Source organism: Schistocerca serialis, chromosome 5 (genome assembly GCF_023864345.2).
Source record: "Schistocerca serialis cubense isolate TAMUIC-IGC-003099 chromosome 5, iqSchSeri2.2, whole genome shotgun sequence".
In the NCBI taxonomy this organism is placed as follows: domain Eukaryota; kingdom Metazoa; phylum Arthropoda; class Insecta; order Orthoptera; family Acrididae; genus Schistocerca; species Schistocerca serialis.
Window position 1 is genome coordinate 331,212,699 of NC_064642.1, and position 72,089 is coordinate 331,284,787.

At 43.0% G+C, this 72,089-nt stretch overlaps 1 protein-coding gene across 1 annotated transcript; it reads right to left on the reverse strand.

Moving 5' to 3' along the window:
• Positions 1-23,216: 23,216 nt before the first annotated feature.
• LOC126481926 (tropomodulin-like) lies at positions 23,217-54,666 on the reverse strand. The gene is made up of 2 exons (XM_050105886.1): positions 54,550-54,666; positions 23,217-23,750 (listed from the first exon to the last, which is right to left on the reverse strand). The coding sequence occupies exons 1-2, from the start codon at positions 54,664-54,666 to the stop codon at positions 23,217-23,219; spliced, it is 651 nt and encodes a 216-aa protein (XP_049961843.1).
• Positions 54,667-72,089: the final 17,423 nt, after the last annotated feature.

Consider the following 72,089-nt stretch of genomic DNA (forward strand, 5'->3'; position numbering starts at 1 on the left):
GTTAGCGGCAAGCTGCATTCACATAGACTTTCATCATTTACAAAAGCAGAGTAGAATTCATTATAAGATCCTGCCCATTTCGTACGGCCAGTGACACGGCATGCCATAGTAATGTGTCTTGGGCGTTGGATCGGTCGCCCTGCAGTCATTTATTTGCCACCGAGGTCACCCGGACTTACTCCATTGCGTCACTGTTCATGGGCTTAGCTTGGGAGCGAAGTCGACAAATGCAGATCGGACATAAAGGAGGAACTTCTCAAGTAAAGAACCGTACGAATGAGCTCAGATCAGCAAGACAGTAGTTATCTAGAAGAATTACAGTTGACGATCGGCTTTTTAACGTCTTTTGTGAGGAAATGAACACAATTAAACAAATAATTCGATCACAACGTTTCATCTACTATCACCTTCGTATGTCCTGTTCTCCATAGTTTTCATTAGTGTTCTCAGAAACTGTTACGAACAGGACATAGGTTCATATGACATTGTTGTTGAGAACCGCTAATATCAACCCTCAATGAATGAACATTTCCATGTAACTCACGTTCTATGTGACACTGTTAACCAATGCAACCAAATTTAGTGTGTGGCGCTAGCAGTGCACTTATAAGGGTGCAAATTAGATTTGCCCTAAACACACGCTGTAACCGTCTAGTTACCTTTAAGACTGAAATGAATTCGAAATTGCGAATAAGGACTTCCATCGGCTGTAGAATGGAACGGCTACAATGAAAATTTGTGTCGGGCCGAGACTTGAACCCGAATTTCCCGCTCTTTGCGAGCGGTTGCCTTACCATTTGGTTATGCATGCACGACTCACTGGCAGATCCAAAATTTCATACGTCTCCAACCTAGCGTCTATGATCTGTACCCGTAAATCCATTATGTATATTCCCGTACGGGTCAGACGTACAGATCTATCGACAGTGGGCAAGCGACTTTAAAGTACGTCGTCAGACGATTCGACTCATTTCGCGGCACAAATCTTCATTGTCGTCATTCCATACTACAGCCGATGGTAGTTCTGGTTCGCAATTGCGACCTCATTTGATGTGTTTCGCCACAGTGCCTGCTCCTTCGGACATGAATGCATGTCCAAAGGAACTTTGAATCGTAATCAGACTAACACAGGCACTTCAGTATCGTAAAAACTACGTTATCAGCAGCTCAGTGCGAACGAGGTCGTGTAATAGGGCTACGTGAAACTGGATATTCCTTCAGCGATGACGATATTGCAGAAAGACTTGGCAGGAATGTAGCCACTGCACATGATTGCTGGCAGCGGTGGTCTCAAGAAAATACGGTCGCAACGAGACCGTACTCCAGACAGCCACTTGGAACTACCGAGAGGGAAGAGCATCGCGTTCGGCATATGGCTGTGGAGCATCGTACTGCATCTGCCACAGCAGTTTGAGTATAAGTGGGCACTACAGCGGCGCAATGGACTGTTACAAATCGGTTACTTCAAGGACAGCTCCGATCCAAACGCCCTGCAGTGTGCATCCCACTGTTCCCAAATTACAGCCATTTGCAACTACAGTGGTGTCAAGCGAAAGCTCATCGGAGGGCAGGGTGCAGGTATGTTGTGTTTTCTGATGAAAGCTGGTTGTGCCTCAGTGCCAGTGATGGCCATGTCTGTTGGTCAGGAGAAGGCCAGTTGAGGACCAACTTGTCCGCGTGCTAGACACTCTGGACCAACACCTGGAGCTATGGGCTGGGATGCGTTTTCGTATGACAGCGGGAGCCCTCTCGTGGTTATCACACGCACCCTGAAATCAAAATTTTGCGTAAGTCTGGTGATTCAACCTGTTGTGCTGCATTTATGGAAATCATTCCAGGGGCTGTTTTCCAGCAGGTTAACGCTCCCCCTCATATCGGTGTTGTAATCCAACGTCCTCTACAGAGTGCAGACATATTTTCCTTGGCTTGCTCGATCACCATCTACACCTACATCTACATGGATACTCTGCAAATCACATTTAAGTGCCTGGCAGTGGGTTCATCGAACCACCTTCACAATCCTCTATTATTCCAATCCCGTACAGAGCGCGGAAACAGTGAACACCTATATCTTTCCGTACGAGCTCTGATTTCCCTTATTTTATCTTGGTTATCGTTCCTTCCTTTGTAGGTCGGTGTCAACAAAATATTTTCGCATTCGGAGGAAAAAGTTGGTGATTGGAATTTCGTGAGAAGATTAAGTTGCAACGAAAAACGCCTTTCCTTTAATGATTTCCAGCCCACATTCTCTATCATTTCTGTGACAATCTCTCCCATATTTCGCGATAATACAAAACGTGCTGCCTTTCTTTGAACTTTTTCGATGTACCCCGTCAGTCCTACCAGGTAAGGATCCCACACCGCGCAGCAGTATTCTAAAAGAGGACGGACAAGTGTACTGTAGGCAGTCTCCTTAGTAGGTCTGCTATATTTTCTAAGTGTCCTGCCAATAAAACGCAGCATTTGGTTAGCCTTCCCCGCAACATTTTGTCGTTCGTAATTGTAATACCTAGGTATTTAGTTGAATTTACGGCTTTTAGATTAGACTGTTTTATCGTGTAACTGAAGTTCCTTTTAGTACTCATGTGGATGACCTCACACTTTTCGTTATTTAGGGTCAACTGCCACTTTCGCACCATTCAGATATTTTTCTAAATCGTTTTGCAGTTTGTTTTGATCTTCTGATGACTTTATTATTCAATAGACGACAGCGTCATCTGCAAACAACCGAAGACGACTGCTCAGATTGTCTCCCAAATTGTTTATGTAGATAAGAAACAGCAAAGGGCCTATAACACTACCATCGGGAACGCCTGAAATCATTTCTGTTTTACTCGAAGACTTTCCGTCAATTACTACGAACTGTGACCTCTCTGACAGGAAATCGCAAGTCCAGTCACATAACTGAGACGATATTCCATAAGCACGCAATTTTACTACGAGCCGCTTGTGTGGTACAGTGTCAAAAGCCTTCCGGAAATCCAGGAATACGGAATCGATTTGAAATCCCTTGTCAATAGCTCTCTGCACTTCATGTGAATAAAGAGCTAGTTGTGTTTCACAGGAACGATGTTTTCTAAACCCATGTTGATTGTGTGTCAATAGACCGTTTTCTTCTAGGTAATTCACAATGTTCGAACACAATATGTGTTCTAAAATCCTGCTGCATATCGACGTTAACGATATGGGCCTGTACTTTAATGGATTACTCCTACTACCTTTCTTGAATATTGGTGTGACCTGTGCAACTTCCCAGTCTTTGGGTACGGATCTTTATTCGAGCGAACGGTTGTGTGTGATTGTTAAGTATGGAGCTAATGCATCAGCATAATTCGAAAGGAACCTAATTGGTATACAGTCTGAACCAGAAGACTTGCTTTATTTGAGTTGCTTCACTACTCCGAGGATATTTACTTCTACGTTACTCATGTTGGCAGCTATTCTCGATTCGAATTCTGGAATATTTACTTCGTCTTCTTTTGTGAAGGCATTTCGGAAGGCTGTGTTTAGTAAATCTGCTCTGGCAGCACTGTCTTTGATAGTATCTCCATTGTTATCGCGCAGAGAAGGCATTGATTGTTTCTTGTAACTAACATACTTCACATACGACCAGAATCTCTTTGCATTTTCTGCCAGGTTTTGAGACAAAGTTTCGTTGTGGAAACTGTTATAGGCGTCTCGCATTGAACTCCGCGCTAAGTTCCGAGCTTCTGTAAAGGATCGCCAATCTTGGGGATTTTGCGTCTGTTTAAATTTGGCATGTTTGTTTCGTTGTTTCTGCAACAGTGTTCTAATCCTTTTTGTGTACCAAGGAGGATCAGCTCCGTCTTTTGTTAGTTTATTTGGTATAAACCTGGTCTACACTTACATTATTAATTTGGAATGAGTGGAGGTTGTCTCTCAGGAAGGCGTCAAGTGAATTTTTATCTGCTCTTTTCAATAGGTATATTTTTTGCATATTTTTCGAGGATTTGGGGATTACGATATTAAGTCTCGCTACGACAACCCTGTGTTCACTAATCCCTATATCAGTTTTGATGCTGTCTCCAGCCGAGCACATGTAAGACATCATCGGATGACAACTCGAACGTCATGCACAAGCATTATCCGTCCCTGTATTGACCGACCAAGAGCAACAGATATGGAACCCCATCCTACAAACAGACATCCGGCCCTGTACAGCCCAAAGAGTGCAAAATGGTTCAAATGGCTCTGAGCACTATGGGACTCAACTGCTGAGGTCATTAGTCCCCTAGAACTTAGAACTAGTTAAACCTAACTAACCTAAGGACATCTCACATATCCATGCCCGAGGCAGGATTCGAACCTGCGACCGTAGCGGTCTTGCGGTTCCAGACTGCAGCGGCTTTAACCGCACGGCCACTTCGGCCGGCCCAAAGAGTGCACGTTTGCATGTGAACATTCAACATTCTGGTGGTTACACCGGTCATTAATGTACCAGCATTGCACATTTGCAGTGGCTTATCTCGCGCTTACTTTAAGTTGTGATCTTGCAATGTTAATCACTGATTTGCATTGCCTAGACAAATGTATTCCCGAAATTTAATTAATCTTCTTGTTTAGTGCTGCGATTTTGTTTTCCGTCAGTGCATATTAGGAACCTGTAAGAAGCTTCTAACAGAACATATTAAAGGCTTTATTATAACGAAGTATGCGATACCCTCCTAATTCATCCAGTTTAACTAGCAATTATGATAATAGAAAAGTAATTGTGTATATTAGCAATTATTGCATAACATGTCTACATAAACAGTCAACCCATTAAAATATAATTAATAACTGACCCACAGAAAAGTTAACATCGCTTGAACACTGGTACATCAGATGTCATTATGTAAAAACACTATATTCAGCTGATATAATTAATATGAAATACGAATAATATTGGTCAACTTACGTATTTTGGATCTCCTTAAATAAAAATTACCCAGTGAAACCTATTTATTCACTAGGACTGTTTCCACTCACTATTCACGTAAACACATCTATTTTAAACGAGAATTTAATAATTCACGTTATTTACTTATGTATGCAAATGAGAGAAGTCAACGGCCTTTTTGCAACAAAGAATTGTTCTGATAAGTTGAGAAATCCGTCTGTCATTTTAATGACCCGTTAAATTATGTCACTCGATGTAAATAAATAACTTTTTTACACAAATTACGATAACAGATGGATGCCTGACTTATAAACCACGTCTCTTCTTAGTAGTTCTTTGACAAGGTTATAAATACAAGCAGCAAGAAGCCTCGTCAGCTCAGTCTTTATAGAACTTTTGTAAAGTGTGTATGTTATTGTCTTATGTGGAAAAACAATGCAAAGATGTTGTAAAAGAAGTGTTACTCTGTACTGTGGCAACGTCTTTGGGTGGTCAGCAGAGTTAAGATGGCTACCATGCCAATAAATAGTTGAAGTTCATTTATGCTGTCGTTCATTGTTTATCAACAAGCACATCAACAACACGGGACCTCATCTTTTTACCCCTAGACGAATACATATAGAGCCAACATTAACATCAAGATACAGCAGTGAACCAGCCAGCAGCCGTAGCAACTACTACAAAACAGTTTAATGGCGCCAACCCAATTCTCTACATCAAGTGCTAGCAAGCTTCGTATATTGGAGTGATATAGTGCGAATATAGGAATATCAACAACTGGGCGACCTTTATAACCTCCAGACCACAAGAAACAGGACATTCAATCGCAGCATACTGTTTCAGCTTGTTAAGCAATTTTTGTCTCACAGTGAACTCAGAACCAGTGTATTCATGCGGGGCGGGGTGACCAAGCGTGCCTTCCGCTGCCCGTCAGTAGTGTGCAAGTCCTGAGAAGACTTCCAGGGGGTAGGGGAGGGGGGGGGGGGCAGACCTGTACGGGAACGACGCCGTGGACCAGAGGCGGGCAGGGCCGGCCAGCAGCCCCTATTACGGCCGGCGATCAGCGTGCTTGTCGCCGCTCCGTCTTACTTAGGGCGCCGTTATTCGCGCCGGCCCCGCGTTAACGCGCGTCCAAATTACACTCGTCGGCCGCCGCCGGACCCCGTGTTTAGGGGCCCTCCAGGCGCCGTTAGTCCTGTCAGAACCAATAAACTATTATCGGGTGGAGGGGACCGGACGGCGAGGGGAGAAGAAAAGGAAAAAAAAAGAAAAGTTAAATGATAATAATAAAGGAGTAGAAATGCCGATCGCTGTAAAAATAAATCTCGGGCCCGGCGTAAAATTGATAATTGTTAAATGAGGCTGCGGGCCTATTTCGTAATAAACAAACTGGTCGTTGGGAGCGAGAGAGCAAAGTTTCTTAACCTCGGCTAAGTGACGGTTGGAGGAGACCTTGGGAGAACGTGTCCAATCTGTGGCGGCGGAGGAGGCCGGCAGCGGTAATGGGCGCACGTACAGCGGCACGACACGGCGCGTCCTCTTCCGTAATCGCCGTTTAGCGCGGGCGCGCCCTTGCCCAGCGACGGCCGCTACACGCAGAGCCGTCGCCGGTGTGCCCGGCCACCGTCCGTGAGGACGCTTGTTCCGGGAGCGCCTTCTTACTCTCTCAGCTGTGCGGAATGAATCTGCGGTTTCCATATTTTAAGAGATGGTGGTAAGGGTCGATAGAAACCAGGCCGCAGTTGTAAGTGTCGAGGGAAATGAAAGGGAAGAAGTGGTTGCTGTGGCGTTCGCTGTGTTATTCAGTGGTTTGGTATTTAACTAATTGGTAAATGAAAATGATAATCTTATTTTATTACATTGAGTAATCACTAAATAATTTTTCTCCCGGCTAAAGATTTGGTCAATTTGCTAAAGAACTCCAAGTTAACGTTGTGTTAAAGTGTTGTCTGTAAGTTGTCTAAGTATCACTAAATCACGGTTCATACAACAGATTCTATACAACTATTGATTATTATGGAAACACTTGTCTTCAGAAAAATGTTCATTAAAACCACCGAATATCAGCCGCGCACAACACTGACGTATGTTGTTCAAACAAATTTCGGGCTTGCAGCCGGTCGTCGTTCAATACTTCGCACTATATTTCAACTGGGCACCTGCCAGTCATCTTCAGGTGAGCCGTCGCAGACCCGAAAACGTCCTCTGTTCCTAGATAGCTTACCTCAAGAACTCGACTATCTAAAGACAGTATTCAGTGACAATGGGTATTCCATCCGGCAGATTAACGGGGCACTAACAGCTAAAACTAAGAAGCAGGAAGTGAATAAAGAGGAGAACATGCCGGAACAATCTTTAGCTTTTCTTCCTTTCGTTGACAGCACTTCGTTTAAAATAGCAAGAATCCTCGGAAAATTTCAGGTAAAAGTGGTTTTCTGCCCACTATTGAAGATTGCGGACCTTGTGGGATCAGTTAAGGACAATCTGTTACTACGAAAGGCCGGAATTTACAAGATATGGTGCCAATGTGGTATGGCTTACATAGTTCAAACCACACGCACCGCGAAAGAACGCTGCACTAAACATCAACGTTACACCCGCCTTTTGTAGCCGAGCAAGTCCGCTATTGCTGAACATTGTATTTCTACTGGACATTCAATGCAGTATGAGGAAACAATGATTTTGTCCACAGCAACGTCTTTCTGGGACTCCATTAATAAAGAATCCGTAGAAATACGACTGGCAGAAAATCTGTTAAACCGTAACAGTGGCTACCAGCTGGACAGTGCATGGAAACCCATCATCTCCACGATTTACTCTAATCGAAGACGACAGAGTGCGTCGACGGCCGTGGTAAACAGCAACGCAGAGGGCGACTGATTCCCGCTATTCCACCAACGAGGGCGCTGCCGGCGGGCAGTGTGGTTCATCTATCAAGTTTTCGACGCATGCGCAGAATAGTTACAGTACGCTATATATTGCGGAACGGAGGACGTTTTCGCGATCATCTCCAGACCATCCAGCAGAAAGCCCATTCCCTCCTCCGCCTTCTGAAACTCCTGTCTGGCCGGACATGGGGATTGCGTCCTTCTACCATCCTCCACACCTACAAATCCCTCATCCGTCTTATCCTCTGTTATGCCAGCGTTGCCTGGATCTCCGCCCCCACCCGCTTTTACATGGCCCTCCAATTCCTTGAACGCCATGCGCTCTGCCTTGCCTTCCGTATCCACCTTCCTTCCCCCACACGGCTCCTGTATGAACTGATCCCCTTCCCCCACCTCCTCCTGTTCCTCCAACATCTCCGCATCCTTTACATTGTCCGCAGGCTTGATCCCCCCCACCCTCTGGTTTCCTCTCCACCCCCCGCCCATTGCCGCGCCTCTATCACTGTATCCCTCCCTCTCTCCACCTCCACACCCTCCATCTCCTTCATCAGGGCAATTTCCAATGCCTCCCCCTCCCGGATCACAAACTTCGCCGTGACATCTACCCATCCTTCCAACTATAACCTGGCCTTGTTCCCCCCCCCCCCTCCCCAGGGCCCCCTTTTTTCTCTTCCCTCCTTCTCCCAGAGCGGATTTTCCTCCTTTCCCCCCCCCCCCTCCCCTGAGACCCTGCACCCAATACTTGCCTCTTTCCTTCCCACATCCCTCCCTACCTGGCCCTCCTCAGCGTGCCCCCCACTCTTCTCCCCCATCTCTTCCCCTCCCTCCCTTCTTCCGGTCTCCCTCATCTCCTTGCACCTGGCAGATCCTCTGTTTTGATCATCGTCAGTGTGCCACATCAGTGTTGTGTTTAGTGCTGTTTCTCCTGTGCGTCAAGAGGTGTGATTTTTATTGCGTACTGCCTTGAGGTTCGCCGTCAGTGTTTGTGATGTGCTACGCCATCTGTCGATACCTTTTATGCTCCAGTCATACTGTGCCTTGTGTTCTTTTAATTGTCGCAGTGTGTGGCTTTTTGTGTGTGCTACTTTTAAACAGTTTTTTATCTCCATTTTACAGTCACCCCGTTTTTTTGTCTATGCCTTCCATGATGTTATCCCTTTTTTTATATCTATGTTCACCATATTCTCTCCTTTGTTATTCTTAAATGTCTTGTATTGTTTGATCTATGTCTTTCGGCTGAAGAGCAGCGCACATGCTGCTGCCAGCCCGCTCCGATGGGGAATTGAAATACAATAAAGAAAAAAAAAACATTTTCGCCAGTCTGCGACGGCTCACCTGAAGATGACTGGCAGGTGCCCAGTTGAAATATAGTGCGAAGTATTGAACGACGACCGGCTACAAGCCCGAAATTTGTTGGAACAGTCAATTCGCCGGGAAAATTTTAAAATTCACACTGACGTATGATACCTGAAACAATATTCTTCGCAACTCGTGCGTTATTAATTTCGGCTCCATACATCAGCAAGAAAGTTATATGGATCGTGCTATGAGCACTGTTTTTAAAGAACCGATCATTCGAATCATTTTCATTGAAATGAGTTTGGGACCATCGTTGCACATTTATTTTTACACATTTTTATTACCTTCGGCATTTATGTCTGCAGAGTTGCGTAATTTGAATTTGCCGCTGAGATAATTGTTAAGATAGCGGCAGACAATTGATAGAGACCTTCTATTGTTAGAGCAAATTTAACAGGATAAGTATTTGAAATGCTTATTAAACATTACTTTCATATTGTGCACTATTTAGACTAGTTTTCACGAAGCAAACCTTTGAAACACAGATAAAAACGCGATACAAATCGCTATCATCAATGGCTGCGATCCTTGCAGCGGAAAGAAATAATTAACACAGATAATGCTTATTGAGAGAGGAATTAAAGTTACAAATAATTATTCACTCATATTTATAATAACAATTAACTCTATTCTCAAGTAATAATTAACAAATAATTACAATTTTTTAACAGACCTCGGTTTGATATACGTCTTGCGTCCGCAACCTACAAAAGCCAACCAACAAAACGTAAAAACAAAAAAGACAAACGCAGATCATAAAAGGAATTTACAATTATCATTGTCTTTGTATGATACACATCGATATGTCCAATTACATCATAAAATATTATATAAATAATTAATATTTATCATCGTTTCCACTGCTTTTTCATATGTCGAATAGATAATGTTTATAACTGTTAGAGGCATAATTTCCTCTCGTCGCACTGTAGCTAAAATTTATCTCGTGGATGTTACATTGCGAAGGGAGTGAGGCAGGGACGTAGCCTATTCCCCATGTTATTCCATATGTACATTGAGCAAGCAGTAAGGGAACACAAAGAAAAATTTGGAGTAGAAATTAAAGTTCAGGAAGAAGAAATTAAATCTTCGAGGTTTGCCGATGACATTGTAATTCTGTCAGGTACAACAAATGTCTTGGAAGAGCAGTTGAGCGGAATGGAAAGTGTCTTGAAAGGAGGATATGAGATGAATATCAACAAGAGCAAGACAAGGATAATGGAGTGTAGTCGAATTAAATCATGTGATGCTTAAGGCATTAAATTAGGAAACGAGACACCTAAAGAAGTAGACGAGTTTTGCTATTTCGGTAGCGAAATAACTGTTGATGGCCGAAGTAAGGAGGATATAAAACGTAGTAGAATCGCAATGATAGGATAAGAGTTTCTGAAGCGGGGAAATTTGTTAACATCAAATATAGACACAGTATAGAAAAAATGCAGTGTTGTCGTTATATTTGGTTTTCTTACCAGTTTTTCTTACAATTTTTAATGGATCATTCAACCATTTGTGTTCGAGAAACAGTTCAATTTGCCATTAACAGGGAACTCATTGCACCTCTCGAGCGTCTCTGTGTAGATACAGTAATTTGTAGCTTTAGCATAGATGCACGCAGGACAGAACAGTACTGCAGCGCATTATTCAGGTTTGCGCAGGATAGAGGTAAGGAGAAAATCTTATGATTTTTTTTTATTTAATCAATCGTGGCCAACTTAAGTTGTTCACAGACAGTTTTTGTGATCAATTTTGCAAACCCAATTACTGTGGGTTTCATGTCAAAATTCATTATTCAGGCGGTTCATACTGTTCTAAATTCTTGCAGTCAGATTGATAACATTTGCAGTATGAAATACTTCCCTTTTCATTACGACAATTAATTATTATTATACTGCAGGTTTGCTTTCACAATGCGACAGTTCATTTACTATTACAGTTAAGAGCTTACAATCAGAAACAGAGTACTAAAGTATCTAGGTAACTTTCAGTTTATTATTTTTATTATTTAAAGAACTTTCAAAATAATCAGACGAACGTCGGCCGAAAAACCCGAGGCAGAAGTCAACAGGCAGTCTGTCAACAAGTGGCCACGAAATCCTTAACAATTTTGTAGACAATAAAAACTGTTTGATAGGATGCTGAAGATTGGATAGGTATATCACGTAACTACTGAGGAGTTACGGAATGGAATTGGGAGATAAAATGTTTGTGGCATAACTTGCCCAGAAGGAGGAATAAGTTGACAGGACACATTCTGAGACCTCAAGGGAACGCCAGAGGCAAGTGTGGGGGATGAAAACCGGTCTTTGAACTGAAGATCACAACAACACCAGCAGTATGGACCAAAACAAGAAAAAAAATGCCTAGTAAACATGGGCTCTGAAATGCATACCTTAAGAGCTAGGAGCACTTGTCCACTTCAACAGATGTGTTTCAAGGAGATGTATTTAGCGAATATGAGCATGTGCTCATAGCTCTCAATGTATACACTTTAGACTAGTTGTTTAAATGGCATTTCTTTCTTATTTTGGTCCGTACTATCACCTCTCAAAATATGGAAAGAAATTAGCTCGCAGTAGAAGAGATCCACTGTCAGACTATCACAAAGATTTGGTATCATCTTCGCGGTATCATTCAGTGTACGTTGCCCGGGTCGTTTGCTCAATGTACATACACTGTGGCGACAAAAGACACGATATAGCGATTTGCACATATACAGCTGGCGGTTGTATCGATTACACAACGTATAAAAGGGCAGTGCATTCGAAAAGCCCTTATTTCAACTCAGGTGATTATTGTGAAAAGTTTCCTACATGATTATCGCCACACGACGAGTGTTAACAGACTTTCAAATCGAAATGATAGTTGGAGCTAGAAGTGTAGACATTCCTTTTCGGAAGCCGTTAGGGATTTCAAGATTCCCAGAACTACAGTGCTAAGAGCGTGCCGAGAATACCAAATTTCAGGGATTCTCTCACACCACGGTCAGATCTGTGGCCAACGGCCTTCACTTAACGACCGAGAGCAGCAGCGTTTGCTTAGAGGTGTCAGTGCTTACAGAAAAATCTACATCTGGTAAAATAAACGCAGGAATCAGTGTGGGACACACCACGGTAGGAGAGCGTGGCGAAATGTGGCGGTAATGGGCTATGGCGGCGGACAACCAACGAGAATGCCTTTGCTAACAGCACAACATCGACCCAAAATGTCAACAAGGCACTGTGCAAGCTGGTGGTGGCTCCGCAATAGTGCGGTCTGTGTTTGTATAGAAATGACTAGGTCCTCTGGTTCAACCGAATCTATCATTGACTGGACATGATTACGTCAGGCTACTTGCAGATCATTTTAAAGCCATTCATGAACTTCATGTTCCTAAACAGTGATGGAATTTTTGATGATGAGAATGCGTCATGTCACCGGGTCAAAAATTTTCGCGATTGGTTAGAAGAACATTCCGGATAATTCGGGCGAATGATCTGGCCACCCAAATCACCCTACATGAAGCCCATAGCACAGTTATATGACATAATCAAGAGGTCAGTTCCTGCACGAGATCCTGCACCGCCAATACTTGCGAAATTATGGACGATTGTAGAGGCAGGATGGCTCATTGTTTGGGAAGAGGATTTCGAACGACTTGTGTTCATGCCACAGTACGCCGCACAAAAGGAGGTCCGACCTGTTATTGGGAGGAATCGGATGAAGTTTATCGCTTCAGTGTACATGTTTACTGGACATTTTTTGTCGTTTTTGGTCCACTCTACCACCTCTCAAAATGTGAACAGCAAATAGCTTGCAGTAAAAGATTTCCACTGTCAGAAGTATCAGAAAAATTTTTACTGATAACTTTCTGGACCAGGGACCATTACCTTGTTTCATGATCAACGGAAAATATGTCCGGCCCCAGTAGCTGAGTGGTCAGCGTGACGGAATGTCAATCCTAAGGTCCCGGGTTCGATTCCCGGCTGGGTCGGAGATTTTCTCCGCTCAAGGACTGGGTGTTGTGTTGTCCTAATCATCATCATTTCATCCCCATCGACGCACAGGTCGCCGACGTGGCGTCAAATCGCAAGACCTGCACGAGGCGAACGGTCTACCCGACGGGAGGCCTTAGCCACACGACATTTCATTTCATTTCAACGGAAAATATTATGAACAAACTGATGGAGTGGCAAGGGAAGTTCGTTATCACTGTCGTGGCAAACTTATACACTCCTGGAAATGGATAAAAGAACACATTGACACTGGTGTGTCAGACCCACCATACTTGCTCCGGACACTGCGAGAGGGCTGTACAAGCAATGATCACACGCACGGCACAGCGGACACACCAGGAACCGCGGTGTTGGCCGTCGAATGGCGCTAGCTGCGCAGCATTTGTGCACCGCCGCCGTCAGTGTCAGCCAGTTTGCCGTGGCATACGAAGCTCCATCGCAGTCTTTAACACTGGTAGCATGCCGCGACAGCGTGGACGTGAACCGTATGTGCAGTTGACGGACTTTGAGCGAGGGCGTATAGTGGGCATGCGGGAGGCCGGGTGGACGTACCGCCGAATTGCTCAACACGTGGGGCGTGAGGTCTCCACAGTACATCGATGTTGTCGCCAGTGGTCGGCGGAAGGTGCACGTGCCCGTCGACCTGGGACCGGACCGCAGCGACGCACGGATGCGCGCCAAGACCGTAGGATCCTACGCAGTGCCGTAGGGGACCGCACCGCCACTTCCCAGCAAATTAGGGACACTGTTGCTCCTGGGGTATCGGCGAGGACCATTCGCAACTGTCTCCATGAAGCTGGGCTACGGTCCCGCACACCGTTAGGCCGTCTTCCGCTCACGCCCCAACATCGTGCAGCCCGCCTCCAGTGGTGTCGCGACAGGCGTGAATGGAGGGACGAATGGAGACGTGTCGTCTTCAGCGATGAGAGTCGCTTCTGCCTTGGTGCCAATGATGGTCGTATGCGTGTTTGGCGCCGTGCAGGTGAGCGCCACAATCAGGACTGCATACGACCGAGGCACACAGGGCCAACACCCGGCATCATGGTGTGGGGAGCGATCTCCTACACTGGCCGTACACCACTGGTGATCGTCGAGGGGACACTGAATAGTGCACGGTACATCCAAACCGTCATCGAACCCATCGTTCTACCATTCCTAGACCGGCAAGGGAACTTGCTGTTCCAACAGGACAATGCACGTCCGCATGTATCCCGTGCCACCCAACGTGCTCTAGAAGGTGTAAGTCAAGTACCCTGGCCAGCAAGATCTCCGGATCTGTCCCCCATTGAGCATGTTTGGGACTGGATGAAGCGTCGTCTCACGCGGTCTGCACGTCCAGCACGAACGCTGGTCCAACTGAGGCGCCAGGTGGAAATGGCATGGCAAGCCGTTCCACAGGACAATTTCCAGCATCTCTACGATCGTCTCCATGGGAGAATAGCAGCCTGCATTGCTGCGAAAGGTGGATATACACTGTACTAGTGCCGACATTGTGCATGCTCTGTTGCCTGTGTCTATGTCCCTGTGGTTCTGTCAGTGTGATCATGTGATGTATCTGACCCCAGGAATGTGTCAATAAAGTTTCCCCTTCCTGGGACAATGAATTCACGGTGTTCTTATTTCAATTTCCAGGAGTGTATATTGAACATTCTGGAGCGAATGCGCTATAATCCACCAAGTTAAAACCAAAATGTCTCCTTAGGCACATAGACGACAAGTTTGTGTTCTGGCCATGGAGGGGAAAGCGTCAAGAGATCGTGGAAAATTTAAAATCCATCCATTGTCATAGAAAATTCTCTACGGAGTGTGTACAAGACGGCTGTCTTCTGACGTCTTAGTTAACCCTTTCAGTTCCGACACTATGAAAAACATATAATTCTAAAAAAATCGGAAAAGTAACCTCTGTTATCGTTGTAAGCAACTAACACATGAACAAGTTGGCGAAATGTAAACAAACTCTTATATTAAGGAGGTCATTTCACTTTGGAACCACTTGGACTCATACTTTTCAGCCACTCATCATTTCATGAGACATATTTGAAAGAAATTTCACATTCATCCTAACATAATTCCCTATCTCGAAACATCCATGAACTCATAATGCCTAAAACATAGTGATTAATAACAAGAAAAAAAGGAGCTAAAGTTAATAAATTCGTATCAAAACTCATAGTGACCCAGCACCAGCATTTCGAAACCACTCATATAATCCGTAGTACAAACTCAAATTTTCATTACAGTAACTTTTGATATACTTAATTTCACTGTCAATGATCTCCTCAATATGACTACTATATGTCTTGTCACAATCTCCTACAATCACGCAGCACAATCTGACGCTATAAGTGACTTCCACAATGCACTACATTCGTAGAAATACCCCATTGTACCACTACACATCTCTGCCTCGCAATATTATAGAAGGGTTTCATGGGAAAGGCACCGATACTTCAAACCAAAATTAATTAAACGGTGGTTACGTTTGAGGCAGAAACCATTGATATTCAATGTTTAAGAGACGAACAGAAAGATCCTTGGATGAATGCGTACGAGCATAGAGAAAAGCTACACACACTGACCTCTACCTCCACGCCTTGAGTCATCAGCATCCGTCATACAGAAATTGGTTGTTGAAGACTCTGGTACACAGAGCTCGAACACTTTCAGACAAGGAGAGCCACACGGAAGAACTACAACACCTAAACATTGTGTTACAAACGAGTGTGTACCCACATCATCAAAAATGAACGGGTCTTCCTTTCAAAATCAAGAATGCCTGAAAAGATGTAGAGAGTGAGACCGAGGAAGGAAGCCAAAAATCACATTTATACCTTAGGCTCCCCCCCCCCCCCCCCCCCCCCCATGAACCACGGTGGGGAGGCTTGTATGCCTCAGCGATACAGATAGCCATACCGTAGGTGCAACCAGAAGGGTGTTGTTGGGAGGCCAGAGAAACGTGTTGTTCCTGAAGACGGGAAACAGCCTCTTCAGTAGTTTCTGGGGCAAAAGTCTTGATGACTGACTGATCTGGCCTTGTACCCTTAATCAAATAGCCTCGCTGTGTGGTACTGCGAGCGGCTGAAAACAAGGGGAAACTAAAGCCGTAATTTTTCCCGAAAGCCTGCAGCTTTACTGTGTGGTCAAAGGATGATGGCGTCCTCTTGGGTAAAATATTCCGGAGGTAAAACAGGACCCTATTCGGATCTTCGGGGGGAGACTACTCAGGAGGACGTCGTTAACAGCAGAAACAAAACAGGCGTTCTGCGGATCGGAGAATGGAATGTCAGATCCCTTAATCGGGTGAGTAGGTTAGAAAGCTTGAAAAGGGAAATGGATAGGTTAAAGTTAGATAAAGTGGGAAGTAGTGAAGTTCCGTGGCAGGAGGAACAAGACTTCTGGTCAGATGAATACAGGGTTATAAATACAAAATCAAGTAGGGGTAATAAGGAATACAAAAGGAGGACCGCGGATAAGCTACTACAAACAGCATTACTGTAGCCAAGATAGACACGAAGCGCACGCCTACCATAGTAGTACAAGTGTATATGCCAACTAGCTCCGCAGATGACGAAGAGATTGAAGAAATGTATGATGAGATAAAAGAAATTATTCAGATACTGAAGGGAGACGAAAATTTGATAGTCATGGGGGACTGGAATTCGACAGTAGGAAAAGGAAGAGAATGAAACATGGTAGGTGAAAATGGAATGGGTGTAAGGAATGAAAGAGGAAGTCACCTGGTAGAATTCTGCACAGAGAATAACTGAATCATAGCTAACACTTGGTTTAAGATTCATGAAGGGAGGTTGTATACGTGGAAGAGACCTGGAGACACTTGAAGGTTCCAGATGGAGTGTATAATGGTAAGACAGAGATTTAGGAAACAGATTTTAAATTGTAACACACTTCCAGGGGCAGATGTGGACTCTGACCACAATCTATTGGTTGTGAACTGTAGATTGAAACTGAGGAAACTGCAAAAAGGTGGGAATTTTAGGAAATGGGACCTGGATCAACAGAGTTTCAGAGAGAGCATTAGGGAACGATTGGCAAGAACGGGGGAAGGAAATACAGTGGAGGAAGAACGGGTGGCTGTGAGAGATGACATAGTGAAGGCAGCAAGGGATCCAGTAGGTAAAAGACGAGGGCTGGTAGAAATCCTTGGGTAACAGAAGAGATAGTGATTTTAATTGATGAAAGGAGAATATATAAAATTGCTGTAAATGAAGAAGGCAAAAAGGAATACAAACTTCTTAAAAATGAGATCGAAAGGAAGTGCAAAATGACTAAGCAGGGATGGCTAGAGGACAAATGTAAGGATGTAGAGGCACATATCACTAGGGGTAGATAGATACCGTCTACAGGAAACTTAAAGAGACCTTTGGAGAAAGGAGAGCCACTTGTATGAATATCAGGTGCTCAGATGAAAAACTAGTTCTAAGCAAAGAAGGGAGAGCAGAAAGGTGGAAGGAGTATATAGAGGGTCTATACAAGGGCGATGTACTTGAGGGCATTATTATGGAAATGGAAGAGGACGTAGATGAAGATGAAATGGGAGATACGATACTGCGTGAAGAGTTTGACAGAGCACTGAAAGACCTGAGTCAAAACAAGGCCCCGGGAGTAGACAACATTCCTTTAGAACTGCTGAGAGCCTTGGGAGAGCCAGCCCTGACAAAACTCTACCATTTGGTGAGCAAGATGAATGAAACAAGCGAAATACCCTCATACTTCAAGAAGAATATAATTATTCCAATCCCAAAAAATCAGATGTTGACAGATGTGAAAATTACCGAACTATCAGTTTAATAAGTCACGGTTGCAAAATATTAACACGAATTCTTTACAAACGAATGGAAAAAAACCTGTAGAAACTGATCTCGGGGAAGACCAGTTTGGATTCCATAGAAATGTTGAAACACGTGGGGCAATACTGACCCTACGAAGTATCTCAGAGGATAGATTAAACCTATGTTTCTATCATTTGTAGACCTAGAGAAACCTTTTGACAATGTTGACTGGCATACTCTCTTTCAAATTACGAACGGTCGCGCTGTTCCACACTGTAGCGCCTAGAACCGTTCGGCCACTACGGCCGGCGAACATTAACAAAAGCAAAACGAGGATGATGGTGTGTAGTCAAATTAAATCAGGTGATGCTGAGGGATTTAGTTTAGGAAATGAGACATTCAAAGCAGTAAATGATTTTTGCTATTTGGGGAGCAAAATAACTGATGTAGTAGAGAGGATATAAAATGTATACTGGCAATGACAAGGAAAACGTTCCTGAAGGAGAGAAACTTGTTGACATCGAGTGTAGATTTAAGTGTCAGGAAGTATGGTGTGTAGCCATGTATGGAAGCGAAACATGGACGATAAACAGTTTAGACAAGAACAGAATAGAAGCTTCCGAAATGTGGTGTTACAGAAGAATGCTGAAGATTAGATGGGTAGACCACGTTACTAAGGAGGAGGTACTGAACAGGACTGGAAAGAACAGAAATTTGTGGCACAAATTAATTAGAAGAAGAGATCGGTTGACAGGACATGTTCTGAGGCATCAAGGGATCACCAGTTTAGTACAGGAGGGCAGCGTGGAGGGTAAAAATCGTAGAGGGAGATCAAGAGATGAATACACTAAGCAGATTCAGAAGGATGTAAGGTGCAGTAGTTACTTGGAAATGAAGTAGATTGCACAGGATAGAGCCGCATAGAGAGTTGCGTCAATCCAGTCTCTGGACTGAAGACCACAACAACAACAACTATTTTATGCTGGCCCAATATACAAAAGATCTATCGCCGCATAAGAAAACATGGTATCCAGCCAATTTCGCTCCCCTGAACTAAAATAAAAAGTATCCTAAGTAATGTTAACATCTACATCTACATACATACTCCGCAATCCACCATACTGTGCGTGGCGGAGTGTACTTCGTACCACAAGTAGCATCTTCTCTCCCTGTTCCACTCCCAAACAGAACGAGGGAAAAATTACTGCCTATATGCCTCTGTACGAGCCCTTATCTCTCTTATCTTATCTGTGTGGTCTTTCCACGAAATGTAAGTTGGCGGCAGTAAAATTGTACTGCAGTCAGCCTCAAATGCTGGTTCTCTAAATTTCATCAGTAGCGATTCACGTAAAGAATGCCTCATTTCCTTTAGAGACTCCCACCCGAGTTCCTGAAGCATTTCCGTAACACTCGCGTTACCTACCAGTAACAAATCCAACAGCCCGCCTCTGAATTGCTCCTATGTCCTCCCTCAATCGGACCTGATAGGGATCCCAAACGCTCGAGCAGTACTCACGAATAGGTCGTATTAGTGTTTCATAAGCGGTCTCCTTTACAGATGAACCACATCTTCCCAAAATTCTACCAATGAACCGAAGACTACTATCGGCCTTCCCCACAACTGCCATTACATGCTTGTCCCACTACATATCGCTCTGCAATATTTAATCGACGTGACTGTCAATCGCTACACTACTAATGGAGTATTCAAACATTACAGGATTCTTTTTCCTGTTCTTCTTCTTCTTCTGCTTTTACGGCCTCATTGGACCACTTCAGTCAATCATTTCTGGTCCTCTTCTTTGGTATTTTCCCCTTCCGGGTGGCCCAGTATCTCTTCATTCGTTCCGATGCTTTTCGTCGTTCCTCATCTGTAAATACCCTTTTCATTGTATGTCGTTTGTCAATTTTTGGTTTAAATCTTATTTCTGTGTCCCTCAACGTCTTTAAATTTGGCGTTTTGTTCTGCAAATCATCCAGAGTTATTTCCAGTTCTTCCATATCCTCTCTTATTTCCTTAAGCCATCCTCCTTGTTGTTTCAAATTCCAGAGTTTCTCAATAATTTTCCTTGATAATCTGGTTTCTGGTGTCCTCAGAATGTGACCACAAAAAGAGATCCTTTTCTTTCGTATAGTATCGGTGATGGGCTCCAGTTCTCTGTATACCACTTCATTTGGAACTATCCGCCATTGCCCAGCTTTTTGATATTTCTTATTTATGCATGTTCTAGCAATTCTTCTCTCTACTTTTAAAATTTTGTCAATTCTGTTTTTCTGGGTGACTTTAAAAAGAGTTTCACTTCCGTATGTAACCTCTGGTTGAACCACCGTCTTGTAATGTTTTAATTTTGTTTTAATTGATAGACATTTTTTATTGTACGTAGACCATGTTAGTTTTTGAGCTTTTATCATTTTATTAGTTCTTGCTCGCCATGCAGGTTTCTCGTCCAATTTGTGTGTTATAATTTCACCCAGGTATTTAAATTGTTTCACTATTTTAATTTCCCTATTGTTCACTGTGATGTGATCTATTACAAGTGGATCTGTTACCATTATTTCAGTCTTTTCAAATGATATCTGGAGTCCTAATTTTTGTGCTATATTTTGTAAGCTTGTTATTTGTTTCGTGGCTTCCTGAATATTATTAGCTAGTAATGCTAGGTCATCAGCAAATCCCAAGCAATTTAGGTTTATTTTATCTTTCTTAGTTCCAATTTTAATATTCATAGGATTTTCCTTGTACCATTCTCTCATTACATATTCAAGAGCACAATTGAATAGCAATGGTGATAAACAATCTCCCTGTCTCAACCCTGTTTTAATCGTAAATGGTTCAGATATTTCTCCTCTAAATTTTACTTTGGATTTGGTGTTTGTTAAGGTTAACTGTATCATTTTTATTAATTTAGGATGAAGTCCAAAATTCCTTAATATTTTCATCATTGAAGATCTATGGATGCAATCATACGCCTTTTTGAAATCTACAAAGGTTATGACTAGTTGTTTTTGCCTTCTTTTGTAGACATCCATAACTAATTTCAAGGTGATTATCTGTTCTGGGCAGCTTCTCCAGGATCTAAATCCTCCTTGATATTCTCCCAGTTCCAGTTCTAGTTGATCTTTACAGCGGTTGTATAGTATTCTTGACATGATCTTATACGTGCAGTCCAAAAGGGAAATTCCTCTATAGTTGTCTGGATTTGATTTTTCTCCTTTCTTATGTAATGGATGTATTATAGCAGTAGTCCAATTTTCTGGTAATTTCTCTTCATTCCAGATTTTTACTATGCATTGGTGTAATGCTATCTTTACTGGTTCTGCTGCATATTTCCAAAGTTCAGCAAACGTTTGATCTTCTCCACTTGCTTTGTAGTTTTTGAGTTCTTTCAAAGCTCTGTAGACCTCATTAATTGTAGGTGGATTTATATTTTCTGCTGGTGTTTTAATTGGGGTTTCTGTGTTTATCTGAAGAAGTTCTGGGGGATCTTCACAATTTAGTAACTTGTTAAATGTTTCTGCTAGAATTTCTGTATTTTTACTATTGCTATGGGCTAGGTTATTATCTTTATCTTTTAACATTAATGTTGGAGGATCATATCTTTGTAATTGTCTGCCAAATATTTTGTAATAGTCTCTTGAGTTTGTTTTTTCACTATTTGTTTCTATCATTAGAAGTATATCTTTTTGGTACTGACGTTTAACTCTCCTTATTATTTTTTGTGTTGTCTTCCTTTGTTTTGTGAGTTCCAAATATGATTTTTCTGTTTTTTCATTTTGATGCCTTAACCAGGCTTGGTGTCGACCCAACACTGCTTCATCACATTCATCGTTCCACCACTGGTGTTTTTTCCTTGGATTTATAGGGGCAACTTGTTCAGCTATTTGTTTCAATTTGGGAATTATTTCTTCCAGATCATCTGTTATTTTTATATCCCTGGTTTGTGCTTCATAATCCTCATTTTGTATCAGTTTATGAGGGTCATAGGTTCTCTTCTTCTTTTGGTGGGATTTTTTCTTTGCTAATGGGGTTAATTTAATTTTAATTTTTATCATGTAATGATCTGATCCGGTATCTGTCCCTCTCAGTACTTTCACATTGTAAATTTCCTTGTGGTAATTCTTATCCATGCAGACATGGTCCAGTTGCCATCTGCATTAATTTACATTTTGTAATGTCTCTTGCAGCGGTCTCTCCGCGATATTTTCAGAAATTTAATAAATTGTGTAACTCAGTACATATCTCGAAATATCTCTTCTTATCTTATCGATTTCTAAACTTTAATATACGATGATATGAATGCAAAGTAGTTTCAAGCCCTATTGTTCCTTGGAGTGTCCAATTACTCCATGGAATAGCTTCTCTGTTATCTATGTTTTCTCTTACGAAAAGAATGAAGCAGATCTTGCCGATTAGCCGTGAAAGAACGAAGATGTATATGTATGTATTGTTGAACTAGTCGCCATCTTGATGAGATTCTGTATGAGAAGGAATTTAATACATGAACTAATCTAAAGTAAGTGTGTTCCCGTATTATTTAACTGATTATTATTGACAGTGTCTGCTTACTACGCTGTGTTGCACGGGATCTGATTTACACTGGACGAACCTGCCGTTTTGTATGCTCAAGAAATCCAGTTTATTATTTCCAATAAATAGACTAACACGGTCTTACCAGCAGATCTCCGGTCTTCCCCATGTGATCACCGAAAGTTAATAATTATTATAAATGTTTTCAGGACATCTACTGACAATTTTCGTCGCACCGAGACTTCGAAATTGCTTCACTGAATTATGGAATGAAAGTTAAGCTCAATTTAATCAGGATAGAACAGTATTGAACTGTGTGAATGTGATAAGCCTGCTTTGTGAATGAAAATTCCCTTAAATACGCATGTTTTTTGCTATCCTGATCAGTGAAGCTAAATCAGACTGGTGTGAGAGAGGTTTTTAAATTTCAGATCCCACAAAAAAATATTAAATTTGGCGACCGTGACAGGACATTTACAAACTTGGTGCTCCTCTGCGCTTTTCACTTTTTCCCTCCCATTTCCAGCTACAAAACTTTCGCAGATAGCGAGTAGAGGACAAAAACAGAGTACAGTTTCTATCGTCCACAACAACACTTATGGAGCAGCATATAGTGACACACTACACACGGAACTTCTGTTGGAGGTAGCCAAATCACTCGTGGATGGACTTCTTGTGGTGTGTGACGAATCCAATGGTGTAGTTGCGCGAATCTCTGCCCTTCCGACGGAGGCAACCTATTAGAGACATCATCGCACACTACGAGTTTGTCGCTCCCACGCGAGACAGGCGTATCCTGTCGATGTTCCTCTGGAGGTGACCTGCAACGCGGTGGCGTGCGTCATTGTAGTCCAGGTGGAGGCCGAGCCGCAGAAGTGTCGGGTTCTGGTCCACCAGGCCCGTTACGTCCATCTCTATCTTGTTGCCCAGCACCTGCAACCTCTGATTAGAGCATCTGAACTCTTCAATTGTTTTGGTTGCCAAGAGGGATTTAATAAACTTCACAATAACGGGTGGATTGATGAAGTTTGTTTCCACATTGACGACACGTAAAGTAGCGTTGCGCTCGAGCGCTTCTGCTAACTTGATAGCAGAGTTGTCCGTCATTCCCACATTGCTCAAACTCAGTGTTTCCAAATGGGTGTTCTCAGGCAGGGCATTGAAAAGGTGCTCAAATTTTTCTTCAGAAATATTCTTAATGTTGTTCCAGTTGAGGTCAATAAGAGTGGGGTCATCATCCTTCACTTTCTGAATAGTTGAGTCGGGATCTGTGAGGTTGGGTGGCTCAGCTATCTATATTTAGAGTTAGCTGCCATTCTTTACACCAATCACAAATTCTGTCCTAGTCATCTTGTATCCTCCTACAGTCACTCAGCGACGACACCTTCCCGTACACCACGACATCATCAGCAAACAGCCGCACCTTGCTATCCACCCTATCCAAAAGATCATTTATGTAATAGAAAACAACAGCGGACCTACCACACTTCCCTGAGGCACTCCAGATGATACCCTCACCTCCGATAAACACTCACCATCGAGAACAACGTACTGGGTTCTATTACGTAACGATAATCTAGCCAGGTGTGCGCCGCGTTTCTTGCGAATGTGCCGTGTATTGTGTGGGGAAGATTATCAGAAGGGTTGAGGAGAGATGCAAAATGCGACACACCAGATTGAATAAACCAAACAAATCAGCTGTCGCCTCGAATATAGTCACGAAATGTAATATGATAAGATCAGACGTTGCGCAAACCCCCAGTTTCTGCAACAGCATAATTAATGAGTCTGTCTAAATAAAGAAGTTAGGAAACATAACAAAGAGGGACTGCGGTTTCAATGTAAATAAAAGTTGAGGTCCGGTACTCAATTTGTTAAAGTCTTTGCTGCGCTGACATCAACCGTGTTCACATATACCAGACGGCGACTAGTACGGTTTCCTATGCAGTACTTCTGTCGGTTTCTGTTCTGTTTAAGCTAATCTCCTGGTCGTCTTCTTATTGTCAGTAGGTTTTTTATTGGTCGTAAAGAGTAAATTATTTATTTTATATGTTTCAAGTTGCCGACCTTTAGTTAGGGCAGCTGGGTTGTGAGACTGTTACCTTCAGATATCCTAGTAAAGACCACAAAATGGAAATGGAAGACACACTCGAGCATCAGAACTTAATACCGTCAGGGTCGAGAAGAAACCAAGAGTTTTCCATGGGTGGCTGATATGAAAGACTGTAGAACAGATCTGATACAAGTGTTGTCGTCGGTATGCATTACCATAACCTGATCATCTGCATAAAGTGCTGAGGTGACCATCTTATACTGGTGATTACGGAAGACCACCTGCAATCATCTGCATGGGTGTAACAGCCGAAATCCTGTTCGCGAAACAAGTAACAAATATTGTAGAATATTACACCATTGTTGTGTGTGTTTCATTCACAATACAAAAAATAATAATTTAGCCATATCCACAAAGAAAACTAAAGTTATGGCCTTTTGTGAAAACAAAATCTTAGAGTGTAAATCATAATCGAGTACAGCACACTGGAATAAGTCCATACATCCCATTACCTGAGCCGGCCGGGGTGGCCGGGCGGTTCTAGGTGCTACAGTCTGGAACCGCGCGACCGCTACGGTCGCAGGTTCGAGTCCTGCTTCGGGCATGGCTGTTTGTGATGTCCTTAGGTTAGTTAGGTTTAAGTAGTTCTAGGTTCTAGGGGACTGATGACCTCAGAAGGTAAGTCCCATAGTGCTCAGAGGCATTTGAACCATTTGAACCATTACCTGATGTGTAAACTGCAAGAGTACTTATACGTGGCAGGTACGATTAAGGCAATGCTGCTCAACAGAACCAGGGGAGACACGGTTGCAATACTACGATTCTGTTTTCACTGCTCCGAGCATCCGAAGCATGAACTTAAATGACCAAACTGTTTGTTATGGGGAATAGAGGCGACGGAAATCAGACTTTTAAGACCTCTGGCAGGCTACAAGCTGGTTCGTAAAATGAACAGTGGGACAAGAGAAGAACTCCATGTTCCATAAATTCTAGAAAAGATCCAGTAGGACTGAGAAATGTGCAACAATTGGTAGCTAATAATACTTTTGTTGCTGCAATCAACAGATTATTAGCGACTGACTGCTGTACATTTCTCAGTTGTAGTAAACACTTTCGTTGAGCACACCAGTTCCATATGAAAGCGAACCTGATGAAAGAAAGAGAGGAACGCCACCACCGTCTACTACATATGGACCAAAGCCAGATCGACAAAACTGTTAAAGGTTTCATGGCCACTTGTTGAAAAACTGTCTGGTGGCCTATGTCTCGGGTTCATCGGACGACAGTTGTTTAATTAGTTTTCTGACTTTTCGTCGGTATGACTGGCTAGCATTGCCAAAGCTTCACCCTCCATTGCTGGTGGTGCAATGGGGACAGTCGACAGTCTCTCTATGCAACCTTTACGCTAATTTGGTATGAAACTTGTTTGTGTGACACCCTAAACCAGTAATATGATGCAGTCATTTTATCAGCTAAATAAACATTTCAAAAAACTGAGTGTTTAGTTATATCACATTCTGTGACTACATAAGTATACGAGTAAATTTCATAAATAAAGAACAGACATATTTAAATTGTAAATTAACTAGACTATCATTTTAGATTTCAACGAACTCATCAAAGAAATATTTAATTATGTACACAGCTGAATGACACCCGTTGAAACTTTCTGTCTTACATTTACTTGCCACATCACCACAACAGTTTTCTAATATGCAGCAGATTTTTCATGTCAGTGTTATATGTCAAGGGGGCGGAGTGTTGTACCGCCAGGACAGTGTACCTAGGAAGGCATGATGTGTCCTCGAGGGTATTTCATTCTTCGAGACACGAGGTTTTGTCGTGTGCAGCATTTGTAAATATTTTGACTTCTACACGTTTAAGACTTGTTTAATATATGAAAGGTATTTGGATGACGTTGTTAATTCTTCAGTTACGGGATATATATGTTTTTTTTAAAATATAAAATAGATATGTTTTTGAAAATATTTATGGCATATATGGACTGTTAAGCCATTTTTCGTCTGTATTACACCATTTTATACCTTGGAATGAAACGTTTTTCACCGAGAAACGTGTGAAAACTATTGCCCGTGGCAGGAATATGTGTCACATTATTCTAAATGTCTTGTCCGGAAATTTCACCGAGCAGATAATCAGAGAATCAAGTCGTGAAGCAACGTCTTAGATCACCTAGCAGCCTACATATCTGAACTTAGGGAATCAGTTGACTTAGAGGAAGATAGCAGTGGCCATAAGCCTTTGATAACAATTATCACTACAGGTATTACAATGAATATGAGGAAAGTCGACATAAAAGTTTTCTGGATATGGTACCGCGTGGTATTGTATAAAACAATATGACGCGGTACCATAACCTGATGACATTTATGTCGACCGACTCTGGCAGTGGAAGCCTACGCCATTATAATTTGAAGGAAGGTAGTAAAATATTTTTGCTTAGCGAGAGTGACAGAATACAAACTTCGGGGTATCTGCGTGGTTAATATCAGGTATTGATTGCTGGGGATGAAGACGTGGAGAACAAATGGAAAAACTTCAAAAGCATTGTTCAATATGCCTTACAGGAGTGTGTTCCGAGTAAGACCTTAAGGGATTGGAAAGACCCATCGTCGATTAATATCAGTGTTGGGAAACTGCTACGGAAACAAAGAGAGCTTCCTCACAGATTCAAGAAAAGTCAAAACTCAGCTGACAAACAAAAGCTGAAAGAAGCAAAATGAGCGTAAGAAGAGCAATGAGAGAAGCGTTTAATGTTGTGAAAAGTAAAATTTGTCAGTCGACCTGACTAAAAACCCTAGCAGACCTTCGTGTTACGTAAAATAAGTAATGGTTCATCGTCACCGTCACTCAGTGACCATACTGGTACCGAAACGGAAAATAACAAAGGGATGGACGAAATAGAGAATTCGGTCTTCCGAAATTGTTTTATTGCGGAAGATCGTAATACTATGTCTCTTTTCAATCAACGTACGAACGTTGAAATGGCAGATTCTGAGATAACGGATCGCGAAACAGGAATGCAACTGAAACGTTTAGGATATTATTGTACTCAACAACGTAGACGGTGCAATGTATGATATGTCTGAGGAGCAGCAGCAGAAGAAGAAGAAGAATAAGATCAAGCCAGTGTGCAGACACACTCCCTCATGCAGCTTCCAACACTTTGGAGTGAAAGTCAAGCACATTTTCAAGCAACAGAAATCAAATAAGCGCCCATACAAGCTCTTTGATGCAGCTCCCGACATGCTGGAGTGGAACAGCATGGAGAAGTGTTTCCCGACTTCGAGTGTCCACTGTATCCATCACCAGCACCACTAAGTCGGCGCGCTGTCGCGGGCCGCTTGAATTTGCGTGCGCAACATCCTCACTGGCTAACTGCAATACTATTGGACTCGGAAACGGCGCAACGTATCGAACGTTTCTGTTAACAATTATTTCCCAGCAAAATCTGCCCCTAAGCATAATTTCAAGCTTTTCAAACCGTTTCTTACCATTCTGTATATATTCTGAAAGGTATGGGTCCTACAACACTCCCTTTGGAAACGCCAAGAACCTGTTATAAGTCTTTTACGATTTATGTCTGTTTCTGATTGGACGGGCAGATTCCTGTTATTCTGTGTCAAGTAGGATCATCTGGCTAGAACTGATCGCTACTTACTTTCTGGTGCCTGGAGAAATCGTACTTTTACGAAGGTGAGCAACTTTGCTCTACTTTGAGTGTGGTGTAGAGTGAAGTAGAAAAAAATGGTTCAAATGGCTCTGAGCACTATGGGACTCAACTTCTGAGGTCATTAGTCCCCTAGAACTTAAAACTAGTTAATCCTAACTAACCTAAGGACATCACAAACATCCATGCCCGAAGGGAGGGTTCGAACCTGCGACCGTAGCGGTCTTGCGGTTCCAGACTGCAGCGCCTTTAACCGCACGGCCACTTCGGCCGGCAGTGAAGTAGAAACTTTACTTTATCTTTAACTACGTCGTTATTGGTAATTCATGAATGCAGATTTCCCATGTGTAGCCTAAATGTAGGTTAACCTAAATTATAGTAGACTGAGCCTGCATGCATAATAAGAGATCACAGTAAGTTCAAAAGTAATAAATGGACCTTTTCTTCTAAACTTTGATCAGTCACTGTGGGAGATGACATCCAGTGACGATTCACAGTGGATACTGTGTCTCTTACTTAAGGCTGGCCGGTGTGGCCGAGCGGTTCTAGGCGCTTCAGTCTGGAACCGCGCGACGGCTACGGTCGCAGGTTCTAATCCTGCCTCGGGCATGGATGTGTGTGATGTCCTTAGGTTAGTTAGGTTTAAGTAGTTGTAAGTTCTAAGGGACTGATGACCTCAGAAGTTAAGTCCCATAGTGCTCAGAGCCATTTGAACCATTTTTTGTTACTTAAGATTGTGCGCTATCAGGTTGTGTTTGTAGGACTGAAAGGTCTAACATACAGCGAGTTCCTCCCAAATGGCATCGAACTTTGATAACGACTTTGTTAACTGCGTTTCACTCCTTGGAACATCGGAGACTACCGTAACCATCTTCCGAGAAGCGAGTCGGGCAAGCTGCGGGAACCGCAATCACGTTAACGCAACTCTGCTCGATAAGCAAACAGCAAGCAACACACTCTCCACCTGGCTTTTAAGGCGGTCCGTGTTTGGTCGACGGTGCGCGGTCCGAGTAGGTAGGCGTGGCAGAGGGAAGAAGCGGGGCTGGGCACGGTAGAGCCCGCGCTGGGAATAAAGTGGATCCCGGCAGCAGTAAAACGAGCCCGCTCTGGATTACCGCCGCTCCGCGTAAATTCCGGGCGCTGTGAGTCGCCGAAAGCCGCAGTCAGCAGGCGGCAGCCACTCGGCGGGCCACAGTAAATGCGAGAGCGCGCCGCTCCAGCCAGCTTCAGCCGGCTCCAGCAGCTCAGGCTTCCAGGGCGCCGCCGCGTTTGTCACCGCTTGTTTAGGGGCTCCCTGCGAGTTGGTCCGCTGCGACGCCGCGGTCACTGCCTCCCGCACACCGTCTCCATTCGCCCACGGCGGGGCTGTAGCGACTTGGAGAAAGTGGCGATGGTGACTTAGTCGAGAAACGGAAGGAATGATCCAGCGAGGTGGCCAACGAGTCTTCCATGCGGGAGGAGAGATCTGACTTTCGTCCAGCCAGCCTAACTCACATCTTCTGCCGCGCGGTTTGTCACAGGTTTTCTTACCCAGAGTGGGAGCGTCGTAGAGGTGTTCATCGAACAAAACGTTGAGCGACTGTTGTTAAATCATAAGTTTCCTTTTTTTCGTATAACTTGTTAAATTTTTCTACTCATTACACTACCACATCAAAAGTTTCCACACGCCTAATAGTGGACATTAATATGTGGTGTGTCCACCTTTCGCCTTTACGACAGATTGAACACTACTGGGACACCTTCAGTGAGGTGTATGAGTATATGAAGACAGTAACTGTTCTCGAAAGAACAGATACCACTGGTGACCTTGCAGCTTCTCTGGAATAAATGATAAGTAATTGAAACTCTCAACTGCCGACAGGTGTTGCTGATATACCTCGATGGGGACAGCTGAAATTGTGTGCTTCGGCCAGGACTCGAACTCGGGATCTCCTGCTTACATGGCAGACGCTCTGTCCATCTGAGCCACCGAGGACACAGATGAACAGCGCGACTGCAGAGACTTATCCCTTGCACGCTTCCCGTGAGACCCACATTCTCAACTGTCCACGATCTACATATGTAATGTTCGTAATAGATATTTGCCCATCCACTCATCTACGTATATAGATTGTGGACAGTTGAGAATGTGGGTCTCACGGGAAGCGTGCAAGGGATAAGTCGCTGCAGTCGCGCTATTCATCTGTGTCCTCGGTGGCTCATATGGATAGAGCGTCCGCCATTTAAGCAGGAGATCCCGAGTTCCAGCCCCGGCCGAGGCACACATTTTCATCTGTCCCCATCGAGGTATATCAACAACACCTGTCGGAAGTTGAGGATTTCAATTACTTATCAAGTTGTCTGAATGTCTGTCTGTCTATCTGAGCCACCGAGGACACAGATCAATAGCGCGACTGCAGGGACCTATCCCTAGCATGCTTCCCGTGAGACCCACATTCTCAATTGTCCGCAATCTACATACCTAATGTTCGTAATAGATATTTGTCCATCCACTCATCTATGTATGTGGCTTGTGGACAGTTGAGAATGTTGGTCTCACTGGAAGTGTGCAAGGGATAAGTCGCTGCAGTCGCGCTATTCGTTTGTGTGCTCGGTGGCTCAGATGCATAGAGCGTCTGCCGTATAAGCAGGAAATCCCGAGTTCGAGTCCCGGCCGAGGCACACCTTTTCATCTGTCTCCATCGAGGTATACCAACAACACCTGTCGGCAGTTGAGGGCTTCAATTACTTATTAAGATGTCTGAATGTCTGTCGAAGAATGGCCGATCATTCTTCCTCAAATTGGAGAAACAGGTAAGCACAGGATGTGCATTCGGTCACCCTTACAACTAACGTTACTAAATACAGCAATTAAAGTGCCAGCCGAAAGAAGATATGGGATAAAGAGCAGGAGAAAGAAGAAAACAAACACAGCTTGATTCATCAAATCACTCGTTTGCAGACATCCACTGTCTAGTGGCGTCACTCTTTACACCACCTCAAGAGTCACTTAGCTCTGACTACATAAATATGTGGCATACGAGGAGCTGGACTAGCATACACCACTGTTTGCACCAATACATGGATAACACGCCACACCAGCTCCGCAACGCAAATGCCAACACAAACTCGCAGGTTCTGTTTTGGAATGCCAAGGGGATCGGAAACATAAAAAGCCGAAATGGTTGCGTTCATGGAGCGAAGAGGTATCTGTAGCGCCCTAGTGAACGAAACACTGCTTACGCCTCACAAACAGCTAAACATCCCAGGTTATTGCGTTTATCGTACCGACCGAGCGGATGGCAGGAAGGGGCGGTGGCACAGCCATCATCATACACAAGGACGTAAAACACACGAACATCGAGCTCCCTGCGCTTGAAAGACTGGAGGCCACGGCCGTCAGGGCAAGTTCAACGGAGCCAACAGCGGACTGGTATCGCTGTACAACCCGCATAAAAACATGATAACAAACGGTATCAGCACAGTTCTCAGCATAGCACCGCGGGTAATCGCCGCTGGAGATCTAAACGCAAAACGCCCCGACTAGAAGTCACGAATACGTACCTACAACAGCAAGAAACTATACAGACATGCACTAAGCCGAAACAACTTTATACTTGGGCCGAACGTTCCCACGTACGTGACATAGCTCTCATCAAAGGCATCACATGCACACTCAACCTTATGGTTGAAAACGATCTGGACTCAGACCATGCCTGTAATACTTCACACGGAAGAAACACTGCAGGACACTGAACCACGCAGAATACTGAACTACAAGCGCGAACTGGACGCTGTTCAAGGAAACGCTTGATAGTCGTATTCCGGACACCCACGAAACTAACGACACACAAAAAATTGATGAGGCGGTGGAGGCTCTTACTACTGCTGTCCAAGACTCGATGACCGACGCCATCCCACGTATAACGCCAAAACAGCATTCGACAGCCCTGCCCCAGGAAATCCTGGTCCTTATCTAAATGGGGAACCGCCTCGGGAGATATTGGCAGCGTACCAGGCACCTGTTCTATAAACTGCACACCAGCAGACTCCAGGGTATAATAGGGGACAAAATACAAATATTTCGAAACAAACAATGGGGGTAGAAACTCGCAAGGCTAGATACCACAACTGGCATGTGCAAGCTAGGCAGACACATCACCAGGGAGAAACATTACATTCCCACTCTACAGGGACCAGACGGCCCAACTTACTCCGCAAAGGAGAATTCAGAGCTTATGGCCACAACACTTGCGCCTTTCGTACTGAATCTGGCTCCTTCATATCCAGTATTCACACTTGAAACGGACCAGGACGTTACACGACTTGTAGCCCAGCCCTCGCGCGACGAAATCAGGCCATCAAGCATACCAATGTTTGGAAAGCCTCTGGGCCCGATGGCATTCTAAACCATCTACATCTACATACATACTCCGCAATCCACCATACGGTGCGTGGAGGAGGGTACCTCGTACCACCACTAGCATCTTCTCTCCCTGATACATTCCCAAACAGAACGAGGGAAAAATGACTGCCTATATGCCTCTGTACGAGCCCTAATCTCTCATATCTTATCTTTGTGGTCTTTCCGCGAAATGTAAGTTGGCGGTAGTAAAATTGTACTGCAGTCAGCCTCAAATGCTTGTTCTCTAAATTTCCACAATAGCGATTCACGGAAAGAACGCCTCTTTTCCTCTAGAGACTCACACCCGAGCTCCTGAAGCATTTCGGTAACACTCGCGTGATGATCAAACCTACCAGTAACAAATCTAGCAGCCCGCCTCTGAATTGCTTCTATGTCCTCCCTCAATCCGACCTGATAGGGATCGCAAATGCTCGAGCAGTACTCTAGAATAGGTCGTATTAGTGTTTTATAAGCGGTCTCCTTTACAGATGAACCACATCTTCCCAAAATTCTGCCAATGAACCGAAGACGACTATCCGCCTTCCCCACAACTGCCATTACATGCTTGTCCCACTTCATATCGCTGTGCAATATTTAATCGATGTGACTGTGTCAAGTGCTACACTACTAATGGAGTATTCAAACATTACAGGATTCTTTTTCCTATCCATCTGCATTAATTTACATTTATCCATATTTAGAGTTAGCTGCCATTCTTTACACAAATCACAAATCCTGTCCAATTCATCCTGTATCCTCCAACAGTCACTCAACGACGACACCTTTCCGTACACCACAGCATCATCAGCAAACAGCCGCACATTGCTATCCACCCTATCCAAAAGATCATTTATGTGGATAAAAAACAACAGCGGACCTACCACACTTCCCTGGGACACTCCAGATGATACCCTCACCTCCGATGAACACTCCAGGAGTTCACGGTTAGAGCCGTAGAATACCTTGCACACATAACGAGTGGCATCCTACAACCCCAACACTTCCCTGACTTTTGGAACGCCGCATGTTCAGGAATCAAGGAAAGACCACTCCCTGCCACAGAATTATCGACCCATCAGCTTGCAGTGCTCGCTCATCAAGACTGTTGAGAAGGTAATACTTAAACGTATCACTAGGCACTGCTTCGCCAATGACACCCTAAAACCGGAGCAATTCGGGTTTAGGAACCACCACTCAACAACACAACAACTCCTCCGCGTAGTCGAACATATAACACACGGCTACAGCACGAACAGAGCCACAGGGCCATGTTCCTGGACATTGATAAAGCTTTCAACCGTTTCAGGCACAACGGCAATCCAAGCGATGCTGGTTTCCTCGACGGACTCGTACGTCTCATACACTTATATCTTACGAACAGATGTTTTAACACTGACATGCGGGACAAACAATCGGCGCTACACGGTATCCAAGCTGGAGAACCCCAGAGAAGCTTCCAGGGGCCCATCTTCTTCAACCTGTACATTAATGACTTTCCAGCAACAAAAAACACGGCGTTAGCCATCTACGCGGATGACACAGCCATCAGTGCGCAAGAATGGAAATCGTAGTACATAAATTCACGAATGCAGAAGGCACTCGGAACTACCGAACCTGGCGTAGTACCGTAAACGTTGAAAGTTGCGAAGCAGTTCTGTTCACACGCAGACCGAAGCTACTGCGCAAACATCAGCACTGTCGACGGGTAACACTACAGGCACGCCCAATACGTTTCTGAGAGAAAGTGATATATCTCGCTGTCTAATTGGACCGGAAACGTACATTGGGGGACCACACTTAATACGTTGCCAACAGAGCGCACGCGAGGCACAGACAACTCCACGCAATGCTCAACAGGGAAAGTACACTAAATAGGAGGGTGTCGAGGTCCATATACATGACACTGATTAGACCTCTGATGACGACGCAGCTCCCGTCCGGAGATACGCAGCTCCTACGAGCCTGCACCGCCTGCAGATCATACAGAACAAAGTGGTTAGCACTATTAGCAACGCTCCACGCTACACACACACCATGGATCTTCACAATGAATACCGCCTTGACATCCTCAAAGAAGTATTCAAGAAACCCGCCACACGACTATACAGGAACTCGAGACACTCGAAGAACAATCCCTTCATCCTGGGAAACTATGATCACAACCATAGGTGGAAGCATAAGAGTCCAAAGACTCTACCAGATAGGGCATAACTACCTATGTCAGGCTAACGTACATCCACAAGCGACAACATCGGCAAGGCCCTGCATATCAGCAACGTTGACTGGATATGCTAGCTGCTATTAAAGCCGACCACCTGGCTACAGCATAAAAACCGCCAAGTTTGCACACTGACGCACAAACAAACCGCCAACATCACCCTACAACTGTGAATCTGATATATGACCTATCGGACACAAAACGATGATGAACTATACTGTTACAGGTATGCTGAAGCTGACCGAGAAACCAACACCGGCACCCAGTGGCAGCCGCCGCCTAACACCACCGCACAACTACAAAGGTATCGGCCTGCATGATACCTACCACTAACAAACCCACCCTTGCGTGACCTGTCGCAGGCAGCAGGAAAACCCGACCCAGCTATCGCAGAGGTTTTCTTCCCTTGGCTGTTGCCTTGGTACTTTTTTTCTCCGCCCTTCAAACCGCTACCCATCGTTCAACTTTCGATCCAATCTATTTCCAGATGAGCAGTGCCCACATCGTGCACCAGTCGGTGTGGCCGAGCGGTTCTAGGAGCTTCAGTCTGGAACCGCGCGGGCGCTACAGTCACAGGTTCGAATCCTGTCTCGGGCATGGGTGTGTGTGATGTCCTTAGGTTAGTTAGGTTTAAGTAGTTCTAAGTGCTAGGGGACTGATGACCTCAGATGTTAAGTCCCATAGCGCTCAGAGCCATTTGAACCATTTGACGCAGAACGCCAGGGCCAGTAAGTCAACTCCCAACACGTTGCCACCGCCTGCCACCGACAGGTTCTGTCGTCTTGAGAGGCACAAGAAACCATTTTAAATTCTTTCATAGCCTGTTTTACTTACCTGTAGAACGCTGCTTTGTCTTTCTATGTGGTCCCATCCTTCCTAAACCAGACAGTCGTTAACTACTTGTGGAAGTAAACTACTAGGATGAATCGCAATCAGACCTACCTATAACTTGGTTATACTGAGGAATACTAGGCAACTACTTCAAGGAGCATACAGCTGTACTCTTTCCCATTTCGAGTAAAGGTATCACAGAGTTTCTTCATCGACATTTTTGCCGGATAGGCAGGTGACCTGATGTATTGTAGAAGGCTATTCGTTAGCAAACAGCAAACGTTTGCTTTTCACACGGCCGAACTTATTTTATTCTTGTATGGATTAAAACTATACATTTAGTGCCAATGCTGCGGGTTGGAAAACTGGACCAGGAAAACATCCATGGCAGCAGCATTCATGGTTACATGCACTGGCTTTATTTTAAATCAGAATACACTTAAACAACCTTCCCAGTTCATTACAAAACAGCTTGAAATAGTAAAAAATAAATTATTTTTTCTGTCTCCAAGACAATGAAATTTCGGCTGTAGGTATCGAACTTCAAAATATTTAATAACAAGGTATTTAGGCAGTCCGATCATTTAAATTGCCAGTGATTCTACCCGACAACAGTAAATGAAAAACCTTATTCACAACATTAGATTTAAAACAGTTAAAAAATGTATCCCACACTAATAATGACGATAAAACTGCACTTAAACACCGGGAACAAATAATTAATAGTCTTACTCCTCAAATAGTAACGACAAAAGCGTATGCAAAATCAATTTTTTAACAATTAAAAACTGAAACAGTAAACAAGCTGATCGCTGCATACTAAAACGGGTTAACGTAACTACAATCCCCGACCCCGTCAAAAGGTTAATACATGTAGATGTATTTCTTATCAGTTCACGTTTGCAGCATCTCCCATCACAGTATGTCGTCTATCATAATAATAAATATAACTATGTGCTAGTCTTTTCTGGAAGTACTTGCTTGGAGTGTAGCTTTCCAGGCAATTGAAATGTTCAGACGAGAAGGATATAGACATTTTTGACATCTAGTACGACAGGAGAATGCTGAAGATTAGATGGGTGGATGGAATATCTAGTGAGGAGGTCCTCAATGGAACTGCTGAAATAAGAAATTTATGACCCAACGTGACTAAAAGAAGGGTTCGCTTGACAGAACAAATCCTGAGGCATTAAGGAATCTTCAGTTCGGTAATGACGAGAACTATGGAGAGGAGAGAAACAGGATTGATTAAAATTGTAGAGTAAGGCTAAGGCTTGACTACAGCAGACAGGTTCAATGGGTGTAGACTGCGGTAGTTATACAGAGATGAAGAAGCTTGCACGGGATAGACTAGCGTGGAGAAGTGAGTTAGACCAGTCTTTGGACTGAAGACGACTACACAAAAACAATACAGGTGCTTGATCTCCATTCGTTGACGTAAAAGCACTGTACCAAATGCCCCCCTTGACACTGATTCGATTATTTTGCGTTTACTTGCGCCAAACATCCTGCGTGAAACATTTTTCGCCCGCACTCATTTTATTTTTTTATTATATTTGCTGAAGACTTTGGCTGTTGTACTATTGTCGAGTAACAGCTACCTCTGAAATGTGTTATTGCCTGGTCATGCCGTCAGTACCACATTGATGAATACATTTTACATCAAGGAATTTACTTGTAACATGTCTACATGCCATCTGATTGGTACACAGCGATGTGGAAGGAATGCTATGTGTAGCATTGCAATGAAAAATTAACGTTGATTACAGCAATGAAAGCTGTTACACACATTTCTGCATTCATGTAGATGTACTTGATTTATATTTGAAAGAATACACTTGCTGTATATAGCCATAGAGCATTACATACCGGCATGTCACAAGTAAATTTTGTCATGCGAAAAATCGCAAGTCACGTGATACTGGTAATACGACCATTATAAAGTTTAGTAGAGTTTAAAATGAGAGACTGAAGCAACAACTCGATGATGCGGCAACCGATGATGGTAACAGATATATCACTAACACTACATTTCCATAGTATGCGCATATTACACCCTGGTGTCACAAAGGTCCTTAAAAGTCTTGCAGTTTTGTTTTCTAGCAGTGTATGAAATATCTGACAGGTAATAAAGAAGGTTCTAAATCCAACCTAAAATCATTTCTTCTGGGCAACCCCTTCTATTCCACGGACAAATTTTATTTATAAAATGGTAGTGCAGTCCCCGTGCTACCGCAGGTCAAAGAGCTACGGCCTCCATCGTCGTACAAAATGATGATGCACCACCACATTGGGTGTGCTGAATGACATATTTACTGAGAGGTGAATGGTCAGTGACAGTCTCATCGCATAGTTCTGCGCTTTCCCGAAATCTCACCATTAGACGTCTTTTGTGAGGTTGCGTCAAGGATCACGTGTGCATAACATCAGTCAGCGGCACTGATACCCTTCTTGCACGAATCAGAGAAGCAATTAGAACTATCGATGCGACAATAGTAATCCATACATGAGCAGAACTCGAATATCGCCTTGTTGTTCTACACTGAAGAGTCAAAGATACTGGTACACCTGCCTAATGTCGTGTAGGGCCTCGCAAGCACGCAGAAGTGCCGCAGTACGACGTGGCATGGACTCGACTAATGTCTGAAGTAGCGCTGGAGGGAACTGATACCATGAATCCTGCAGAGCTGTCCATAAATCCGTAAGAATACGAGGAGATGGAGATCTCTTCAGAACAGCACGTTGCGAGGCACCCAGATATGTTCAATAATGTTCACGTCTGGGGAGCATCGTGGCCAGCGGAAGTCTTTAAACGCAGAAGAGTGTTCCTGGAGCCACTTGTAAGTAGGCTGTTTAGGGTTTTTTATTGGTAACGCCACGTAGAGCTCTGTATGAAAATCACTGGCTGTGCCATGTGCAGTCTGTGACTAGTTTGCATTGTTGTCCGCCATTGTAGTGTTGGGCAGCGGCAGCTGGATGTGAACAGTGCGTAGCGTTGCGCAGTTGGAGGTGAGCCGCCAGCAGTGGTGGATGTGGGGAGAGAGATGGCGGAGTTTTCAAATTTGTAAGACTGGATGGCATGAACTGCTATGTATATTATGATTTTTCAACACTATTAAGGTAAATACATTGTTTGTTCTCTATTAAAATCTTTCATTTCCTAACTATGCCTATCAGTAGTTAGTGCCTCCCGTAGTTTGAATCTTTTATTTAGCTGGCAGTAGTGGCGCTTGCTGTATTGCAGTAGTTCGAGTAACGAAGATTTTTGTGAGGTAAGTGATTTGTGAAAGTATAGGTTAATGTTAGTCAGGGCCATTCTTTTGTAGGGATTTTTGAAAGTCAGATTGCGTTGCGCTAAAAATATTGTGTGTCAGTTCAAACACAGTCATGCATAATTTTTCTAAGGGGACGTTTCATATGTCGACCCTTAGCCGAGGATACCTCACTGGAATCTTCTGATTTTTTTCTTGTAGTTTGTGTAATGAGTGTAGATTTTGTTTATTGCTAGCACGTAATTGTAGAGAGAATCTTCTTTGTAGTTGCAGTCTTTCATTCTTGTACAGTAAAACAGGTGTGGCACGCATTTAAATTTGCACCAAGTATTTCGCAGCTGCGCTTGCGATTAACTAGATATTATTTTCAGTACTATGTTAATGTGTTCTCTTATTTTTGCTCTTCAAATTGTGTTTTTCTGTGTTGCCATGTGAAATACTGTGACAATAACGGCGTGTGAAAATCGTAATACTAGGCTCCAAAGTAAATTGAGAAATGACAGTGAAGACGAAAGCAGTGTGTTAGCGCCACCGTGTAATGAATTAACTAATATTGAAAGTAGTAATCTGGTAACCGTGCATAGGGAAATGGAGCGGGCGTCAAATAATGGTGTAGGCAGTGAAACAGGTAGTGAACAGGGAAGCATTATCGATCGATCGGTCGGCAACAGCTCGCCTCAGAAATCGGGAATGACAGAACACAACATTGCAAATACTGTACACTCAGATTTTGGGTTCTCACCGTTTTCTCAAATGTGAATGTTGCCGGTGCAAATTCACTGCCGAAAAGCACTGAGGAACATGTTTCAGACACCAGTGCATTGTTATTACAATTAATGCAACAAAGGGGACAAAAGCTTCAAAAGTTAGACACAATGGAACAAAATCAGAGACAAACACAGCAAAATCTTCAAAAGATAGACACAATGGAACAAAATCTTCAAAACTTAGACACAGTGGAACAAAATCTTCAAAAGTTAGACACAATGGAACAACACCAGAGACAAACACATCAACAGTTAGACACAATGGAACAAAATCTTCGGAAGTTAGACACCAGACTTGAACAAACACGTGAAGATTTAACTACTGAGTTACATAACATTGAATCGAAATATCAAAAAGTCTGTAATGACGTAAAAACACAAATTTGTGAGCATTTCCGACGTATTTTTTCGCGTCATGAAAATGCATTACAGAATCACGTAGCAGCCGTAAAAGAACTGCAAACTATTGTTCATGAAAATCCCGCCACCTTGCAAGCTAAAATTGACTCAGTTGCATCTACTGATTCGGTTACGCAACTTGCAAAAACTCAGGAAAACTTAAAGCACACAGTAGATACGATTTCAACACAAATGGACACTCTGAAACTTGGTTCAGAAAAACACACAGAGGAAATAATTTCACTAACGGATAAAGTAGCCGAACTTTCAGATCTGTTCACTAACTTATCTACAGAGGTAGATGATGATCTGAATGACACAAGACCTGTAGCCATCACTGACACAGAAGAGTATGAACAAATTAAGAAATTCAAACAAAATTCGAATCAAATTAATACGCAACACAAAAGAGAAATCCGGGAAGTACAAGATCAGTTGGCACAAGTAATACAAGAATTACATATTTCAGAGGACACTCGCGCTCCAACACGGGAAGAGGGACTTAGAAATTCGAAAAAGCCACAAAATAATAACACAGGGCATTTCGTAAATTATGAAAGAAATTGGCAAGGTGCACCGAATTTTGAGATGGAACCGCCGACACGACGTAACAATGACCGATATGCTACTCGCCGACACGATGATTTTGACTATAAAACATTTAAGGATTCTGACAACGACATTCATCCACAAGCATGGCTCCATCAATTCTCTCACTGTTTTCCTCCCAACTGGTCAGTGGAGGACAGGTTAGAATTTATGTGTGGCTACTTGGAGAATGAACCAGCTGTAAGAATGCGATCGGTCATTCACGATTGTCACAGTGAAGGAGAATTTTATCATATCTTCCTCTCAGCGTATTGGTCTCAAGCTACACAAGACCGAGTAAAACATAGCATCATAATGATGAAACGTTTCGAACAATCTGAATTTTCCAGTCTTATGAAATATTTTGAAGACATGTTGCATAAGAATCAGTATCTTTCAAACCCATAAAGCCCCTCAGAACTCATCCGCATTTGCTTAATCAAATTACCTGAACATTTACGACATATTATTTTGGCAGGACGTTGCAAAGACGACATTGAAGCATTTCAGGGACTGTGACAAGAACTGGAAATTGACACTGACAATCGCGGAACGCGAAAACAGGAACACAACAATTACAGGTCACATCCGTCGCAATTCCGCGATGAAAGAAATAATAACTGGACACGACAAGGCTATTCTCACAACACAAATCGTGACCAAAACAGACACCACCCGTATGACAACCGTTGGCAGAATAGTAATAATTACAGGGAAAGATCACCTTTCCGCGGTAGTGACTATCACAGAGACAATCAGAGGAACAGACAATATGAGAACCAATATAATTATTATCAAGGGAGACAGAATAACTTTAGATGCAACGGTCCAGCGCGCAGTTACGATTCAGGGAGAAATTCTCCACCACGTGACCGACAAGAAAGAAACTATGGAATCTACCGACATGACGACAGACGATATGATCATAACGACAGACCTGAATTGCATCAGAACTGGCGGGATTCAAACAGAGCAGGGCCCCCTCGACAAGGTGAATTTGTAGAGCTTAGGTCTCCAAATCCCAATAACTACGCACGCCAACAAAGACACAATAGGCAATGACTCATACCGCTGGCAGCCACAAAACGTACTTATGAAACTGACGATGCAGCTGCCGTAGCTAGTAATTACGTAAAAATGGAAGATATTATGGACATCTTACTCCAGGAACACGACGTAAAACATAACAACATTGCATATCCTGTGATTCACATTACAGTAAATGACGTAAAATTTACGGCAGTACTTGACTCTGGCAGTCCCATTTCAGTAATTAGTGAAACAGCTTTTAGCAAATGCAACAAATCGAACGATTGCCCCACACTTCCGTTACGTAAGATTAAATTACAAGTGCAATCATTGGAAAAAATGTAGATGTACGCCAACAAACCAACTTAGAATTCTTTTATCAAAGCCACAACTTCTCTATGAACTTTCTTATTGTTCCATTATTGTCGACGGAAATTATATTGGGAGTACACTTTTTGAATGAATACAAAGCAATCTTAAACTTTCACGATGCTGAAATAAGTTTAGAGAAAGAAGGTAAGTCAATAGCTTTGAAGTTTGAAGATTGGCTCTCAAACCATGACGAGGAAATTAATCAGCTTTACCTTCTGTTAGACAACAGTTCGGAATTTTCTACGGAACTCGACACTAACAATCACTCTGCAAGTACTGACAGGGATGATATCGACGACATATTTGATACTAATGAGTTAATTCAGAATAAAATTCAAACAATTGAGAATTGTAATGACACTGATAGGGAGGACCTTTTTGAGATTTTACAAGCACATTTCTCAGTTTTTACTCACAAAACAGGAACAATCAAGGTATTTCAATACCAATTTCGTGTTTGTGAGCATACTAAATTTTATGTTAGACCATACGTAATTCCAGCACACTATAGGGACCGTGTTAGAACAGAAATACAATCTATGCTTGACGAGGGCATTACTGAGCCTGCAGTAAGCTCATACAACAATCCATTACATGTTGTTGAGAAGAAAAATGGATCGATCAGGCTTGCCTTAGATTCGAGACAAATCAATACTATCATTATTCCTGAAACAGACAGGCCGCAAACGATGGAAGAACTTCTTCAAAATTTTAATGGTGTAAAAGTGTTGTCTTCTATTGATCTCAGATCCAGCTTTTATCAGATCGAACTTCATCCAGAATGTAGAAAATACACAGCTTTCTTTTGTTTTGGAGCTTGTTATCAGTTTCGGAAACTTCCTTTTGGTTTGAACATTTCTTCGGCAGCATTCATTCGCGGACTAAATTCCATATTACCTGAGTTCTTAAAACGTCGCATCACCTTATATGTGGACGATATTCTGATAGCAGAAGCCTCATGGGAACAACACAATCGCATCCTCAACAGCGTGTTACATATTTTTGCAGAATCTGGAATTACTGTTAACTTGGAAAAGTCTGAATTCGGTAGGACAAAGGTGAGGTTTTTGGGACATGTTATTTCTTCTGAAGGCATTCAGCCGGATCCTGAATAGTTAGAAGCAATCAGAGCCATTCCAGTTCCATCCACAAAAAAACAAGTCCGCAGTTTTCTCGGTCTCGTAAATTTTTACCGTCGTTTTCTGAATATGCAAATTCTTGTTACACCAAAACTTTGTTCTCTCACTGTAAAAAATACTATTTGGAGCTGGGACGAACAAGCACAGTTGGAATTCAATTCTTTGAAAGAATCGCTACTTAACGCGCCAATACTAGCTAATCCAGATCCGTCACAAGATTTCTGCCTTAGCACGGATTATTCTAAAGTCGGTCTTGGTGCCCATTTATTTCAAGAAGCCATAGAAAATGACACTACTGTTCAGAAAACCATTGCTTTTGCTAGCCGAGTACCAACAAAATCTGAAAAAAATTATTCCGTTACTGAATTAGAAGCTTTAGCTATCGTTTGGGCATTTAATAAATTCCGTTTCTTTCTTTCTGGCAAGCACGTAAAAGTATACAGTGATCATCGTGCATTACAATTTCTTATGTCTTCAAAATTAAATCATGACAGGTTAAAACGTTGGGCATTGTTTCTGCAAGAATTCCACTTCACAATAGTCTACATTCCCGGCAAGGAGAACATTGTTGCGGACACACTGTCACGCGCACCAGCTGGGCTTGAGAAAAGTAACACAGAAGGCAACCTCGAGAAAAATTTCAGTATTCTTTATATTCAGAAAGTCGCCTTTGAAAACTTCATCACCACATCTTTAAAGGACATTGCTCATGAACAAGATAAAGATCCGATTTTGAAAGACATCAAAAGCAGATGGCATGAAAAGACACACACACAGATTCAGCATTATTATCTGGTTAGAAACAACATACTGTTCAAACGCTGCACTGTTGATGACAAGGTATGGGTACTTTGCATTCCTGACGATTTTGTTAATAAGCTCATTTGGTACATTCATTTCAGCTATGCACATTTTAGCCCACGAAAATGTTATCATATTCTTCGAACGACTTGTTATTTTAACAATATGGAAAAGAGAATTCGAAGAGTCTTGTTTATTTGTAAACTTTGTCAAAAGGCGAAACCATCTACTATCTCCCATCGTGTTCCGCTGTTTCCTATCATTCCTTCTAAATTAAAAGAATTTGCTGCTGTTGATCTCTTGGGACCGCTTATCACAACATCTAATGGATTTTCGTACGTTCTAGTCGCTGTTGAACTTACTTCAAAATTTGTTTCTTTCACTCCGTTACGTAAAGCCACTGGACGGTCTGTATCCAACGCCTTTGTTAAAAATTTCTTACGTGAAGTTGGACACGTTAGTAAAGTCATTTCAGATAACGGACCGCGATTCAGATCTGCTGTTTGGTCACGCATGCTTCGGAATCATAAAATCAAACCTGTTTTTATTTCATTGTACCCACCACATTGTAACCCCTCCGAACGGATTATGAAAGAAATCAATAAGCTTTGCAGACTTTATTGTCACAGAAAGCATCAGCATTGGGACAGATATTTACACTTATTTCAAAACGTGCTGAATGAAATGCCTCATAACTCCACTGCTTTACCACCTACTCTTGTACTGAAAAATGAAGAACCACCGAACAGAATCAGAGAGCTTGTACCTTTCCCGAATACACGTAAACTTCGACACAAAGACATAATTGATTTGGCTATTAAAAATATAAAATCTGCAGCAGACAAAAGGAGAAAACTAAATGGTAAAGAAAATGCAAAGAAATTATACATTGGTCAGAAAGTTCTAATTAAAGCTCATTCATTGTCATATAAGAAGAAACGCTTGAGTAACAAATTCTTTCTAGTTTACAATGGACCTTACAGAATCCAACGTATACCACATGATAATTGCGTTGAACTTGAAACTCTGCGTACTAGGAAGAGTAAAGGTTTACACCACATTTCACATGTAAAACCGTTTATTGAAAGACAATCTGCTTTTTAACTTTGTCTTTGCCATATAACTTTTCACTTTACATTGCTAGTATGCTTTGTCAGACTTAGAATCTGTTAACATACAACAATGTTTGAAGTTAAATATCCAGTCAAGAACCAAGAGAACTTATTTAAACAGAAATTACCAATGCATTGTTATTGTGAACAGACGACACAGTGTTATTGTGTGTGTACATTCTTGCTTGTTAGTTGCACGATTACGTAATGACATACTTAGAACATTTATCAGTACTGCTAATGAGATTTTAATGCAACATTTTGGTTTACTTGAAAATACATTCTGGATTTAAAGTACTTTCTGTGAGATACCAGATGACACAGTGGTTAGTTTATGTGACAGCTACACGATTTTATCACGACGCTACTAATGAGTGACAATTTACAATGTTGCTTTTGCGCTGTATCTCTTTTATATCTGCGCAGTTTTTCTGTATTATTCTGGAAAGTAAAACATGTTTTAGTAGTAACTTTTGTGGTATAGCTACAATGAGACAGCCTTTTTCATAGCACAACAATACGTTACATTATAGTACTTTCTTGATCACAGTTAGGTACATAATAACTACCGTATTTATACGCAAAGCATTTCACTTTCATTTATGATGAGGTAAGTACATTGACTTCAGCAGAACTTTGCTTACGGAGGACAATAATTACGACAGTTCCACAGAATTATCTTACTGCAAGACGCACATTTAGCGCTACAGGACACACATTTGAGTGATTAATTTTGTACTTAAACCATTTATTTTTCAAGATTTCTGTATTACAAAGGAAGTTTTCTGTAATACATTTCATTCCATTGCTGTAATCTGTAACACCCAAGGGTATAATTACATTAATCCTCAGGGGGGTACACGCTTACTTTGTGTACCATGTGTTTGGCAAGCACAAGGAGCCCTAGCTAATATGGTATTAGCTTATACAACTTTACACATCGGTACCATATTTCTGTAACAGAATTACACAGTTATGTGATTATTTAACAGAGAAATAAACATTTTTTTTACTATGTCAGTGACAGATGTTTATGCAATTACACAGTTGGATAACTTCACACTTATGAAATTTATTTTGTTAGTACTTTGTGAACTCTTCATATTTTTTCAGAACCGTTGTGATACTATGAGAGCTTAGAATGATGTATTTGGTAAGGGATCATGATTTTTGAAGTATGTTTGAGGTAGATGACTTTATTGAAGGTCTTGAAATTATTGAAAGAAGCTTCGACGATTCTGAGATGTGATTGATTTGTTATGATGTTATTATAGCGATGACGATGTGTATTATGCTGTTGAGGTACGTTTACGATCAGTAAGCTGAGAATCGTACTTTAAAGAGTTATGGAATGTGTGTACATACGTGAATGTATCACAATGCCGTGGAAAATTTTTTGGACTCTGTTATATTGATAGGATTTTGTTTCTACACATTTGTAACGCAAATTCTCGACCTGTGAAATTTTTATATGAGACTGTTACTGCTGTCGTAAATATTTCGGTAAGAACGTTAAGTGACCACCTTCACGTAATGCGTCGTGGGCACCCAACTGCGCGACAATCGCCTGGAAAAAAGCCTTAGTGTGTGCCTTCCAGAGGCACAGGTGGAGAAAAAAAAAGAGAGCCCATTATCCTCGCTATTGACATTTCTTTGTAGAAAGCATCGCAAATACGACACGCTCAAACTTGAAAAAATATGATTACACTGTGGAGCTCTTAATTTATGATATTTATTAAAATGCCTAATGAAATGATGAGAAACATTTTACATCTATTGTATTTCTAGTTGAGAGATTGCTCATTTTGTTTAATATCTGGTTTCCAGCTGTGTTACAGCATTGGTTTTATAAAATAAAATTAAATGCATTTGCTAATGTGAACATTTTCTGTCAACAGATCTATTAAATAATTACTATATGATCCACACTCTTCGAAAAAGGAGCTCTTGGAATGGAAAGAACAATAAGCAGGGACTAATAACAGTAACTACATATATAATTTTCTTTTCAAGTACTTGGTAATTTTTTGTAGAATTAGTTTTGTGGTGCACCACTTTAATGACATAGATATTATGATGTGAACAGACATTTCCCTTATCTGCATTGTTGTCTTTAGTGTACTATTTTTTGTGCTTGAGCTTTGTCATGTTTAGGTATAAGTTATTGCATTTGCTGTTAAGCCAGTTTTACTACTGATTTATTACATTGTTTGCTGCACATCGCCTTATATTAGTTGTAATATTGCAATTGCTCTGCTATTTTATTTTAGTGCTGCTTGCTTTGCCAATTTGAATTTTTTTTTCATTGCTGTTTGTATTAATTGTTTTGTGCGGCTGCATTGCCTCGTCCCTTAGTATATATATCTGAGCTCAGTAGATTTAAGTTAGCTAAAATGGGGTAGGCTATATAAGAGAATGAGTTGTGATGAATTGGAAGAAATGCGTTAAGAAGCTATAAGAAAATGGTTGGCCAAAAATGTATTTTGAAAGAAGATATGAACCAAAAAAGTAGGGTGTAGGGACAACAGGTTTAGGTACGATTTTCTTGGAAATAAATGATGAGGTAAGATAATGGAAAATAAATAATGAGGTAAGAAATGTGTGAACATATAAATACAGAAAGCATGCTTGGATAGAATTTATTTGGTGGAAACAAATGTTGAAATACGAGGAAAGATATATGGAATGATGTTATGGGGTTGACTGCAGTACCAAATGTCACACTGAAAACAAACCCTGTCCAGTATTTTTGTGTTATTACACTATGTGAATTTGTGTCTTTCCTGTCTTAATGTGTTTAGCTAATAAGAGTTATGTTGCAGAATTTTTCTGATAATATGTTATTTTCTTTGTAAAGATGTTTAGACATTATTTATTCTGTTCTGTTTTAATGCTCATGTGTGAAGTTGATGTTTCGAAAGTTATTCTGATCTTGTATGTATGTACTCATGTCATAATTCCTGTAACACTGATGTATATGTTATTTCGATTCTTTTGTAAAGCCTGTACTACAAATGTTATCTGTATTGTTATGTTCTTTAATGATGTACTTTGTACCTTTGTAACTGTATTCTTATGTTATAAAATTGTAATTGACACCAGTTCATCATATTATTAACTTGTAAGTTCCATTTCACTGCACACGTCTCTGTTGGTCATAGTACATGGACAATATGTGAGAAGTAGGGACTGTTAGTGTTTGCACGTGTGTTAATAATTCAGCAAGGGACTGGATAACAGCATTGCTGGTTCTAAGGACAAATCCAAAAACTTTGTGAGTGCACAAGTGGTGGTTATGGACTTGGTATATTATCCGCAAGACTCTTCAATGGTGATTGTGCACCTGCACAGTCACAACAGATGGCTGCTGGCCATCTCTACAAGGACTACAGTGGGTCTGCATCTTTTATGGCCCACCAATACCATTATCTCTACAAGGACTGCAGTGGGTCTGCACCTCTGGTGGCACACCAGTACCGTAATCTCTACCAGGACTACAGTGGGTGTGTTCTGTGATGACCTACCTACCAATATTCTTCAACACTTCGACTGACTCTGCTGTGGTTTTGCTCTGTTGTGGCCCATTACCTGTCTGCATGTCGAGAGTTAGCACTGTCTTTCCGTTGGAAGGACAACACTACTTCTTCAAGACTGCATGGAAATCCACTACTTCCGTGTACGTTTTCTTTTACTGCTCAGCCTTTGAGAAAAACACTGCAATTTTACTGTGATGAATGATCGGGACTGTCTTTATGGACTGTGAGAAAATTTTAGCTGTTGACCAACATTGTATCAATAAGTGTGTGCATTTGATATCTTTGTTATTGTAACCATGAAAATTTTTTTCAAATCTGTATTGGCCACTGCCCAAAACAATTTGTAAAATTTTTTGTGGGGAGCATGAGGGCTATGTAAGTAGGCTGTTTAGGTTTTTTTATTGGTAACGCCACGTAGCGCTCTGTATGAAAATCAATGGCTGTGCTGTGTGCAGTCTGTGGCTAGTTTGCATTGTTGTCTGCCATTGTAGTGTTGGGCAGCGTCAGCTGAATGTGAACAGTGCGTAGCGTTGCGCAGTTGGAGGTGAGCCGCCAGCAGTGGTGGATGTGGGGAGAGAAATGGCGGAGTTTTGAAATTTGTAAGACTGGATCTCATGAACTGCTATGTATATTATGATTTTTCAACACTATTAAGGTAAATACATTGTTTGTTCTCTATTAAAATTTTTCGTTTGCTAACTATGCCTATCAGTAGTAAGTGCCTTCCGTAGTTTGAATCTTTTATTTAGCTGGCAGTAGTGACGGTCGCTCTATTGCAGTAGTTCGAGTAACGAAGATTTTTGTGAGGTAAGTGATTTGTGAAAGGTATAGGTTAATGTTAGTCAGGGCCATTCTTTTGTAGGGATTTTTGAAAGTCAGATTGCGTGGCGCTAAAAATATTGTGTGTCAGTTTAAACACAGTCATGTACAATGTTTCAAAAGGGGACGTTTCACACTCTGTAGCGATTCTGGAAGTGTGGGGTGTCGTATTGTCCTTCTAGGATCGTCCAAGTTTGTTGAAATGCACAAAGGACATGAATCAATGCAGGCGATTAGACAGGATGCTTACGTATCTTTCACCTGTCTGAGTAGTATCTAGACTATCAGGGTCCCATATCACTCCAAATGCATATGCCCCACACCTTTACAGAGACTCCACAGCTTGAAAAGTTACGTGCTGACATGCAGGGTCCGTGGATTCATGAGGTTGCCTCCATACAAGTACGTACAGGCAACATGTTTCCAATCATACTTTTTCTCCACCCTACATATATATATATATATGGGTGTCTCATTTACCTTGACCACCCTAAATAATTGATTTTCCAGATGCAAATTACAAAATGTTCCTAGCAAATGTTCTTTAGCCGTCAGGGGGACATCAATCAGCACGATTGCCTTCGTTGTAGCTTTGTTTTTTACAAAGATATGAACAGCGGTATGACTCTTTTAAATGGCATCCTGTATTTTTTATTCGGTAATTCATTTCGTTTCCTAAAGACCTATTCAAAAATGTATCACAGTGTATGATTCACTGAAACACGACGTTATTAATTATATAACACAACACTGACTTTGAGCCTGGGAGCACAAACTCGTCCACTTGCTGGAGAGAGAGGAGTGGTCTGCAAGAGTGCCTTCCGTTCATCGTTGAGGATTGCAGACGAGACCTTGCTAAAGTCTGTGATATGGATGTGCGCTGCCAACTTTGAAGAGACACTGCAATCTCTGGATGATACCAAAATCCCCATACCAGTGTTTCTTAATTTTTATGCCACTACTAACTGTGTCATCGTAACAGGAAAGGAAAGGAACTAATGATATCAACTTCAATGGGACTATGCGGAATCAGCGGCGACGAGTGATAATATTTGCCAGACTGGGACTCGAACCCAGGAATCTCCTGCTTACTATGCAGTTGCATTACCCACTACGCCACCTGGACACAGTGCTCATCGCAAATGCGTAGATCGTCTCAGCATGCTCTCCAGCTGACCCACACTCCCACCTAGAGACACATATCTGCAGTCCCCTTCCATGACCTCCCATGCTCGCTAGTTATAGAGTCCTACTCGAGGTCCAATGTAAACGTGCATCCACAATGAAGCTTGAAGATTCCTTGCCCATCGAGAAGAGTCATTATAATAATGTGTGGTCCTGGTTCTTTCATGCATGTCTGAAATAACAGACACCACACATTCATGCGAGTAGCCCAGATGCAAAAGCCGCTAACTGCATGATACGCGAAACTGAGATAATTGCGAAAACTCGTCTCATCCAAACTATAAAAGTTGAAGACTTCATTTCTTTACTGAAAATAAGTAAAAAAAATTAATTAATCGGTATTAATGGCTGAAGTCTGCGATTATGTTTTATACGATTAAATTTTAAGTGAAATATTGAATTAGGGGTTTTTGCACGGGATAGTTATCGGTTACTGCATACGTATGGATCCAATTACGAAACAAACTTCCTGTTTCAAAATCTGCTATGACAGAAAGGTGAAATTTAATTATTGCGAATATAAACAGAATACGTTTTATTTCAAACAGAAGTTCTACAAAATTGACATATAAAAGTACGTAGGTGACGTTATTTAACCAGAAAAACTTACTTACTTAACGTCAAAAAGAGAACAAATACGAATGTTCAACGCCAGGTTTTTTTTTTTTTTAAAAAACACGTCATCGCGTTTTTGACAACACAAAATATTGTAGAAAATAAAATAAGCTCCAAATTCCATATTGCATCCTAATAAAAACAGCGACAAAAAATTGTAGAAAATGAAATTAGCTGAAAACCGTTTGTAAGTGACATCGACCTCAACACTGCCCATCAACTCAAAATCTCTTCCGGCTTCTTCTGATGGTTGGCAGCGGCAGGAGAAGCTTTAGGAGTGCCTTCCTGCTCCTCTAACACCTCAGTGTAGAATTTGAGTTTGTCGCCGTCGCCCAGTCTTCACAAAAGTGGACCTGCCAAAGGTTTTAAACGTCTCCGAGTTTGGCTTCTGAAAGTTCTACACTGCCTGTGATTGGTGTTGGGCCGTTTCCATTGCTGAAATTTTTTCCCTTCTTCAGGATGCTCTTCCCCTCTCCAGCTTCAGAGGTGCAGAAGGGCTCTCAATGAACTAGAGAAAGCTTCTTGTTTTTGCTTTTCGTAAAGACATTTGGCATTTTGAGTATGGAAATGCCATTTACCAGGAACTGTCACTAACCCGTCCATGTATGTCATAAGAATTAGCCTCAACACAGTTTCCATTGCATAACATTGGGTTAATAATAATTTTCATGTTCTTACTTTTTTGTTTTGGAAACATTTCCATTGATCAGGACGCTTCCTAGAAGGGACCGTTGCGCTCGGTCTCGTTCTGGTCATTTACAACCACAACGATGGGTTCTATTTCTTACTTCATACTATTTCAATTACTCCCACTGCATTTGTACCACATTCTGCATTTAAACCACCCACAAAACCACTTTTTTCTTCTAACACTCCCGCAAATACGTCAACAGACATCCTGCTGATGAGCTGGACTGTGCTCATCGACGCATATTTCGACATTGCATCGGCAGCAAGAGCTTGATTGCTGATTACGCGTTTGCTAAAGCGCATCCAACCTTAATCGGAAAAACCGAAAGGTAGCTTTAAATTGATAAGTCTGATGTCAGTTGGCGTGCTTTGCATCCGGAAATGGTGCGCTGACCGCCATGCTTGTTAAAGCTGGCGGATTTTGCAAACGTTGGACATTTAGCGGGCTTTGCACCCGAAGACAACGTGCTGTGAGCGATTTTGTAACCAAACACGATTTTCTATACCCAGTTTCAAAGGTTTAATCCCTAAGAATGCAGGTGTTGACAGATGTGAAAATTACCGAACTATCAGTTTAATAAGCCACGGCTGCAAAATACTAGCAAGAATTCTTTACAGACGAATGGAAAAACTGGTAGATGACGACCTCGGGGAAGATCAGTTTGGATTCCGTAAAAATGTTGGAACACGTGAGGCAATACTGACCCTACGACTTATCTTAGAAGATAGATTAAGGAAAGGCAAACCTGCGTTTCTAGCATTTGTAGACTTATAGGAGGCTTTTAACAAAGTACTCTCTTTCAAATTCTGAAGGTGACAGGGGTAAAATACAGGGAGCGAAAGGCTATTTACAATTTGTACAGAAACCAGATGCCAGTTATAAGAGTCGAGGGGTATGAAAGAGAAGGGTGTGAGACGGGGTTGTAGCCTATCCCCGATGCTATTCAATCTGTATATTGAGCAAGCAATAAAGGAAACAAGAGAAAAGTTCGGAGTAGGTATTAAAATCCATGGAGAAGAAATGAAAACTTTGAGGTTCGCCGATGACATTGTAATTCTGTCAGAGGCAGCAAAGGACTTGGAAGAGCAGTTGAATGGAATGGACAGTGTCTTGAAAGGAGGATATGAGATGAACATCAACAAAAGCAAAACGAGGATAATGGAATGTAGCCGAATTAAGTCGGGTGATGCTGAGGGAATTAGATTAGGAAATGAGACACTTAAAGTAGTAAAGGAGTTTTGCTATTTGGGGAGCAAAATGATGATGGTCGAAGTAGAGAGGATATAAAATGTAGACTGGCAGTGGCAAGGAAAGCGTTTCTGAAGAAGAGAAATTTGTTAACATCGAGTATAGATTCAAGTGTCAGGAAGTCGTTTCTGAAAGTATTTGTATGGAGTGTGGCCATGTATGAAAGTGAAACATGGACGATAAATAGTTCAGATAAGAAGAGAATAGAAGCTTTCGAAATGTTGTGATATAGAAGAACGCTGAAGATTGATGGGTAGATCACATAAGTAATGAGGATGTATTGAATAGAAGTGGGTTCAAAAACAGTGCTGGTGAATAAATAGTTTTCAAATGGTTCAAGTGGCTCTGAGCACTATGGGACTTGACTTATGAGGTCATCAGTCCCCTAGCACTTAGAACTCCTTAAACCTAACTAACCTAAGGACATCACACACATCCATACTCCAGGCAGGATTCGAACCTGCAACCGTGGCGGTCGCGCGGTTCCAGACTGTAGCGCATAGAACCGCTCGACCACCCCGGCCGGCAAATAGAATTGGGGAGAAGAGAAATTTGTGGCACAACTTGACAAGAAGAAGGGATCGGTTGTTAGGACATAGTCTGAGGTATCAGGGGATCTCCAGTTTAGTACTGGGGGGCAGGGTGGAGGGTAAAAATCGTAGAGGAAGACGAAGAGACGAATACACTAAACAGATTCAGAAGGATGTAGGTTGCAGTAGGTACTGGGAGACGAAGAAGCTTGCACAGGATAAAGTATCATGGAGAGCTGCATCAAACAAGTCTCTGGGCTGAAGACCACAACAACAACAACAACAACATAGCGAGTTTTGCAGCCTGAAACCTATTCCATCGCGTAGGAGCTGAAAAAATTTATACGGTAATGTGCTCAACTGAAAGTGAACAAAAACCGTATTTAGCTGCTTTTGCATCTGGTTTACTCATATAAATGTATGTTTTATGTGCGAGTTTTGTAATTTTAAGCGCAATAAATTCTTTTTTATCGAGTGGTAGATAATTATTTGCTTTTGAGAGGAGATCGTCCTCTGGGCGACCAGGTGGCACGAAAGTAGATTGCCGCGTTGCAGCAAACAATTGCCGGCAGAAGATAGTGTGTCTCCAGTGGGAGCGCTGCCAGGCTGGGCCGCGTCGCGCTGGCGCGCGCCGCTATCCGGCTGTCTGTCAGCAGCTGTGCCAGAGACGGCAGCCGCCAGAATCCGGCACAGAGCGAAGCGACAGCCGCGCCTGAAGGCTGTCTGAGCGGGGAGGCCGCTCCGGCACGGCGCGGCACACGTTCCCGTCATTCAGCGCGAGCACGCAGAGGGAATCCGTGATTCGGCGCGACATTCAGCGCGCGGGCGGGCACAGTTTCTGACAAACTGCTGACAAAGCCGGCGCGGGACATATTTTCCGCTTTCCCGGGGGCGCCCGTCACTCGCGCCCCGCCGCCGCCACCTCGCATCTGCCGCGAGACGTCTTCCAGACAGGCGGGTCGGGACTGCCTCCGCCTCCGCCTCCAGTTCGGCTCCCTCCGCCTCTTCCGCGCGCGCTGCGCCGCTGCTCCGGCGCAAAGTGCGGGAGCGACGTTAATTGTGTCGTAGTAAGGCGGCACGACGTGGCGTCGCGCGCTGCGGCGCCTCACTTGTTTTATTTAATAAGGCGGCCCGGCCACAAGTAGTCTGTGTTGCTCGCGACGGCAGACTCGGCGTGACGAGGCGCGGCGCTTCTAATTGGCGACACGCGGATCTAATTCGCGTCAGCCCGCAGCTATGCAGATGAGAAGGGACGCCAATTAATGGTGTCAGTCAGCCGGAAAGACTTGCCGCGCGCCGCCGAGGCAGCGGCAGCCGCGGAGGAGGACAGGCTGAGGTTGCGCCACTGTGTCTTGTCGGAATCTCGTGACACCTTACTCCTGTCCTTGTTTCTCCCTACACACCTGAGTCATTCAACCTAACCACCTTGTCCGTGTCCATGTTTCTTCCCACAAATATCTCTAACTCTTACAAGATTCAAAAAAGTTTTCCATCACCCCGGTTCCCAGACTCCTGAAGATAGACGTTGACTGTGGATCTTATACCACAGTCACAGTCCCTTTGACTGTTCAGAGATGTCACTAAACCCGATCAAAGATGTAAACAACCATGGATGAGCAGCGTCTATTAGACGGTGGGGGTCCGACAGCCAATGAGTTCCAGTCATTCCACCAGTGTTGCCTGTACTTCAACCATGCCTAGACGCTCAATTCCGCAGTTCCATCGCATCCGCATTGTTACTTTGTGCCAGGAAGGGCTCTCAACGAGGGAAGTGTCCAGGCGTCTCGGAGTGAACCAAAGCGATGTTGTTCGGACATGGGGGAAGATACAGAGAGACAAGAACTGTGGACGACATGCCCCATTCAGCCCGCCCAAGGGTTACTACTGCAGTGGATGACGGCTACCTACGGATTATGCCTCGGAGAAACACTAACAGCTACGTCACCATGTTGAATAATGCTATTCGTGCAGCCACAGGACGCGTTACCACTCCAACTATGCACAATAGGCTGCATGAAGCGCAACTTCACTCCCGACGTTCATGGCGAGGTCAATCTTTGCAACCACGATACCATGCAGCGCGGTACAGACGGGCCCAACAACATGCCGAATGCACCACTCAGGACTGGCATCACGTTCTCTTCACCGATGAGTGTCTCATATTCCTTCAATCAGACAATCTTTGGACACGTGTTTGGGGGCAACCTGGTCGCTCTGAACGCCTTGGCCACACTGTTCAGCGAGTGCAGCAAGGTGGAGGTTCCCTGCTGTTTTGGGGTGGCATTATGTGGGGCCGAAGTACGCCGCTGGTGGTCATAGAAGGCGCCATGACGGCTGTACGATACGTGAATGCCATCCTCCGAACGATAGCGCAACCATATCGGCAGCATATTGGTGAGGCATTCATCTTCATGGGTGACATCACGCACATCTTGTGAATGACTTCCTTCAGGATAACGACATCGCTCGACTAGAGTGGCCAGCATATTCTACAGACATGAACTCTATCGAACATGCCTGCCATAGATTGAAAAGGGTTGGACGACGTGACCCACCAACCACTCTGAGGTATCTACGCCGAATTGCCTTTGAGGAGTGGGACAATCTGGATCAACAGTGCCTTGATGAACTTGTGGATAGTATGCCACAACGAATACAGGCATGGATCAGTGCAAGAGGATGTGCTACTGGGTATTCGAGGTACCGGTGTGCACAGAAATCTGTACCACCACCTCTGAAGGTCTCGCTGTATGGTGCAACAACATGCGATGTGTTGTTTTCATGAGCAACAAAAATGAAGGAAATGATGTTTATGTTGATCTCTATTTCAATTTTCTGTACAGGTTCCGGAACTCTTGGAACCGAGGTGATTCAAAACTTTTTCCGATGCGTGTATATTACCCATTTTTCCGTAACGCTTACTTCCACTTTTCTCGGAGTTTCGAACATCTGGCACCATTTTATATTGTCGAACGCGTTTTCCAGGTCGACAGATACTACTAACATGTCTTGGCTTTTCTTCAGTATTGCTTCCACTAACAAGCACAAAGTCATGAATGCCTCTCTGATTGTCATGTAATAGATCCTCAGTTTTCTGTTTCATTCTGCTGTGTATTATTCTTGTCAAAAACTTGGGTGCATGACATGTCATGGTGGCTGTATGATAATTCCCGCACTTATCTGCCCTTGGTGTATTCGGAACTGTGTGCATGATATTTTTTTCCGAAAGTCTGATGGTATATCACCAGTCTCATGGATTCTACACTGCAACTTGAATAGTCGTTCGATTGCCACTTCTGTCACTGATTTGAGAATTTCCGATGAAATGTTGTCTATCACTTCTGCTTCATTTGATCTCAAGTCTTCCACAGCTCTTTTAAATTCTGTCTCGAAAACTGGAGCAATTACCTCTTTCATATCGTTACTGCGGGGTCCCATGGCACGGCAACCAAGAGTTGCGCCGACAGCAGTGCATCCAACAACAACGCTGATCATAGGAGTGGCGTCCTGTCCTCTACTCAGACGAGTTCCGCTTCTATGCAGAGCATCACGATGGTCGTATCTGTGTGTGGAGGGTCCGAGAAGAATTCACCACATTGCAGTCTCAGCGTCACACCGGCTCAGCAGCAGAGTGATGATATAATGTGCTTGTTGCGCAGCCACGTTTGAACGACTGTTGGAAGCCAGATTTGGCAGCTCTATGCACCTTTTTTTTCTTTTTTTCTTTCTTTTTAAAGGGTAGAGTCTCTCGACGTCCACACAGACGTGGTGACCACCTCAAAAGATCTACTGTCACCTCCGTATTTGTTAGTTACTAATCGAAGGCTTTACGGGATCTGGGGCCGTGAAATTATCCGTGCGTTTGGGTAGGATTACCCACTAACGCCATCGCGATGACGAGATAAATAGTGGAAGAAAATCTAACGAAGGCAAGTGCCAAGGGAAAAAAGCCCCTTCGATAGTAAGGTAAGGTAGTAAGAGCAGTAGCGGCCATCTGCGACAGATCATTCAGTGGTAGGGTGGTTGCTGGTTTTGGGTATGGCGCAATGCTCTGTTTCGTTGTCATAGTTTAGGTCGTCATAAAGAGTGTCAGTCCTTTCGAAGAGGGGTACTGCTGAGCTGGGCACCTGCGAAGTCTCCTGGGCTAGCTGCAGCGTCAGTACCTGTAACATGCCAAGATTGTCATATAAGTTGTAAGGTGGCTATAATTTCGCATCTTACAAGCACTCAACCACATAGTTTGCCGTGAACTACAACCACAATTAGGTATCATTTGATAGGTTGTACAATGTATATATGAATATTTAAAGGAGACTGATATTGTCACGTACACCTTGTAAATAAGTGTTAACGCTTATTGTATGAAAGGTGACGGAGTGTCTTTATTAACAGAACGGCGTAATGAATGATTGCCTATACTAGTAGAGGGTGGAACGCCAGTGGAGATGAAACGGCAGGCAGAACTCAAGCTAAGGGTGGAAGGCCAACACAGGTGTTGGTCCTGCTTAAAAACAGGAAGTAGCTAGACGGACGTCGTGGTACCTGAGCTCTGGAGCGCAATAGGGTGATCGCCGGCCGCTATTCTAGGAGGACCGAAAGGATAACCGGGAGTTCTGCAAATCTTGGACCCAGGCGAGAGGAACCAATAGGCGGAACCTCGAAAACCATGCAGGCTGGGTTATTTCCAAGGATTTTTACTCTGAAGCTTACCATTGTACGAGTGTAGGTTTTTCCTCGCAAACTTTACGCGCTGGACGACAAAAGACTAAAATAGGATTAGTGGGCGTTCGGAAGAATCTGTCGAGAGGGAGAATATTCCTAGATTTGGGGAATGTGATTCGTTTTCGGAATTACGAGGTTGGGGAGCCGAGCCTTGTTGGGAAGCCAGCGATCGAGAGACAAGGTCTTCCGTTGTGAGCGCCCATGTGTGACGGTCGCTCGGTATCAGCTTTGTTGGTACAGACGGACTTGCTGTCTTTGCTCTCAGGAGAGTTTATTGTTAGAACAGTTAGGCACTGTACTGTTGCGAAAATATACGATTCTGGACTACACCTCCAGGTGGGAAGTCGTCGTTGAGTTCGTAGCGTTCAGTAATTGAGAGCACTTCTTCTGCCTATACTTACGTTGAGACGTTATCTGAACTCCATCCTTGTGGCTGGGAGTTCGTGTTTCTCGCCTGTAGAACACAGAGAGGAGAAGACAGTGTCAGAGTATATTAGTCAGAGGATCGCCTTCTGCCTTCCTAGTGTTTGAAAGAGTTTATCTGTGCCTGGAGTTCTTCCATCGTCGCAGACGAGTACGAGAGCCGTCACTTCTACGCACCGGACGCAGTACATACAGTGGTATCGCAAATTGCTTCGGCTTATTAGGGCTATAAACCTGAACTGCTGTGATCATTCATCCACATACTTTGTCGTGAACTACAGCCACAATTAGGTATCATTTGAGGTTTCACACCACCGTATATCATCTTTGAAAATAGTATTTTGTAGTGTTTGGTACGTAGATGATGTCAGTCATTTCGCGTTAGTGATATTAGACCTTGCAGTCATAATAAGGGGCAGAGTTGGGTAATTGATTTTTGAATTTAGCTAGGAAATATAGACAACTGTACTTAAAGGGTTGATTTTAATCTATAATAAATATATATAGAACAACAACGTTTATCATTTAATAGTATTAGTTGCCTTCATCATTCATTTATGTTTAAATCGTAATTTATTTGTAAAAAAGAGCATTAAGAGATCTATGACCTGCTTCAGGGGGTAGTCCGACAGGGCCAAATCATATTTTTAGCGTTTATTATTTTGCGTTGCGCACATTCATTTTTACACCCGCCTGGAGTAACATCTTGGAAAGTGGGCGATTGATCATAAATCGATTACTGTGTAAGGGTTTTGGTTGGGTTTGTTTGCGCTTAGTGTGCAATACGGCTTCCTTGCGTTGTTGATTGATCGGCTAGTTTACACCTGGCAGCTCCATTTAATTTTTCTGTGCTGCAAGGGTTCACTAGTATTTGTCATGTTTGTTAGTTGGTGATATCGGTAAGTGGGTAATTGTCCTTAAGTGGCAGTGTTTTTGGGCGGTTGTGTTGACACCTATGTTTGTGGTCGTAGTTAACCAGGTTAACAATGAAAGGATTGTTCGAGTGTCTCGTTTTCTTGTACAGTCGTGTGGCAAGCGTTTTGGATACCTCCACGAGAGTCTCAAGTCGATATTCTCTGTGAAGGTCTGTGGTGAGTGTGTATCATGGAGCGTTGATTATAATACGTGGCACTATTTTGGAGCTGCGTATCCCCAGTTTGGTCCTGTTCCCTCAAATTACCTACATATTTATACGTGTGACCTTCCTGCTACAATGCAGCGAACATGAAGTAAGTGAACGTGTTGTCAGTACTGCCGACAGACGCGTCCAGTTGAGCAGAGAGGTGTCAGTGAAATGTCAATCACTTCGAATGAGAGTGTGTACACGTTCCATGAGCCACAGCTGTTTGTGGTCGGCGCCGGCCGAAGTGGCCGTGCGGTTAAAGGCGCTGCAGTCTGGAACCGCAAGACCGCTACGGTCGCAGGTTCGAATCCTGCCTCGGGCATGGATGTTTGTGATGTCCTTAGGTTAGTTAGGTTTAACTAGTTCTAAGTTCTAGGGGACTAACGACCTCAGCAGTTGAGTCCCATAGTGCTCACAGCCATTTTGTGGTCGGCCGTCTTGCGGGAGAACGAAAAAGTTTGCGCGACCTTGTTACGATGATGACAGATGTCTCGCCCAATGACTCACTGTGCTTTCGCTCACTGCTAGGACTCCATAGACATTCTGCAAGCGGCTATGAATATCGGCGATGCTCTGGTTTTCCACCAGGAGGAAATGAAATGAAATGATCGTATGGCATTGCTGGCCGGGAAGTTCAGCCGCCTTATTTCAGTCGACGCCACATTGAGGGACGTGGGTGACGATGATGAGGATGATAAGGACAACACAACAGACAACCCAGACAACACAACACCCAGTCCACGAACGCAGAAAATCTCCAACCCGGTGGGGAATCGAACCCAGGCCCTCTCGCATGGGAGACGAACACATTACCACCGAGCTACGCAGGCGGACTACCGCCAGAAGGAACTCTATGGCCGCTCTTTGCTTGGAAATCACCTCCGTCACAGACGTCATTTTGAAAGCTACCTATAGCGCCGCCACCTATCGGAACTTCACGAAACCACAGGGGCTGAAGCGGTAATATTCCAGGATGTCCCACAACATCCGCTTTTTTTTTTTTCAACCGAAGCTGGCAGAGAGAAAAAAGAGGTATTGCTTTACTTACCGAATGTCCTTCTGTTTCTGTGTTTCTGTATTCGGCCCATTTACTGTACACAGCACAATGTCATTACTTAGCTGCGGAAGTTCTCAGATAAGTGACTTGGCTTTTACCAAACTGCTAATTAAATCGAGTACTGCACGTTAACAAACAACTTGCGAACGTATCCACAGCGGAAACGCCCAATTGTTGCTGTCACAGCCATATTGTGTGTTGCATACAAAAATTAACCGACAACATAGTCTGCCCCCAACACTCAACTGTGTGTCGTTTTGTTACTTTTAGTTAGGTACATAGTGTCTTAACTCGCATCCAAATTCAGTATAGTCAGCTTACCTCTGTTTAATTTAGCAGAAGTGTCTTGCTGGTATTTGTGTATGAAATCCCTAGCTTCTGGTTATTATCGCTAAAAACTCACGACATCAGCATAAACCTATAATCGCTTACACTCAAAGGAAATGGAACCATCGCAACACATGTCTTTGGTATTTCAGTACTATTTCGGTTGCAAAGGCAAATAGTGTGCCCGACTACGGATATCTCTGTTGAAGAGCTCTTATCATTTTATGCACGATGTGAAAATTGTATTTATTTTTGTGTAATTATGGATGTTCGTTATACATTTACGTATCACCGCTGTGAATTTTTGTTTGAAATCCATTGCACTCCGGCCTTCAGTTGCATAATTCTTCTGTCTCTACCGTAGGCATTTTTTAAATGTGGTAGGCTATGGCCACTTTTACCCTCAGTTGATCCAGTCAACTGTATAGGGTTATATCGTTCCCAACACTGGCCAGTTTGGTGTCACGCCGAGGGTTAGATGTGTTTCTCTTAGTAGCGTGTTAGCTAGTAAAATCTGCGTTTAATAACGTAACTGAACTCTATCATCGTGTGTCCCAAGCGTTTCGTTGTACGGAGATCAGTCCTATTATACCTTGTCGAAGTATATCTCGTAACTGCTGTCTACTTAACAGTTCATTGTATGTGAGTCTAGGTCCCACGAAGTGTCAGAATACTTACGCAGTTTTGTCGCAAAACTTTTCGGCGCTGGAGCTGGATCAGGGCCAACATCGTTATTGTTTTCACTTCACCTTTGGTAAACGGTTCCTGAACTTGTTTATTTCTCTGACCCGTGAATGTGCAATCTCTGTTGGACGAATTTTTCAATTTTGGAGTGAACCGCAACGTAAAGTTTTTTCATGCTCGGAAAATAAAACGTCTATTTCTGCCTTCTTCTTGTATATATTTTGCTGTTTCTACAACGCTACATTTAGGTTGTCTTGCACGCGCTTGTGTTCCTTTATTGTGTGACTGAAACCTTGCATTAACCGAAGCTTCATGTTGAATTCAGCCGGCCGCGGTGGCCGAGCGGTTCTAGGCGCTTCAGTCCGTAACCGCGCGACTGCTACAATCGCAGGTTCGAATCCTGCCTCGGGCATGGATGTTTGTGATGTCCTTAGGTTAGTTAGGTTTAAGTAGTTCTAAGTTCTAGGGAACTGATGTCCTCAGATGTTAAGTCCCATAGTGCTCAGAGCCACTTGAACCATGTTGATTTCAGCTCTTTGGCAGCGAACTGTATGTATGAGCTGAAGAATTGTAAATTTGGGGCTATCCTGTGAAACGAAAATTCTTTGTGCCTTTAACTCTGTAACTTACCTCCATTTCGTTTTCAAAAATTGTAATCTCCTAGATTTTGCTTTGTATCATCCTAGTTCACTTTTCTTTTTATTTAGTTATCAGTCTTCTACGAATCGTCTCCTGCACTGACCTCTTCGTCTCACAGTAGCAGTACCGCCCTACTTCCTCATTTGTACCAGTCCAGGACTTCACCCGCAGTTTTACCCTGCACAGCTCCCTCCAACATCATGGAGATTATTACCTGATGCCATAACGCGTGTTATGTCACCTGTCCCTTCTTCTTGACAATGTTTTCCGTATGTTCCTTTCGTCGCCGATTCTGCATAAAACCTCACCATTCTTCCCCTAATCAGCCCACTTAATTTTCAACATTCTTCCGTAGGAACACATGTTAAACGCTTAGACTCTCTTCCGTTCTCAGTTTAGTCACCATAAATGACTTCCTATGAGTCAGTATGCGGAGAGCGCATTCTGGTGATATATATATGCCCCATGATTTGGAAAAGACAGGCTAAAACTCCATTTGTGTCAAGAAGCCTATAGCTTCCACCTGGACATACGTTTCTGACGAGTCGGCTGTCTGTATGCCTGGAAATATATCAAAAAATTGGAATTGTAAATGTTCCACCAATGCCTTAAAATATTAACAACATTTTAATTTTGGATACTGATTGTTGAGTTCTAGGATGCAACCGAAATCTGGGGACCTGCAGTTGCTGGAAACTATAGAGATATGCACCTGTTGGAACTCAAACTGGCTTCCTTGACGTTCCATGCGAATTCCATGTGTGTTTGTAATAATGAGCCCTTTAAAGCCAAGGCCAGTGTCTAATATAACTGATCCCATACACTCTAACCCTTGTTTAAACGACACTGCCATTACTGTACATTGTCTAATAACGAGATATTTTACTAAAGGGTGCCTCTTGCACCTTCTGCAAACGTCCCTTGCTCACGGCATTGCTTGAATTCCAAAATTTTAAAGGTGGGCTCTATGCAGTTAGTACTGATAGAGATGATTTTGTAAGTTACTATTTCATCCTACTTGCTTTCTTCCATCACTATGTCCTCCGCTCATTTTGATGTTACCTTCGCATAAATTTTAGATGGTACCGCTTCCTTGACCTAATGCGTGACTGATATTGGTGTTGTACTTTCCCCTTGTTGCCTTGTGTTCTGCGTCCCGAAATTCCATTTCGGTATATCGTTTGCTTCTTCTTTGTCTTCTTTCACTACATCCTGTTCAGACCTGTTTATTTTCCCTGTCTCTTTGTTCCAAGTGATCACATGTTTCGACCACGCAACGTTGGTCTATTTTTTTAAGTACATTTGAAGCACTTTTACTCGCTTCTGCTCTTTTTTTTTTTTTTTGTCTGGTTCGACTGACTTGCTAGATATCCAGCTTGCTGTGAGGGTGGCTGATTCACTTCGCGCATTACATCTACATCTACATCTACATTGATACTCCGCAAGCAACCCAACGGTGTGTGGCGGAGGGCACTTTACGTGCCACTGTCATTACCTCCCTTTCCTGTTCCAGTCGCGTATGGTTCGCGGGAAGAACGACTGTCTGAAAGCCTCCGTGCGCGCTCTAATCTCTCTAATTTTACATTCGTGATCTCCTCGGGAAGTATAAGTAGGGGGAAGCAATATATTCGATACCTCATCCAGAAACGCACCCTCTCGAAACCTGGCGAGCAAGCTACACCGCGATGCAGAGCGCCTCTCTTGCAGAGTCTGCCACTTGAGTTTATTAAACATCTCCGTAACGCTATCACGGTTACCAAATAACCCAGTGACGAAACGCGCCGCTCTTCTTTGGATCTTCTCTATCTCCTCCGTCAACCCGACCTGGTACGGATCCCACACTGATGAGCAATACTCAAGTATAGGTCGAACGAGTGTTTTGTAAGCCACCTCCTTTGTTGATGGACTACATTTTCTAAGCACTCTCCCAATGAATCTCAACCTGGTACCCGCCTTACCAACAATTAGTTTTATATGATCATTCCACTTCAAATCGTTCCGTACGCATACTCCCAGATATTTTACAGAAGTAACTGCTACCAGTGTTTGTTCCGCTATCATATAATCATACAATAAAGGATCCTTCTTTCTATGTATTCGCAATACATTACATTTGTCTATGTTAAGGGTCAGTTGCCACTCCCTGCACCAAGTGCCTATCCGCTGCAGATCTTCCTGTATTTCGCTACAATTTTCTAATGCAGCAACTTCTCTGTATACTACAGCATCATCCGCGAAAAGCCGCATGGAACTTCCGACACTATCTACTAAGTCATTTATATATATTGTGAAAAGAAATTGTCCCATAACACTCCCCTGTGGCACGCCAGAGGTTACTTTAACGTCTGTAGACGTCTCTCCATTGATAACAACATGCTGTGTTCTGTTTGCTAAAAACTCTTCAATCCAGCCACACAGCTGGTCTGATATTCCGTAGGCTCTTACTTTGTTTATCAGGCGACAGTGCGGAACTGTATCGAACGCCTTCCGGAAGTCAAGAAAAATAGCATCTACCTGGGAGCCTGTATCTAATATTTTCTGGGTCTCATGAACAAATAAAGCGAGTTGGGTCTCACACGATCGCTGTTTCCGGAATCCATGTTGATTCCTACATAGTAGATTCTGGGTTTCCAGAAATGACATGATACGCGAGCAAAAAACATGTTCTAAAATTCTACAACAGATCGACGTAAGAGATATAGGTCTATAGTTTTGCGCATCTGCTCGACGACCTTTCTTGAAGACTGGGACTATCTGTGCTCTTTTCCAATCATTTGGAACCCTCCGTTCCTCTAGAGACTTGCGGTACACGGCTGTTAGAAGGGGGGCAAGTTATTTCGCGTACTCTGTGTAGAATCGAATTGGTATCCCGTCAGGTCCAGTGGACTTTCCTCTTTTGAGTGATTCCAGTTGCTTTTCTATTCCTTGGACACTTATTTCGATGTCAGCCATTTTTTCGTTTGTGCGAGGATTTAGAGAAGGAACTGCAGTGCGGTCTTCCTCTGTGAAACAGCTTTGGAAAAAGGTGTTTAGTATTTCAGCTTTACGCGTGTCATCCTCTGTTTCAATGCCATCATCATCCCGTAGTGTCTGGATATGCTGTTTCGAGCCACTTACTGATTTAACGTAAGACCAGAACTTCCTAGGATTTTCTGTCAAGTCGGTACATAGAATTTTACTTTCGAATTCAATGAACGCTTCACGCATAGCCCTCCTTACGCTAACTTTGACATCGTTTAGCTTCAGTTTGTCTGAGAGGTTTTGGGTGCGTTTAAACTTGGAGTGGAGCTCTCTTTGCTTTCGCAGTAGTTTCCTAACTTTGTTGTTGTACCACGGTGGGTTTTTCCCGTCCCTCACAGTTTTACTCGGCACGTACCTGTCTAAAACGCATTTTACGATTGCCTTGAACTTTTTCCATAAACACTCAACATTATCAGTGTCGGAACAGAAATTTTCGTTTTGATCTGTTAGGTAGTCTGAAATCTGCCTTCTATTACTCTTGCTAAACAGATAAACCTTCCTCCCTTTTTTATATTCCTATTAACTTCCATATTCAGGGATGCTGCAACGGCCTTATGATCACTGATTCCCTGTTCTGTACATACAGATTCGAAAAGTTCGGGTCTGTTTGTTATCAGTAGGTCCAATATGTTATCTCCGCGAGTCGGTTCTCTGTTTAATTGCTCGAGGTAATTTTCGGATAGTGCACTCAGTATAATGTCACTCGATGCTCTGTCCCTACCACCCGTCCTAAACATCTGAGTGTCCCAGTCTATATCTGGTAAATTGAAATCTCCACCTAAGACTATAACATGCTGAGAAAATTTATGTGAAATGTATTCCAAATTTTCTCTCAGTTGTTCTGCCACTAATGCTGCTGAGTCGGGAGGTCGGTAAAAGGAGCCAATTATTAACCTAGTTCGGTTGTTTAGTGTAACCTCCACCCATAATAATTCACAGGAACTATCCACTTCTACTTCACTACAGGATAAACTACTACTAACAGCGATGAACACTCCACCACCGGTTGCATGCAATCTATCCTTTCTAAACACCGTCTGTACCTTTGTAAAAATTTCGGCAGAATTTATCTCTGGCTTAAGCCAGCTTTCTGTACCTATAACGATTTCAGCTTCGGTGCTTTCTATCAGCGCTTGAAGTTCCGGTACTTTACCAACGCAGCTTCGACAGTTGACAATTACAATACCGATTGCTGCTTGGTCCCCTCATGTCCTGACTTTGCCCCGCACCCGTTGAGGCTGTTGCCCTTTCTGTACTTGCCCAAGGCCATCTAACCTAAAAAACCGCCCAGCCCACGCCACACAACCCCTGCTACCCGTGTAGCCGCTTGTTGCGTGTAGTGGACTCCTGACCTATCCAGCGGAACCCGAAACCCCACCACCCTATGGCGCAAGTCGAGGAATCTGCAGCCCACACGGTCGCAGAACCGTCTCAGCCTCTGATTCAGACCCTCCACTCGGCTCTGTACCAAAGGTCCGCAGTCAGTCCTGTCGACGATGCTGCAGATGGTGAGCTCTGCTTTCATCCCGCTAGCGAGACTGGCAGTCTTCACCAAATCAGATAGCCGCCGGAAGCCAGAGAGGATTTCCTCCGATCCATAGCGACACACATCATTGGTGCCGACATGAGCGACCACCTGCAGATGGGTGCACCCTGTACCCTTCATGGCATCCGGAAGGACCCTTTCCACATCTGGAATGACTCCCCCCGGTATGCACACGGAGTGCACATTGGTTTTCTTCCCCTCTCTTGCTGCCATTTCCCTAAGGGGCCCCATTACGCGCCTGACGTTGGAGCTCCCAACTACCAGTAAGCCCACTCTCTGCGACTGCCCGGATCTTGCAGACTGAGGGGCAACCTCTGGAACAGGACAAGCAGCCATGTCAGGCCGAAGATCAGTATCAGCCTGAGACAGAGCCTGAAACCGGTTCGTCAGACAAACTGGAGAGGCTTTCCGTTCAGCCCTCCGGAATGTCTTTCGCCCCCTGCCACACCTTGAAACGACCTCCCACTCTACCACAGGTGAGGGATCAGCCTCAATGCGGGCAGTATCCCGGGCAACCACAGTCGTAGTCCGATCAGGGGATGCGTGGGACGAGCTGGCCGTCCCCGACAAACCCCCATCCCGACCCCCACAGTGATGCCCATTGGCAACAGCCTCAAGCTGTGTGACCGAAGCCAACACTGCCTGAAGCTGGGAGCGAAGGGATGCCAACTCAGCCTGCATCCGAACACAGCAGTTGCAGTCCCTATCCATGCTAAAAACTGTTTTGCTAAGAACGTCTGAACTAATCTACAGAGAGCGCAAACAAATCGACAAAATTTAAACGTTTATTAAAATACAAGATTGCCTAGTAAATGCAGTAATGCTGCTACTTGCGCACTGCTGACACTGCTCGGCGGCGGAAGGAGACTAAGCGAAATTACACTATTCAGGTACTAAAACACGATGCTACACTCTCAAATACTATAATACGCCCGAAATTTGTGAATTAAACAATGCAAGAACCAAAAACACGCAAAGAAATTAAGAATTAAACTATGTAACAAATGAGTGAGCTAGGAGTATACGACTTGCTGCTCAGCTGCTTATCCAACGGCGGCAGGGAGCACACTGACTGCGACCAACCGACACTGGCCGTTCAAAACAAAACAGTAGACAAACGACTACGCGAATTTACACTATTCAGGTACTAAAACGCGATGCTACAACTCTCAAATACTATAATACGCTCGAAATTTATGAATTAAACAATGCAAGTACCAAAAACACGCAAAGAAATTAAGAATTAAACTATGTAACAAAAGAGTGAGCTAGGAGTATACGACTTGCTGCTGCAGCTGCTTATCCAACGGCGGCAGGGAGCACACTCATGGGTGTTTGTCTTTATAAACTATGTGGTTGTCCGTTTTCATTTCTCATCTGCTGATTTTTTTTATCCATGTCCGATGCCTGTGTTCCGTTTGCGCTGCTTCCGGGTCAAATTTGTGGTGAGCATTGTAGACGACTATGTTGTTTCCTTGCCTTTTTGCTTCTGTGGGAAGGTATTTGACTAGGAGGTGCTCGCTACTTCCATCAGGGATGTATGTTGTTTTTGTCAATGCAATTTATATTTTGGCTTTGCATTGTACACTGAAGAGCCAAAGAAACTGGTACATCTGTTAATATCGTGTAGGACCCCCGTCAGCACGCGGAAGTGCCGGTATACGACATGGAATGGACTCGACCTGACTAATGTCTGAAGTAAATTAGAATTATATTAATACCTTCAGCTACAAACGGGTGTTGATAAATATCAACGGGGACAGGTGAAAATGTGTGCCCCGACCGGGACTCGAATCTGGGATCTCTTGCTTACATGGCAGACGCTCTGTCCATCTGAGCCACCGAGGGCACAGAGGATAGCGCGACTACAGGGACTATCTCGCGCACGCCTCCCGCAAGACCCACATTCTCACCTTTTATGTCCGCACCCTACATTCGTAATGTCCCACCCCAACACACTCATTACTCGTGGAAGACATTCTTTCCAAGTCCCGTAAGAGTTCGGGGAATATGTGTGCATCCGCACAGAAGGAGAAGGTCATGGCCAGTGTTGCCTGAACTGCTGTTGTACTTATATGGATATGGTGCCTGTTCTTTCGGACATGTCATCTCTACTGCCATAGTAAATGTGTGTGTGTGTGTGCTCGCTTAGCTTGATATGTGCAACCTAATACATGGTTTTATAGTATATTAGGTAAAAGTAAGTAACGTGTGATACAAGATACATGAAACGGTGTATGTAGGTTAAGGTTTTGGAGTGGGTTTTGTGAATGAATTTGAAGCATTTAATACCGTTACTCATTTTCCTGCCTTACCTGCTGTGTTTTGATCAGTGAAAGGCCTGAAGGCCTCTCTAGCCGCCGATATAATCTCTCTGTCCTCTTGACTACCTGTTTTAAAGAGAAACTAACACCTATGCTGTAAATATGTTTTGTTTATTAATAAAGTAATTTTACTGCTGAATAAGTATGAAAATCAGCTTATTAGGTGAGTCTAACCAATGATTTTAGTTGTAGTATGACAGTTTAGTAGATACAGAAATCAATCAGTATAGCCCTAAATTGTTATTATTATTTTTAATTTATTGTCTTTCGGAACGTGTACATACAGACGTCTCAGCACTGGGAATGTTATATTACAGTTTGTTTTGGCAGTTTCCAGTATACAAGAGTTCAAGTCGTACCGTGATATGAAGTTTTCCAAATTATTTTAAATGTATATCACCATCAGTAAAGGGTAATGTAACTAACTAATGTTATTTCACAATGGCAACCCTTCATTTGCGTATAGCTGGCTATACGTTCTCATTCTATAGTGAATTCTACCAGCAGTAAAGGGTGATGTAACTGACTAGTGTTATCTCACAATGGTAAGCCTTCTTTTGCGTATAGCTGGTTCTTGTCCTCAATCTATGGTGAATTTTACCTACGTTACTGGTTCTGTTAAATTTTTGATCGCTAATATGCAGGTATGCTGGTGGATGTATTCCGGTTGAAATACTACAGTAGGTCATTTTTTAATAAGATTAAATAACTTTATTAACCTGAGTATGAGGTTATAAGAAGAAATACAAACATATATGTTTTTTTTTTGTTTTTCATGTCCAGTGACGAGCTTGTATGTCGAGAAAGTGGATATCTGCTATACCAACATGGGCGTGTGATACAGGCGACATCTTGCGGCCACTACGCTGCACAGTTATCAGTCACAAAACTCCTACTACATGGGTCTGCCATCACCATGAAGAAAATAATTTATATCACAGAATAAATGTAATTACAAATTTTAGTATACATCAATCTGTATATTGAGCAAGCAGTAAAGGAAACAAAAGAAAAATTTGGAGTAGGTATTAAAATTCATGGAGAAGAAATAAAAACTTTGAGGTTCGCCGATGACATTGTAATTCTGTCAGAGACAGCAAAGGACTTGGAAGAGCAGTTGAATGGAATGGACAGTGTCTTCAAAGGAGGATATAAGATGAACATCAACAAAAGCAAAACAAGGATAGTGGAATGTAGTCTAATTAAGTAGGGTGATGCTGAGGGAATTAGATTAGGAAATGAGGCACCTAAAGTAGTAAAGGAGTTTTGTTATTTGGGGAGCAAAATAACTGATGATGGTCGAAGTAGAGAGGATATAAAATGTTGACTGGCAATGGCAAGGAAAGCGTTTCTGAAGAAGAGAAATTTGTTAACATCCAGTATTGATTTAAGTGTCAGGAAGTCATTTCTGAAAGTATTCGTATGGAGTGTAGCCATGTATGGAAGTGAAACGTGGACGATAAACAGTTTAGACAAGAAGAGAATAGAAGCTTTCGAAATGTGGTGCTACAGAAGAATGCTGAAGATTAAATGGGTAGATCACATAACTAATGAGGAAGTATTGAATAGGATTGGGGAGAAGAGAAGTTTGTGGCACAACTTGACCAGAAGAAGGGATCGGTTGGTAGGACATGTTGTGAGGCATCAAGGGATCACCAATTTAGTATGCGTGGAGGGTAAAAATCGTAGAGGGAGACCAAGAGATGAATACACTAAGCAGATTCAGAAGGATGTAGGTTGCAGTAGGTACTGGGAGATGAAAAAGCTTGCACAGGATAGAGTAGCATGGAGAGCTGCATCAAACCAGTCTCAGGACTGAAGACCACAACAACAACAACAGTACACGAAAGTGAACATCCAGTCAAATCCGCAATTGTCTTTGTCATTGTAACTGTAACATGTGCAATTAGCTCATGTTAATGACTTACTGATCTGTTTTCGTTAATATTTTTCGCCTTGATACTGCATATTGTTCCTTACCACTGTTTGTCGTAAAGAGGTAATTTGTATTCGACATCTGTCAAGATTTGATAGTTAATTATTAAAAGTGAACTGGTTTAGGTGTTTTGTGCTATCCATAGTATTGTTGTTGGGAACTTCAGTCCGAAAACTGGACTGATTCACCTCACCATGCTACTCTGTTCTGTGCAAGCCTCTTCATCTATGAAAAACCACTGCAATATACATACATATGAATCTGCTTACTGTATTCATATCTTCGGCCCCCGCTGTGATTTTTACTACAACCCAACCCCTCGCCCTTCCCCCCCCCCCCCCCACCCCCCGCCCCAAAACACACACTTCACTCCAGTACTTAATTGGTGGTCCTTTGATGTCTCAGAATATGTCCTATTAACTGTTTCCTTCTTATAGTAGGTTGCACAACAAGTTCCTTTTCTCCCTATATCTGTTCAGCACTTTCTCATTAGTTCTGTGATTTATCTACTTAACGTTCAGCATTCTTCTGTAGCACCACATTTAAGAAG

Excerpts from the sequence above, each read along its gene's own strand:
- LOC126481926 (XM_050105886.1), bottom strand. The coding sequence starts at position 54,666 with ATGCGAGGTGGCGGCGGCGGGGCGCGAGTGACGGGCGCCCCCGGGAAA. Across the intron at positions 23,751-54,549 it reads TGCCCGCCCGCGCGCTGAAT|ATAGCTGAGCCACCCAACCT; the intron begins GTCGCGCCGAAT and ends CTCTAAATATAG.